At 48.7% G+C, this 68,240-nt stretch overlaps 3 protein-coding genes and 11 non-coding genes across 16 annotated transcripts; 10 read left to right on the top strand and 4 right to left on the bottom strand.

Annotated features, from left to right (window-relative positions):
• The first annotated feature begins 5,341 nt into the window (after positions 1-5,341).
• On the top strand, positions 5,342-10,824 carry RACK1 (receptor for activated C kinase 1). Its single transcript, XM_069476241.1, has 8 exons — positions 5,342-5,562; positions 6,848-7,019; positions 7,572-7,719; positions 7,966-8,061; positions 8,437-8,547; positions 9,058-9,198; positions 9,705-9,815; positions 10,714-10,824. Exons 1-8 carry the CDS (start codon positions 5,454-5,456, stop codon positions 10,777-10,779), a joined length of 954 nt encoding a protein of 317 aa, XP_069332342.1. The 5' UTR covers positions 5,342-5,453; the 3' UTR covers positions 10,780-10,824.
• Positions 5,804-5,871, top strand: LOC138388968 (small nucleolar RNA SNORD95). The gene has a single exon (XR_011234415.1). It is a non-coding gene; the product is annotated as a small nucleolar RNA SNORD95 (small nucleolar RNA).
• LOC138388912 (small nucleolar RNA SNORD96 family) lies at positions 7,332-7,410 on the top strand. The gene has a single exon (XR_011234367.1). It is a non-coding gene; the product is annotated as a small nucleolar RNA SNORD96 family (small nucleolar RNA).
• Positions 10,825-11,223: 399 nt separating the features above from the next.
• Positions 11,224-22,796, bottom strand: TRIM41 (tripartite motif containing 41). 3 transcript variants are annotated; one of them, XM_069476240.1, is made up of 8 exons: positions 21,269-22,796; positions 16,898-16,993; positions 14,865-15,095; positions 14,292-14,314; positions 13,963-14,090; positions 13,365-13,540; positions 12,729-12,785; positions 11,224-12,380 (listed from the first exon to the last, which is right to left on the bottom strand). In XM_069476240.1, exons 1-8 carry the CDS (start codon positions 22,079-22,081, stop codon positions 12,333-12,335), a joined length of 1,572 nt encoding a protein of 523 aa, XP_069332341.1. In that variant the 5' UTR covers positions 22,082-22,796; the 3' UTR covers positions 11,224-12,332. The 3 variants fall into 3 exon arrangements, with proteins under 3 accessions (XP_069332341.1, XP_069332340.1, XP_069332339.1); XM_069476239.1 differs by having other exon boundaries at positions 12,270-12,380; positions 13,359-13,540; positions 21,269-22,768; XM_069476238.1 differs by lacking the exon at positions 11,224-12,380 and having other exon boundaries at positions 12,720-13,540; positions 21,269-22,768.
• Positions 22,797-24,628: 1,832 nt separating this feature from the next.
• On the top strand, positions 24,629-24,701 carry TRNAV-CAC (transfer RNA valine (anticodon CAC)). The gene has a single exon. It is a non-coding gene; the product is annotated as a tRNA-Val (tRNA).
• A 395-nt stretch (positions 24,702-25,096) lies between these two features.
• Positions 25,097-25,169, top strand: TRNAK-CUU (transfer RNA lysine (anticodon CUU)). Its single transcript has one exon. It is a non-coding gene; the product is annotated as a tRNA-Lys (tRNA).
• Positions 25,170-28,063: 2,894 nt separating this feature from the next.
• Positions 28,064-28,136, top strand: TRNAV-AAC (transfer RNA valine (anticodon AAC)). The gene has a single exon. It is a non-coding gene; the product is annotated as a tRNA-Val (tRNA).
• A 5,090-nt stretch (positions 28,137-33,226) lies between these two features.
• TRNAK-CUU (transfer RNA lysine (anticodon CUU)) lies at positions 33,227-33,299 on the bottom strand. Its single transcript has one exon. It is a non-coding gene; the product is annotated as a tRNA-Lys (tRNA).
• Positions 33,300-33,781: 482 nt separating this feature from the next.
• Positions 33,782-33,853, bottom strand: TRNAA-UGC (transfer RNA alanine (anticodon UGC)). Its single transcript has one exon. It is a non-coding gene; the product is annotated as a tRNA-Ala (tRNA).
• A 2,468-nt stretch (positions 33,854-36,321) lies between these two features.
• On the top strand, positions 36,322-44,767 carry TRIM7 (tripartite motif containing 7). Its single transcript, XM_069473968.1, has 7 exons — positions 36,322-36,840; positions 37,763-37,858; positions 40,871-41,101; positions 41,751-41,773; positions 42,056-42,171; positions 42,637-42,672; positions 44,256-44,767. The coding sequence occupies exons 1-7, from the start codon at positions 36,322-36,324 to the stop codon at positions 44,765-44,767; spliced, it is 1,533 nt and encodes a 510-aa protein (XP_069330069.1).
• Positions 44,768-48,021: 3,254 nt separating this feature from the next.
• On the top strand, positions 48,022-48,094 carry TRNAT-UGU (transfer RNA threonine (anticodon UGU)). The gene has a single exon. It is a non-coding gene; the product is annotated as a tRNA-Thr (tRNA).
• Positions 48,095-54,326: 6,232 nt separating this feature from the next.
• On the top strand, positions 54,327-54,398 carry TRNAP-UGG (transfer RNA proline (anticodon UGG)). Its single transcript has one exon. It is a non-coding gene; the product is annotated as a tRNA-Pro (tRNA).
• A 309-nt stretch (positions 54,399-54,707) lies between these two features.
• TRNAV-AAC (transfer RNA valine (anticodon AAC)) lies at positions 54,708-54,780 on the top strand. The gene has a single exon. It is a non-coding gene; the product is annotated as a tRNA-Val (tRNA).
• Positions 54,781-55,603: 823 nt separating this feature from the next.
• TRNAL-AAG (transfer RNA leucine (anticodon AAG)) lies at positions 55,604-55,685 on the bottom strand. Its single transcript has one exon. It is a non-coding gene; the product is annotated as a tRNA-Leu (tRNA).
• Positions 55,686-68,240: the final 12,555 nt, after the last annotated feature.

Here is a 68,240-nt window from a genome sequence, read left to right on the forward strand (position 1 = left end):
AAGGCCAGAAGCTTGCCTTCTCCCAGTATTTCTTATAGCCCTGCCTGGACCATCCCCATTTCCACAGCCTCTGACTGCACACCTGCTGAAGCACCCAGGTCCATGCCACAGTCCATATCCCAAGGAAGACCCAACAGGATACCTTAGGATCTGCTTTCTGGGGTTGCTATTAGACCTGATTCCTGCATAAGATGGACATTGAATCTTTATCAGGAGATATTTTAAAAAACTCACATGTTCTCCATGTAAGATCTGTTCCAGGAATTGATTTAATATCACAGTGCCACAACCCACCTCTCACCAGGAGTGGAACAGCACCTATAATTGTACTCCCATGTTTCCTGGTCTCCAACCTTTTTGTGCTTAATTCTTTAGGCCTCTGCAGGTCAGTGCTGTCTCCAAAGACAAAAAAAAAAAAAAAAAAAAATTCTTTAGGCCTCAAATCTAGACAATGGAGTGAAGGAAGGTAGGGTAGGGATGAGACAAGGATTGCAAGAGATGTTGAATCCATTTAATCCTAAAGCCTTTATTAAGTACTTATCCCCTCCCTCCCTTATGGCCATCTTATAGCCCTCCTAGGGCCCATCCTGTCCACGCCCTCAGCCCTTGGCTTTTCTCACTTTTTCCCTAGATTACTGAAGTAGTTTCTTCACGCTTCTTGTTTCTAATTTTACACCTCCAATGTAGCCTCCACCTTGACAACACATGCCTTTGGCAGGTAGCAAAAAGCTTTTGCTAAAAAAAAAAAAAAAAAAGTCTAGGCAAGAGAGTGATGAGATCTGAATCCTAAAGAGACTGCCCTAGGCCTCAGGACAAAATCCAGTTTCCTTAGCAGCAAATGCCTTCCCGACTAGGGCTCCTTGCCCATGTGGGGTTTCACACTCTCTCACCATCCCTCTCAAGGCCTCCCTTCCTAACCTCTGCATGCATGCTGACTGCTCGACCTTGAAAGCCCTTCCTGTAACTACATGCCCTTTACTATTCAACCTGTGAGTCTGGCCACCCAAAATAGAATCTTCCACATGCCAGTAGAGGAATCTTCCTCTACTGGCTGCTGAGCATGCAGGACTGACCAGAAACAGACCAGTCCCTGTGCTCAGGGCCTTCATACATGACAGCCCTGAGGGACTGAAATAACTACACATTGAGCAAAGGACCATACACCACCTATGAGAACATGAAATAAAGGAATGTGACCTAGACTTGAGGGTCACAGAGCCTTCCCTGAGGAAGTAAGCAACCTAGGCTGAGACTCCAAGGAAGCTTAGATTTAACTAAGAAGGCAAGGAGTAAGGGATATGGTATGCTTCTACACATTACAATGTGTGTTTTGTGTGGGAGAGAACTGGTAAGTTGGAGGAGCAGGGGAGGGCCACTGTAGCCACAAAACAGAGTACGGGGCATGCCAGAGCCAGTCACACAGATTCTGCAGAGCCACAGTGAAGATTTTGGTTATCGTACAGTGGGAAAGCCACCTGCCCAGAGCTTTAGCTGGTAGTCAGCAGCCCCTGTGGTCCTGGCCACACTCCTTTTCCTCAGCCCCTCACCTGCCACCCACAGTAGCCCTCACCTAGGCATTCAGGGGACAACCTGGCCCCAACCCCGCCAAGCTCCTGAATGCTGGCAGGCGACAGAGGCGTGTGCTCCAGAAAAGGCCCTGGACCTCTGGCAGGGAAGCCTCCGGGGCTCTTTCCAACTGTATCACTCCTTCCCGAAAAGAAATGGTGAGACTTTCTTAGAAAAGCCTCTCCAATTTCTCCTTGGGATTCTTACCTTGTGTGGAATAAAGTGTGCCCGTGAGGACCCAGGCGTGGGAGAGAGGGGGCGGCGGGGCTGGGCGAGAAGTGATGAGACCCCGCTTAACTGCAGCCAGCAGCACCGGGCCCAGCCAGGAAAGATCCTGCCAACAGGGCGTCGGCCGGCTTCGGAGTCTCATCCCAAAAGCAAGTGGGGGCCTCTAACAGGCTTCCCACCTCCGTGAGGCTGGAGAGAAAGTCCCCTGGGTGAGAAGGAAGCCGCTGGATGGCCCAGCCGGCGCAGGCACAGCCAGACATCTGTGGGAGGAGCGCGGCTGGTTGTTTGACCTTCCAGGGGCAGCAGGACGTCATCCTGCCGGAAGAGGCAGGGCTCCCTTTGCTGACTGAGAGTCAGTCCGCCGACTCCTCCCGGAGAGGCGGTGTCCCCAAGACAAGCAGGCGAGGATGGGTCAACGCCAGATAGCGCCGAACGGGAAAGGCGCCGCTCCACCCCAAGCTACACCTGAAGTCGCCCCAGAGGTGCTGCAACCCCTTGCTCGGCTCAGGATTGTCCTTCCGCGGCCATTGTGGCCTGCGGGCATCCCCTCCGGGCCTGGGAGGGTGTTGGAGGAAAACTGAAAGGAAAGCCCGAATCCTGCAGGGTCTGGTCGTCGGGAAAGTCCACCATATATTCCATTTCTCCTTCTCCTCGGGGTAGCACTGCCATCGAGGTCCAGGTGGGCTCCAGGACAAAACCCAAATACCCCCCTCGGCCCCACTGGAGGGCCGCTGTCAGAATCGTCTCTTTCTGGGTAAGGGATGGGCGCCGAGAGAGTCCGGCTGGCGGATGGAGGCACCTTGCGAGCTCTTGGTCTCGCGAGGCGGGGAGAGAGGCAGCGCCCGGGCGGGGCGGGGCAGAGGTGGGCTGGGGCCCGGGCGAGGGGCGCCGGCCGGCGGGGGGCGGGGCTGGCCTCGGGACCCTCTGGCTTCCGGAAAGGGGACCTGCGGTGCAGAAAGGTCCCTTTCTTGAACGTGCGTGAGGGACCCTGAGCGGGGCTCGTGTTGAACCTGGGCTCCCGGCCCTCCCTCAGGAGAGGAGCAAGCCTGGGGCGCTACGAGTCTGCTCTTCAGGCTGCGGAGCCGCATGGCCAGGATGGCATCCTGCGAAGCCCAGCGGGAACTGCGAAGGAAGGCAGGGGAGTCTTGCAAGGGGTCTCAAGGAAGAAAGCCTGCGGCAGCTTTGCCACCGCCCCTCGCCTGACTTCTGCCTTCCTTCCCGCATTGCCAAGATCCTTCTTCAAGACTTCGAGGCCATATGTCAACTGCCTCCACCTCACTGCTCGGTCCTCAGCTCCTCCAACTGTCCAGCTCAGAGCCTTTGCATTCATTAACTATTCCCTCCGACTGGAACATTAGTCTCCTATATACCTACAGGGCTCTCTCACATCCCGGTGTGTCTTTAATCTTCCCCCTCACCTCTTTTCCCCCCGCCATAGAATGTAAACTGCAAACAAAACAAAATAAAGCAGGGGCCCCGTCTGCCTTGTTCACAGTTGTATCCCCAAGACCTAACACACGGCCTGGTACCCAAGAGATACTTAGTTCCATACCATTTACTGCGCCAGATGTTCTGGGCCCTTTATCTACTCCTTTACTTTCCACACCACCATGTGATTTAAGTATTATACAATTACTATTTCCAATCTCATTTCACGGATGAGAATCTAAGGTTAATACATGTTACAAGTAGAAAAGTAAATACGTATAATGCCCCCTTTATTTTGCATAGATGTTAACGGCTGCTATCATCCTGATCTCTACGTCTCCCTTTAAAACTGAGCATGGGCGCTGCCAACACCGACCCCTATGGTGAGGCATGTGCGAGAATGGAAGGCATTGCTTATTTACGTGCCGTGCAGTTGAGCGGAAAGTCGGCAGGCAGCCAGGTATCCATGTTCCACCGCTTCCCTGTCTCGGGACACCTCCTTCAGGGGACGTCTGGACCCCTGGATCGGTGGGATTTTCTGTGTGGTCGGCAGGCCTGGAGGGGGCTTTCGACTGGAGTCCCCAGAAGTCAGAGCCTGAAGGTCCTTTCCGGGGAGAGTCCTTTTTCTGCGCGTTTTCGGCGCCCTGGCCTAGGCGGGAAGGAGTGGCCGTCTAGCAACACACAGGCCGATATATGTATGTATGGATATATATATATATATATATATTTTTTTTTTTTTTTTACCCAGCCGCCACCGCCGGCCCTCCACGTCAGCCAGATAGTGGAGGAAGCTGGCGGCAGCCCAGATTTTTATTTAGTTCATACGCGATAACTCTCTTCTGCCCTAGTCCTGTACTTGGAGTGCATCAGAACATAAACCTCCCGAAGGAAGAGCCGCCCTCTACACATGGAAATGTGTTAGAGTTTGGTAGTTCACATGCTCACGGTTTTAAAGTTTCTTTTAAAAATTTTAATGCCGCATTTTTATTTTTTTTTTATTATTTTTTTTTGTTGTTGTTGAGACAGAGTCTCACTTTGTTGTCCAGGCTAGAGTGAGTGCCATGGCATCAGCTTAGCTCACAGCAACCTCAGACTCCTCGCTTAAGCGATCCTACTGCCTCAGTTTCCCGAGTAGCTGGGACTACAGGCATGCGCCACTATGCCCGGCTAATTTTTTCTATATAGATTTTTAGTTGTCCATATAATGTCTTTCTATTTTTTAGTAGAGACGGGGTCTCGCTCTTGCTCAGGCTGGTCTACGAACTCCTGACTTCCAGCGATCCACCCGCCTCGGCCTCCCAGAGTGCTAGGATTACAGGCGTGAGCCACCGCGCCCGGCCAATGCCGCATTTTTAAAATGACCCATCCTTACTCGCAGTAGCGAACTGAAAATTAAGCTCCCTCAGCGTTGCCCACTCACGAAGCACCAAGCGGAAAAGGCGGGGCTCGCACCCTGCCACTAAGGGGCAAAGAAGCCGCTCGGCGATACCTATCCGAATGTACGCTTCACCTCTTTCGCTTTTTCGGCATCACACCCCAAATCATCGTCTGAGGAGCCTTTTTTTTTTTTTTTTTTTTTTTTGAGACAGAGTCTCACTCTGTTGCCCGGGCTAGAGTGAGTGCCGTGGCGTCAGTCTAGCTCACAGCAACCTCAAACTCCTGGGCTTAAGCAATCCTACTGCCTCAGCCTCCTGAGTAGCTAGGACTACAGGCATGCGCCACCATGCCCGGCTAATTTTTTGTGTATATATATATATTTTAGTTGTCCATATAATTTCTTTCTATTTTTAGTAGAGACGGGGGTCTCACTCTTGTTCAGGCTGGTCTTGAACTCCTGACCTCGAGCGATCCACCCGCCTCGGCCTCCCAGAGTGCTAGGATTACAGGCGTGAGCCACCGCGCCCGGCCTGAGGAGCCTTTTGAAACACCTGAATGTATTTGTTTCCCAATGTATTTGTACAGCGTTGTCAAATTATGTTGCATGGCGGAAGGACCGCTACATCCGGTGATATCACCTCCCCCTTTAAACTACAGAGCGCCGCCATCTTGACCAGAAATATATAATGGGCATCGCCATTTTGCTTGGGCCCGTGGGTATTTCCGGTTCCGGGGGGTGGTGGTTCTTTCTTTTTTCTCCGCAGGGCCGCGGCGGTAAGGGCCTTGGTGCTCGTCTCTCTGAGCTATCCGGTGCCATCCTCATCGCTGCAGCGACACTCACACCCATCTTCGCCATGACTGAGCAGATGACCCTTCGTGGCACCCTCAAGGGTCACAATGGCTGGGTAACCCAGATCGCTACGACCCCGCAGTTCCCGGACATGATACTGTCTGCTTCTCGAGGTACGGGCTAGGGTGCGGGACAGATCTGGGGACTACGGGTTGCATGTGCTGCGTGGCTGGGCCGGTAGCGCGCGAGTTGGCGGGCCTGGCAGATTCCTCAGTCCGGGCAAACTACATTGCAGATAAGGACACTGAGATCAACCTGTGGCTGCTAGGAAGGTTAGAGAGTTGGGGGGGTTTTCATTTTTTGCCTGCCTCCCCGCAGATGTGGCTAAGTGTTTGCAGGGAACTACGGACGGGCGGAGCGGTGATGACCCCAACATGCCATCTGAGTGCCTGTGCTGAAATCCAGAGGCTGTTTCTGAGCTGCCGCCCTGTTCACAGCTCGGTGGGACGGGGGTGGACTCTAGGGGGCCCCCTGACTCATCTCTTCCTGGCTTGTCCTTTATACTCTATTGTCTCATTCTCTTTGTACCTGATTGCGTTTGTAGGCTTCTTGTGCCTTCCATTTGCTCCCACACTATTTAAAATTGTCTGACGCTGGGATCATCATGTTTGGCTCCTAGTCGTAAAACTGGAGTGCGACACGTTTCAGTAAAAGCATCCAGTCCAGTAGTGTAAAAAGCGACTTTTCCAGCATTGACTGCCACACTACAAAAAAAATTTGTTTACCCTGGGGCAACAGGGTTTTATTACAAAAATTTTGAACACGAGGCGATCCTTTCTAATGTAATGAAAAATTTGTTACTTTTTATTGTTTTCTATGCAACTTGAAAAATAGTTCATAAGGGTAAAGGTAACACTTCACGAGGCCCTGGGCTTAAAACTAGCCTGAGTTAAATACAGCTCATATGGCAGTTGATGTGTTGATTACTGCGTTTCCGTCAGCCCTGAGAAGTAGTCACAGGAGGCCCCTAGGTAATAAATAGCAAAACAACTGTGTTTCTGTATTCTGAGAAAAGATAAAGTAGTTCACTCTGGTTTCTCTTCATATCGAATAAATCTTTCGCTTTTTACTAAAAAATAAATAAATAAATAACAAATAAAGTAGTTCAGTTAGTCTGAATCTCAGGAAAGGATCTCCATGGTCTCTGGCACCTGAGTTAAATTCTCAGGGTACGGTTTAGCTGTACCTGTGATTTTATTCTGAATAGTGAGTCACTCCGCCCTGGCCTAGTAAGTGTTCTTGTAGCCTACTGTTTCCATTCTCCCTTATGTGTCCTTAATTTGTTATCTTGTTACCCCACTCACTGTAACGTTGAGACATCCTGAATTACCCAGTAGGTTAACATATGGGAGGCAGAGTTCCTCACTCGTTTTCCTTCTCTGTTTCACCTCTCCTTAGATAAGACCATCATTATGTGGAAGCTGACCAGAGATGAGACCAACTATGGTATCCCTCAGCGTGCTCTGCGGGGTCACTCCCACTTTGTTAGTGACGTGGTCATCTCCTCGGATGGCCAGTTTGCTCTCTCAGGCTCCTGGGATGGAACCCTGCGCCTGTGGGATCTCACAACGCAAGTAGCTGCTCACTTAGTTCTGGGAGCTTGGGAGAAAGCTGGGCAGAGTTGAGGTTGATTGGGTGAGGGGGCAGTTTCCCAGGGGAAATCAGGTCCATTTGGAACTGTAAAGCAGAGTACTTAGAGAAGATAGCTGTGGTGGTTTGGCCTCCTGTGCTTTAATTGAGTTGAGTTAGCTCAAAATTGCTGAGGAGTGGTCTGGTTGAACATTTTTGCCAGATGCAGCAGTTTGGAGTAGGCAACACTAGTTTGAGTATATTTTTTCTTGAAAGCTCTGTCCTGGATAGGCAGTTGGCAGGTGGAATAGAGGGTCCTGGTGATGACAGATGACATTGTCAGCCAACCCCCTTGTGGGAGTGAGGACATGTCCTGCAATTCTGAAGGGATTCTCTGGCATATATGTACTTAGCCAAGGGCTTGCTGTGATCAGAGCCACTTACCAGGGTTTTGTGAGTGAGACAGTGGGACAGGGACTAGGTCAGGAAAATTATGTGACTGGACTAGTGTTTGCAGAGTCTGTCTGGAGAATGATCAAGTCCTCCCTCTCAGGGGCACCACCACGAGACGATTTGTAGGGCATACCAAGGACGTGCTGAGTGTGGCCTTCTCCTCTGACAACCGGCAGATTGTCTCTGGATCCCGAGATAAAACCATCAAGTTATGGAATACTCTGGGTGTATGCAAATATACTGTCCAGGTAAAATGAAAGCATGGGCAGAGAGCACACGTTCAGGGTTTTTCCCACCCTTTTTCTTAACCTTTACCTTAATGTGGTGATTTTAAAGTCTTGTCGGGAATTTAAAGAGATATCAAAGGTTCAAGTTCCAAGGATGCCAATGCAAAACTGCCAACATCCCTCCCACTGAAGGGGGAGAGGTGGGGGATCTAGAGTTTCATGAGGTAGGACTATTTTCCCTTACTTCCTTTCCTTTCCATTGTCTAGGATGAGAGCCACTCAGAGTGGGTGTCTTGTGTCCGCTTCTCGCCCAACAGCAGCAACCCTATCATTGTTTCCTGTGGCTGGGACAAGCTGGTCAAGGTGAGCTTTGAGCCACAGCACAGGCCTTTACCAGCCAGAATGTACTCCTAGACAAAGTCTCCAACTTCAGAGGTTTTTGCACATTCTCTCAATTGACTTTCGTCTTGCTGTTTTATGATCTGAAGTAGCTAATTAGTTCCTTTTAAGTCAGCACACAGCATTTGGTACCTTTTTGATCTCAGCTGTCCTTGAGTGGTCAAGACAAGTTTTTAACCTTTTTTTCTTGTTATTACTGATGGGATGATAAATGATAAACACTCTATCCAGGAATGCTTTTTAAACAAGGCGCTACACCTCTTTTGTTGAGCCTGAACCCTCCTGGCCCTAGTCATTCCAGAGCTAGGTGCCTCACCTGTCAACCCCACATTGATGTAGGTATGGAATTTGGCTAACTGCAAGCTGAAGACCAATCACATTGGCCACACGGGCTATCTGAACACCGTGACTGTTTCACCAGATGGATCACTTTGTGCTTCTGGAGGCAAGGTATTCTGGGGCCAAAAGTCTCCTACTCAGTGAGGGACAGTATCGTGGGAAGAATACTTAACCAGTGTCTTTAACATAAAATGAAATGACAGTTAAAAGGTTAGCTGGATTGATGCAGGAGGATAATGAGATACCAATCCAAGAATATGTTTCTGAACATCAGTTCTGAAAATGATGTAGCGAAAGGCATGGGGTTTAAAATTAAAGGATTGTTTTCTATAAAGTTGGGTTTCTTAGAGCAATTGATGAGATTGGGATCCTGTTTTCGGGACTGATCATGGTAATTTATTTATAACCTGTCAGTGGCTCTTGATGGGGTTAGTGAGGTGTTTTGCATTAAAGGAAAGGCATGCAGAAATAAATATTGGTTCTTTGAGTCACTACCTCCCAGGAAGCCTGGGGTACTGGAAGAAAGTAAGAAGGATGGATTCTGACAGAATTCTTGAGATAGGTGGGATTAACAGCTGGAAGAGGACACACTGCCCTGACTCACCTTACCTGTCTGCCCAGGATGGCCAGGCCATGCTATGGGATCTCAATGAAGGCAAGCACCTTTATACACTAGACGGTGGCGACATCATCAATGCCCTGTGCTTCAGCCCCAACCGCTACTGGCTCTGTGCTGCCACGGGCCCCAGCATCAAGATCTGGGTGAGTGTGGGTGTGGTTCAGACTGAGTGCCTAGTGCACACAGTGAGCCCTGGCAATGTTGTGATGATGGTAGATGCCACCTGACTCCCAGCTGGGAGCCAAGCTTCCTGAATAAATGACTAATTGTCAAGCTGTCAGTAGAGACCCAGCAAGGTTTAAATTTCCCAGGATTGGGATTTGCAGTGGTGGGATGGCCATGTATAGCAGCTTACTCAACCTCAGCATACATTGACATTTTGGTCTGGATAATCATTTGTAGTGGGGTACTGTCTTCTGCATTTTAGGATGTCCAGCAGCATCTCTAGCATTTACCCACTAGAAGCCAATAGCAAACCATCCTTCCCTCCCCAGTAGTGGCAACTAAAAATGCATGCAGGCATAGCCACATGTCCCCTGGGGGGAAATCATCCCATTGAGAATCTGAGTTATTAAGAGGCTTTGAAGGGGAACCTCTATCGTGGATAGAAGCGTTAGGGTCTTTTTGTTGCTATTACCCCGTTCCCCAGGACTTAGAGGGCAAGATAATTGTAGATGAACTGAAGCAAGAAGTTATCAGTACCAGCAGCAAAGCAGAGCCACCCCAGTGTACCTCTCTGGCCTGGTCTGCTGACGGCCAGGTAAGTCGATTTGTCCTCTCTGGTGACTCAGTTTCCAATCTATCTTTCTTTTTTTTTTTTTTTTGTTTCTGTTTTGAGATGGGGGTCTTTCTCTGTTGCCAAGGCTGGAGTATAGTGGGGTGGCTTGATCATGAGTCACTGTAACCTCCAACTCCTGGGCTCAAGTGATCCTCCTGCCTGAGCCTCCCGAGTAGCTGGGACTACAGGCAAGTGCTCCACCACGCCCCAGCTAGCCTTTTCCCTCTTTCAGCTGTTAGTTTGTCTGGTTTGTCAGGCACAAGATCAGTATATTTGACATAAAGTGAAATGACAAAAAAAAAATTAGCCAGGTTGATGACCATGATCTAGTTAGCCATGCCAGTGAGTGTGTTCTTGCACCAGGGAGAAAGTTGTGATTTGGAGGACAGTGGTTACCATCCTTCAGTTCATACCTTGCTTAATTTACCAGATTTTAAATGTATGGATCCTTACCACTGGCTGTTTCTTCCCCTAGGAATACATAATCACCACCTACAATCTGGTAGTTAGAGGTGGGGTTGGTTTTTTTTTAATGATCTTGAAACTTTACAAGGAATTGTGTTTTTCTTTTCTTTTCTTGTCTTTTATATTTTTTGGCAATCAGAGTGGGGTTCTTTTTTTTTTTTTTTTTTTTTTTTTTGAGACAAAGTCTCACTCTCTTGCCTGGGCCAGAATGCCGTGGCATCAACCTAGCTCACAGCAACCTCAAACTCCTGGGCTCAAGCGATCCTCCCGCCTTGGCCTCCTAGAGTGCTAGGATTACAGGTGTGAGCCACCGTGCCCCGCCTAGAGTGGGGTTCTTAAAAGGCAGGCCTTTTACTGGCACAAGTGGAACTGCAGAGTTCGTGGCTGAGCTATCATTGTCTTTTCTCTCCTGCAGACTCTGTTTGCTGGCTACACAGACAACCTGGTACGCGTGTGGCAGGTGACCATCGGCACCCGCTAGGAATTTATGGCACAGCTTTTAGAAATAAAAAAACTGGTTTGCTGACTTAAGGCTCCATCCCTATCTATGTTGCTTACAAGTTAAGAAGCCATTAGTTGAGGCACTGGCAACCTGGAAGCTGGGGGTGAAACGTGGGGACCAAGTAAACAAGGGCTTGAGGGGAAAAAGAGATGTCAGTCTGTGTCCATTTTCTGTAGGATTGCAGTGGCATCAGATGTAACATTATGGTAAGTGGTGAGAGAGTTTTCCCCAGTTGCCCCATCCCTGTGTCCTACATTCCAGTGCAGATAATCAGCCTACCTTAAGCCTAGGAAAACTGTTCCTGAGTGAAAGGGACTGATTGTGGTTGCAATCAAGTTGGGAACAGCAGACTTCTTGAAACTTCAGTTTGGCATAGTCTCCATCAGCTTGGGTCTTTGATCAAAATGGAGTGGGGTCTTTTTTTTTTTTTTAATCTTTAAGGCAAGCCAACTGTCACCGGAAGAACTGGTGCTTAATCACAGCTTGTTTAAAGTTCTGAGTGACCTGGGGAGTATTCATAAATTAAAATAGGCCCCTCCAAACAGTTCTCAACCTACACCTGTTCATCATAAGGATGGATGCCTTGTGAAAGGTCAGAAATGGGCTGTAAAACTACCATGTAATTTCAGATCTCAGTACAGGCGTGGTTGCAGTAACCTTAACTCAGTTGAGACCTCAAAACTGCAGTTTTCTCGGCACAGTACTCGAGTGACAGCTGAACAACTGCAGCATGTTGAAGGTATATATGTGCCTCCCCCCCTCCATTCCTACTCTCTTGACTCAATGCTCATGAGGCCTTTCGCTTGAGTTTCAGCTAGGTATTGGTCACACATATCCCTGGAAATACGTTCCAGAGACCTGGGCTTATGAACTATGGGTAGGAGATTCTCCAGGGAACCTCAGTCTTAGAGCCTCAAAGCAGTGGTACAAAAGAAATGGCAAATTATCTTAAAGTAAAGAAACTAGGTAAGGTGTTCAAAAGGGGGGTAAACATCTAGTCCTTGTTGATTCAGCTGTGACAGGTGCAGAAATGTGGTGTGAAGTGGAACTACCAGTTCTGTTGTATGCTTACTGTGGGAAAGAAATCACTTGCATTATATCCTGTTTCTGCTCCTGTAAAGGAAGGGATTCCACAAAAGCAGCAAATAAACATTTTATTTCCACAATACAACCCACCTTCCGTTTTCCCCAAGAACATGAGTTCACCTCGGCCATCAAAGCAGAGGACAAAAGCTGATAAGTGACAAGGCAAGAGGTTATTAGAAAAATAGATTATACCCAAGGCTCTCCACCTGGGGACCCAAACCCCTCATCCCCAAGTACCCTCTCAGGGCTTGCCAACGGAACTAAAGGCATGGAGACTTTACTGGAAACAGAAAAGCCAACTCCATTTGAACAAAATGGAAAGGAGCATGGCAGTGAAAACACCTGGAGGGGTGTAGGGTGGAAAGAGCTTTGCTCATAGATCGAGTGCTGGAAAAGGGAAGGGGGAGAAAATAATTTATTGGGTGATGTATGGTATGTAGGTTCAATCATGGCGACCATTCCAGATCTCTCACTGAAGCTAAATTCTGGCCGGTCTATGGAGGTAGAAATTGGGGATGGAAGGAAAAGTTTAGAATCCCTCCTTCCCCAGGAGAGTAGACTTTTTTTTATTACCCAGCTCTACCCTTTGGCCCAGCCTTCCTCCCCAAAACAGCTTCCAGATCCATTAGCTAAAATCTGCATCAGAAAATGGAATTGGAATGGGGATGTTGTGAGTCTTGCCCAAACCCTCCAGCCCTAGAACTGACATTGAGGTTGAGTAGGGGTGGGGAAAGTTAGGGAATGAAATTTACACTCTCCCCTCATCCCTTTCTTTGGATGGGATGGGCAGACAGCGGGGGAAGGCCAGGCAGCTTTTCTCACTATCAGGGACCCATGCAGACCTGTTGGACAGAGGTGAGAGAAGGCCGAGCTGGAGGCCAGGAGGGTTCTTTAGGCTCCTAGAAGGAGAAGCAGGGGCCTGGGGTCAAAGGGAAGCATCGCACTAACAAACAGCGGGAGGAGCCTTTGAGCCCCCAAACATACGGGCCACCTTCCACCACCACCCGTCCCCCTAGTGCTGACCAGAGGGGCCCCTGCGGGTGGCAGGCTGATCAAGGACAGAGCTTGATGCGGGTGCCCTTGGAGAGCACCCGGAAGAAAGGGAAGACACGCTCGCCCAGGAAGGCAGCTGAGAAGGTGTGCACGTGGGCTAAAGTCTCTGCATTGTAGAAGCCCAGGCGCCCAGCCTCATAGTCCAAGTACACGCCAAAGCGCCGTGGTTTCTCGCTTGGGCTCAGCAGTGTCTGCTCCGTTGAGCTCTGTGCCTGGTAGCGTTTGCCGTTGGTGCCTACACACCACACTTCCCGCTGGAGCAGGGGCTGCTGGGGCAGGTGGAGCCGGCGGCGGCGATGGTGATGGCGCGAGGAACTGGCATCACCGCTGCCCACAGAGGACCCCCCGGAGCCCACCTTTTCCTTATGATGGGTCGATTCACGGGCAGCACCCACCGCCCAGCCCCTCCGCCCGCCCACCTCTACCTCCCAGTAGTGCCGGCCAGAGCGGAAGCCCTGGGCCCCCAGTACGCAGCAGTCGGCCGAGAAACGCTTGGGATGGTCAGCAACCTCCTGCCGCCGCTCTGCCAGGCGGACCCCCCGGCGGTCAGGGGACAGCATCAGGGCCGGGTGAGCCGTGTCAGGGTCCAGCGTCAGGTCCACTTGGGGGGGGGGGGACAAATATGCCCAGGCTGGAACGACTGTTCCCCATCAGCAGCCAACTCCACAGGTCCGGCCTTTCCTGCTGTCCTCCCGACCTGTCCCTATCCAGCTCCCCTTAACTCCCCACACCACCCTAGAGGCCAGACCCAGGTTCCTGTGGGCTCCACCTCTCTCCTCACTCCTGTTCCCAGGACACCTGGCAGGTTTGCCCTCTGGCCTTGGCTCTTCTTGCCACCCCACCCCACCCCCAAAACCTAGCTGAGCTAGGACCAGCGGTAGCTGGAAACCTCAGATTAGCCCACCTGTATCCTGCTCCGTCACAGCTCCCCACACCTCCCCCAGGGCCCCAACTTCCCTCAGGACCCAATCTCAGGTCTGTGAAGGGAAAGGCAAAGGAAGGTCGTACAGGTGACCTCCCTACCTCTCGCAGCCTGACAGAACATCCGGCTCATTTTCCTCACGATGGCATCTGTCAGGAAGTCATGGCTATGGGGTTGGCACGGGTCAGGGGACCAGACCTCTGGGGGCTGCAGCTGTACCTCTTCACACCTGGAGGAAGGGGACCGGGCAGGGGGTGGGACCATGATATTCCCAGAGGGAAGAGCAGAAGCTGGGGGAAGGAGAGGGGAGGGTCCAGGAGGCAGAAACTCAGGTCCTGGGGAAGGAAGGAGAGGGGAGGGATACCCAAAAGAGGCAGGGACAAGGAACCAGATGCCACTGGGTCACAAAGGGTATACAGTGGAAACACACCTATTGAAAGTCTCCTTGATGTCCTGGGAATAACAGAAACAAAAAGAGGGAGAGGGAGAAAGAGACAAAAAAAGTGTCAGCTGCACAGGGACAGCTCCTTTCCCCCAATCTCCAGCCAGAGAAAGGACTGAACTTGAACAGGAAGGGAGAATCAGCAGCCTCAAGGCTCTCAACAAACATGCACCCTTCTCAACGACCCCTATGCCTTACCACACCTAACTCATCTCACCTGCTGAGCCCAATAACAGAATTTCAACAGTACTGACTTGGTCACCTTTTTCAGGGTGTCACTGTAAAAAATTCTTTCCTCAACTCTCATTTAAGTCCCTCACTCTACAACTCTGTCTTCTTGCCTTTCACTGGGTACAATCATCATCACGCACACATTTGACATTAACTCTGTCTCCAGCCTCAAAAAACGTTTTTGGTCTTCAGATTAAATCATGGTGGTTTCTCCCAGGAGAAAACAGGCGGCTCTGGACAGGTGTCTTAGTAAGCACTGCCGGACAGAGCCACACAGGGGGCTGGGGGAGTTGTGTGGGGGGTGGGGAACAGGGAGGAGACACTGCTCACCTGGAGCAGCCGCAGGCCCCCCTGCTGGCTCCGCTCCTGGGCCTCTGCCAGCAGGCGGCTCAGCTGGGTGGCCTGCTCTGCCAGGCGGCTGGCCGCAGCTCCCGCGCGCCCTAGCTGGGCTTCGTGCATCTCTCGGAGGCGCCGCTCCAACCCTGCCTGCTCTTCGGCCAGAAACCGTGTCAGACGCCCAAACTCTGAAGCCACAGCTGCCAGCTCTGATTTCATCTGGCTCTGGAATGATGCAAAGGGGATGATGGATACCACCTCAACATACTGGAAAATAAACCTCTAGCTTTGCAACTGCCACCTCTCTACTCAAGGAAAGGAGCCCTATATTCCCCAGGTCCAAGAAAGACCTGAGAGTGGAAAGAGGCCCGGTCTCCTTTCCCGCCTCCCAGCCTTACCAGTCACCAACCCTTTAACCCCAGCACACTGGTCCCAAACTCACCAACCTCTGCCTGGAAGACTTATCTCCACCCGGCCTACCTAACTTGACTCACCCTTCACGGTTAAGGTTAAATATTCCTAGAGAAGCTTTCCCTCCCCTCCAGATCTAAATCAGGATCATCTCCATAAATATCACTGTATCTCTTCATGGCATACAGAATACTGAAATGCTGTGTTTACAATGGAGTTTCAACATCTTTCTTCCCCACTGCACCGTAAGCGCCCACTGGCAGGGACTGGGAATGTCTTTGTTTGCCAAAGCGTCCTCGGACTCTGGCATAGCACCAACCAGAGTAGGCACTGGGTAAGAATTTTTGAAATTAAATGAATATATAATTCAGGAATCAAGACATAAAATTAGGTCCTGACTATACCACTAATCACAGTGCTCTTAGGAAAGTCACCCAAAACCTCTAGATGAGGAATCAGCAAACTTTTTCTGTAAAGGTCCACGTGGTAAATATTTTATGCTTTGTGGGCGAAGAGGCAAAATCAAGGATATATAGGTACTTAATGTCCTATAACAGAAAACACATCTGCCCAGTCCCACTCCATTTGCCTGGTCTGGACAATCCTAGGTGGTGGTCACGCTTTTCACCCAGTTACCACCAGCTGCAGACATTCTCTGGACAAAGAGTCACAAGCCTGAGTGGTGGCCAGGTGGGTAAGGGAAACAGCCACCACAGTCAGTTTCACTCTCTGCCCCACTGACACTCAGATCTTGGCATATCTTTCTCTGCACCCCAGAGAGCCCAAAAGCATCAACTTGGGCAGCTGCCCAGAGGCAGGATGACTCCCCATCTCCCAGACTCAGATTCCACCACTTAGTGCCTGGCAGTTGCCAGCAGCAGAGTCCTTAATGTGTAGGTGGTGGTGAGCATGAGCCCTGGGAAGTGGCAAAGCCCAGCCACTGCCTGGGAGGCAGGTGCCAGGAGGGAGGAGGAAAGAGGGACAGAAGAGGATGTGCCGGTTTGGTCTCTGAAGCTCACAGTGCCAGCCCATTCCAAAAGTGGGTGGGGATTGAAGAAAATTTCTAAAAAGACTCCTGGGGGAGAGGTGAGCAACAATAAAAGAAGGGCTGAGAAACAATGCACTAGGCTACTAGGTCTCTGCAATGCGAACATTCACTAATTTCTCCCTCACACCAAAACACCCTTGGCCCCTTCCCAGGACAGAACAAGTGTCCCAGGACCACACCCCTCTCATGCTCGGGCTGTTCTGCCTACCGCCTGCATCTGTTCTGGGACCTGGGGCTTCTCTGATGGCTGTAATGTGGGTTTGCCTTGCCTTTTCCAGGCTCTGGATTTAGGTGTTCAGGTAGAAAGCCTTGCTCTGCAGCCTTGGGCTGGCACCTGACCCCTCCACAAAACAGGCCTCAGTTTGCACTCCATTTTAGAACCTAGGAACCAACATGCCTCCCGACCCTCAAGGACCCCTTCTCAGGACCTGGAGAAAGTGTTTACCCTTCCCACAGGTCTTGGCTCTACCCTCCTCAGGAGATCTAATCACCACTTGTGAGAGTGGCAGCCCTACCTTCCTTGGCTGACCACAAGACCAATCAGCCCCTGTCAGGGATGCCTGCCTACCTTCAGCTCTGTCACCCGCCTCTCCTCCTTGGCCTTCATCTTCTGTACAGCCTCCAGGTGCTTCCTCAGCGGCTCCACGTGCCCCTGTAGTTTGGCCTGATGGAATGGGAAATGGAAGGTTACAGGTGAGAGCTGGGAGAGGCACCTGCCCCTTCAGAGCCCACCTCTCTAATCCTCCCTACAGTGGGTTGGGGCTCAAAGCCTGATCCCCCCAACACAGGTCACAAATGAACATTGTACTCCCTTCTCCCCTTTCTTCTCTGAGAGTATTTCAAGGGCCTCCAATCCTCCCTGTCCTCATGTCTAAAAGCCCTGTGACTAGAGAGCCTCATGCTCACAGTTGTGGTGGATGTGGCTTGAACCCCTCACCACATGGAGTCTTTCCACATCTGTGTTGATGCCTTTGGTCCCTGCCGCCTCATAGGCAATCTTTCCCATGATTTTCATCTCTAAATATTTTTCTGATAGTTTTGTGCCTGTGCCAAAAATCCTTCCGTGGTTCTCCACCACTTCCAAAATATTGACCCTACATTTCTAGCCTCTCCTCCTATACCCACAGCTTCCACACAGACTCTTAGGTTTAGCCACATAGAACTACTTGTCATTTCCTGAGTACAATTCCATACAGTTCCCTCTGCCTAGGACTGACCTTCTACACTTGGCCCAAGGTATTCTTCTAAAACCCAGTTCCCTGACCATGGCCCTGATCCTCCCCAGCCCCAGCTTTTCTGTGATCCCAAGGAATACCGAATAAAACCTATTCACTCCCACGGTACCAATAATTGAGAAGTGTGCCTCCTCAGGACACACTGGGGGTCCCTGCCCCCATTTTACTTATTTTAATTTCAATGCTTCTCTCTGCCTATCTGCTTTCTCTTCCATGCAATTATTTGCTAAATGGAACACAAAAACAAAAACCCTCTCAGAATTCCCAAGGTTGTAACTTTCACAGCCAACAGGCATGTAAGCTCTGTGTTCCAACAAATTGTAGCTGAATCTTTTTTTCTTTTTTTGACAGAGTCTTGCTCTGTTGCCCAGGCTACAGTACCATGGCATCAGCCTAGCTCACAGCAACCTCAAACTCCAGGGCTCAAGCGATCCTCCTGCCTCAGCCTCCCGAGTAGCTGGGACTACAGGCATGTGCCACCATGCCCGGCTAATTTTTTCCTCTATATATTTTTAGTTGTCCATATAATTTCTTTCTATTTTTAGTAGAGATGGGGGTCTCGCTCTTGCTCAGGCTGGTCTTGAACTCCTGATCCTCCCGCCTCGGCCTCCCAGAGTGCTAGGATTACAGGCGTCAGCCACTGCACCCAGCCTGAATCTTTTTCTTTAAAGGGCCGTTAGAGACCAGAATGGGTGAAATAAGCCCTACCTACTTCCACTTTCCTATTTTATGTCCTATACTGGCCTTTCTCCCTCCTTTTCCTTAAGTAATATACAGTAGAAGAGCTCAAGCCTGGACTCCAATCAGGACCAGAATGCAGCGCGAGGTGACCTGAGGCAAGCCATGCTTCCAGTTTCCTCGGCTCAGAATGGGAACGGAATCTAACTCATGGACACTGTACTTAGTGCAGTGTCTGGCATATAGCAAAAGATCAGTAAATGTTATCTAGCATTTGCTGCCTAGGCCTTAAGCTGCCAGTGACATCCTGATAATGACCCTTGCACTAAAGAGGTTACTGACCCAGAGTAGAAAAGGCAGTTGTTGCACAGGATAAGTGATTACAGAAAAAAAATGACAGCAATAATAAAATTATAGTCAATCCAGAACATGAAAACAGCATAAGTTACACAAAATTTAACCTTTTGATAATACTTTCTACTTTTCTACAGTCAATTTCTACTCCATTAATTCAGAATTTATAATGCTTACATTTACCATTAATATTTTTCCTAAATTGTTGACCAAAAAATTAATAAGCATAAATACAAATACAGTAATATTTAGGAAAAAATTTCAAGGACATTTAACTGTTTAAAAGCTTTATTTACATATCATTTGTGTGTTATTACCTATTCAATAAAGAATGTTTCTGCAAAACAAAACTGTGTGTTAAGCCAGTGCTGGTTAATGTATGTATGTATCTGAAAAGAAGGAACTACTCGCCTATAAAATAGCCTAAAAGTCAGAAAGGAAACCACTCACATTACTTCTATATAATAAAAGTATTTACATTTGTTGATCAGTTAATGTCAGATTAAATATGTGCATTTGGCCTCCCAAATTGCAGAGCCCAGTAAACCGATCAAGAAAAGGGATTATGACTTAATTCCTCACCCGCTTCAGGACCTAATTAATACAGGATTTTCAGGCAGCTGGCATTCAACAGATTTGCCTAATACAAATTAAAATCCAGTTTCAGAAGCTCTTTGGAGGAATCCTGTGGAGGGTGAGAGGGTGTGAAGGTGAAAGGGCAGAAAGTCCATGGATAGTCCACCACCTGGGTTTCAGTTAACAAAGAGGCTGCACATGATGTTATGGGTACAGTTAATTTGGAACCGAGGGGATATAAAAGGGAAAGACAAAAGGAGCTCACAACTTCCACTAAAAATGTAGGCCTAACAAGCAAACAATGTTACCAATGCAGTGATTCCTAGGCTAGAATGGGCTTTCTAAAGATATTCTCCCCACTACCGATTTCAGAAATTCTAGTGGTAGGATCCACTGTACTTTTGAAAACCTCCCCTAGTAATTCTTACAATCAGCCAGGTTTGACAATTATTGTGTAGAAGGAACAGTTACTTGTGATGAGATGATGTACGTTTGTCTTAAGTTGTGTTAGAGCAGAGAAATCATAGACACATTACTCTAAAATTGGAGTAATGATGACAATACCTAAATTAAGTTACCGCAGAAATCAGGAGAAGGTGTGAAAACAGTCATAAAACAAAAAAGCTCAGCGCAGAACACACAGAGGAGGCCAGGCACAGTGGCTCATGCCTGTAATCCTAGCACTTTGGGAGGCTGAGGCGGGAGGATCGCTTGAGGTCAGGAGTTCGAGACCAACCTGAACAAGAGTGAGACCCCCCCCCATCTCTACAAAAAAGTAGAAAAATTAGCTGGGTCTTGTGGCATGCACCTGTGGTCCCAGCTACTGTGGAGGCTAAGACAGGAGGATCACTTGACCTCAGGAGTTTGTGTTTGCAGTGAGCTATGATGACAACACCACTGCACTCTAACCAGGGTGACAGAGTGACACTCTGTCTCAAAAAAACAAAGAAACAGAACACACAGAGGCTACTCTCTCCTCCTCCTGGTCCTGCTGCTTTAAACCCATCCAGGCCTTCACTAAGTAATGCTATTTGTATTTGTGCTAGCTGTCTCATAGACAAATCTCCTTTACATGTGTTCAAACAAGAGTCAGGATCAGAAGTAGGGGGCAAGACATTAGCCAAACCAGAATCTGACTCCAAGAAGAAAGGTCTCATGTCAGTAAAGTCAAACTACTACATCCAAATGGTGACGTTGTTAGTATACACTATGGGAAGGGACACTAATAACCATCACTTACTAAAGCTGTATGGCCCTGTATATAGTACTTAAAACCTGTTTCCCAATCTGTAAAATGGGAATGGAAAACATATCAAACTCACAAGGTTGCTTTATGAGATAGTGTGTGAAAAGTGCCTATCCAGTGCCTGATATACACATAAGTGTCCAGTAAATATTAACTATCAATCCTTGGGAAATTAAAGTTCAAATACACTCAGAGACCTAACCAACATTTGACAGTAAGTGTAGAGCCAGGTCTTCTGACTTAGAAGCCCCTCTTTTCTGGTCAGTACACCAGACTAATGCAGATCCAACAAAAGTTCTTAAGGGGAGAATTAAGCCATATCATGGGGTGGGTGGGGAACCTGGTGGGAGGCAAGTGCAGGGCATTTGGGTCTGACACTAGTAGTCATTTCTATGCTCTTGCTTCAGAGTCCCTTCTGGTTCTTTGAGATCCCCAGTTTTTTCCAGCTCTAGGTATCTCAGTCAAGGATGGACTTAAGGCTCACCCAGAAGAAAATGAGAGTGGTGGTAAAGCCCTCGGGACCTGTCACTTGCACACTTACACTTAGGGATAGTGGAATTGTGAAACAGCAGTGGCTTGTTCCCCAGGAGATGAGCTATTTGCTTTAAGGAAATCAGCTTTCCCTGGTCGTCTTCACTGTACACTTTGTCTTGTGTACAGGATCCTTCTCATTCTAACCCACCTTGGTGCCATTGAGTGCTTAAAGAGAATCAACTCCTTAAGAGAGAATCTAAAGAGAATCACCAGGACATGAGGTTCTTCAGGGGACCCCAGCTCCCCTTACTTCCTTTCCTCCACCCCTATCCTCCCCCCCTCAAAAACTCCCATCTTCTCTCTTGACTTCTCTCACCTTGTACTCCTGCACCACCTCCTCCAACGGCACCACGCTGTGCTGTTTGTGGCTCCTGGATTCTCGGCACACCACACAGATGGCCTCTTCGTCCACCTCGCAGAAGAGTTTCAGTGCTTCTTGGTGTTTGGGACAGATGCCCTGCTCGTTCACACGGCTCCCTCGACCAGGCGTTGGGTGCATCTGCCGAATCACCTGGACCATGTTGGCCAGCTGAAGGTTGGGGCGGAAGCTCCGCCGAGGAAAGCTCTTTCGGCACTGGGGGCAGGTGAAGCACCTCCGAGGGGCTGGAGGCGGGGGCAATGGGGTGACGGGGTCTAACTCTTCTTCCTCATCCTCCTCCAGCACTTCCTCCTCGTCCTCCTCATCTTCCCCCCTCAGGTCCTCCTCCATGTCCCCCAAGTAGTAGTCCAGGTCTTCTTCCTCGTCCTCCTCCTCCCACACGTAGTCCATGTTGTCCCAATTGGACCCACCCATGCCTCTGGTCCAGAACACACCCTCCTCTTCCTCTTCGACCTCCTCCTCCATATCGCCCTCGTAGTCTTCATCCCGCATAGGGGAGTCCCATCCCCCACCAGCCCCCACAGCCTCGACTTCCTCCTCCTCGCCGTCCTCCTCCTCCTCCTCCTCCCGGTCTAACTCTTCCCTGTCCTCCTCATCTTCCCCGCCCCACAACTGGGTTACACACACTCGACAGAAGTTGTGCCCGCAGCCGATGGATACGGGGTCGGTGAAGTAATCGAGGCAGATGGCGCACACCGCCTCCTCCTGAAGGGTCTGCACAGGGTTGGGTGTCATGGCAACGGCAGCCATCTTAGTGTCCAGTCAGCCAGTGTAGATGTGCGGTGGGGGGGGCGGGGGTCTTCCCTCTCAGACGCCCTGGCGACCCGGCCCCACCCCCAACGCTGGCTCTCCACAGCTCGCCTCAAGCGCTGCCAGAGAAAAGTCCTTCCGACAACCCACCCCTCCACAGAGAATTCTCTACTCCTTGACGGCAACCGTGTCTCTGCGAGGGGAGGGGACAGAGCTGAGCGCCACCGCCAAGTCCCTCAGGTGGCCCTGAGTGCAAATTTGCCCCAGAGCTCCCTGGGCCTCCTCATAAACCCCCGCCCCACCTCACTTCCTGGCCCCGCCCCTAGCTTCCGGCCTCACTCCCAACACTTCCGGCTTCTGCACACTGTCCAAGCTCGCGAGTTCCCTCCGCTGTCGCGCTAGGCCCGCTTCTTCCCCGCCGGACCCCAAGACGACAGGAAACGACGAGGAGACGCTCTAGCCGGCACTCGGGAACAGGGCGGAAGGGCTAGGACGGTGGAGGTCCGCCTCTCTGTGATGCGGCGTAGCGGGGAATGCAGACAGAACAGAAGGATCGCCCACCTCCACCCCCCGCCACTGGGAGCAAACTTTGGAGGGCCGTGGGAGCGCTTGGCGGCTGTCTGCTTTTGGTGCTATAACTGTAACGGCCCAGCGCCATCCTACCGATCAGGCACGGGCGACTGCAGCACGGACTCCCAACAGCCGGCCGCGGAAGTGGAGGGGCGGGCCTCGGACAGCGCCCTGAAGTACTTCCGGCCCTTCTAGGCGGTGGACTTTGTTGTTGAGGAGTCCCTCCGAGTGGGTTGCGGGCGGGGCCAGAGACATCCCACCCTCCCCCAACTATAGTTAGCATTTCCACACCTGTTTTAGAAACTGCCAACCGGTCGCTGTCGCGTCGTCTGGATGACGTCCCTAACTGCCCATCAGTAAAGGAATAGTGACAAGTCATTACATTCACATTAACACAATGAAACACTTTAGCTGCAAAGAGGGACTCTTAGTCAAGATGCATTCAAGTAAAAAAAAAAAAAAAAGTGCTGACCAGTATGCAGAGTATACTTCAACTGTAAAAAAAAGGGGGAGGATGTTGAAAGTATTTGATATGTTTATAATCCTGTGTTTACTCACATAGGCTAATGCCTCGGGGAGTTTTGTAAAAATTAGAGTTAATGTCATGTAAAGCGATTAGAACGTTGCTTAGCACATAGAGCGATGTAAGGGTTAGCTACTCTTTATTATCATCATCGTCTGTGAAAGAATACTTGTGACAGAGTTTTTGGGGGAGGGGTGCGAGTCAAAGGCAGGCCTCTTTAGCATATGTTGTTCTGTAGCCTTTGAATTTTGAACCTAGCTAATATGTATCTTTAAAAAAGAAAGGAAAAAAAAAGAAAGAGAGAGGGAGGGAGGGATCGAAGGAAGGAAGGAAAGAACGAAAGAAAAGAAAAAGGAAGGAAGGAAGAAAAGAAAAGAGAAAAGAAAGAAAAGAATAGTTTTTTTCCCTAAGTGCCATCGATTCATTTAACAAATACTTTCTGAGCTGTGCACCAATCGTGATTCGCGGCCGAAATACCTCGAGGTTTGACACCATGGAGTCCTAGTTTAAAAGCAGGGGCTCAAACTGGGTTTATGGAATTGATTTTACTTTAAAGAATACTGTCCGGGGTGTATTAGAAAAGATGCTGCTGTGGTACTCAAGAGCATCTCCGCTAAATAGATTCTTTGTGCGACAGAAATAATACTTGATGCTTTATTTAAAAAGCTATTTCAGTGCTCGCTTCTGCAGCACATATACTAAAAAGCTATTTTAACTTTTTTTTTTTTTTTTTTTTTTTGAGACAGAGTCTCACTCTACTGCCTGGGCTAGAGTGCCCTGGCGTCAGCCTATCTCACAGCAACCTCAGACTCCTGCGCTGAAGCGATCCTCCCGAGTAGCTGAGACTACAGGCATGCACCACCATGCCCGGCTAATTTTTTCTATATATATATTTTTAGTTGTCCTTATAATTTCTTTCTATTTTTAGTAGAGACGAGGTCTCACTCTTGCTCAGGCTGGTCTCGACTTCCTGACCTTGAGCGATCACCCCGTCTGGCCCTCCCAGAGTGCTAAGATTACAGGCGTGAGCCACCGCGTCCGGCCTATTTTAACTTTTTTTAAGTGAGGGAGAAATTACAGGACCAAGAATCACCAGTGAGTGCCGGGAACTGCTTGATGACAGGGCCGGGCCCGTAGAATCTATCCTGCTCTCAACGCACTTCCCGCATCATGGGCAAACTCTAGGTGTTCGCCGCGCTTCCTCAGGGCATGGTCTGGGGCCTCTGAGGACGTCTGATCGAACGCGACAAAACCGCGAACCCTCGTGAGGGAACCATACTAGGCCATGCCAGGCGCTGCGCACTCTGCTCTGGCGAAGTCGGACCGCCGAACCTACACGCAGCTCACCCGGCAGCTGCAGGGACCCCTCTATTGGAACTCCGGCCACACTCAAACCCGTCATTCCCGGCTATATGTAGCTTCAGGACGATGCCAGTCAAACATGGTCAGCGAGGGTTTCCGTAGTGTAGTGGTTATCACGTTCGCCTCACACGCGAAAGGTCCCCGGTTCGAAACCGGGCGGAAACAGTTTTTTTTTGGTTTTTGGTTTTTTTGAGTTTGGGTAACTCCTCACCCGCTTCTCCCCGGTGAACTGCGTCTCACGTCACATGGAGGGGAAGACATAGATGTCAACCTGTCGGTCTGTTCAGGAGAGAGGAAGGGAGGCACTGAAGCAGAGCCCCGCTCACGGCGGGGCCTCCATAAAGGTTCTACATGAAAATTCTGCACCTCACCTAATCTTTTGTTCTTCCCCTCGGTAGCCCGTGCAGCCACCGCTCTCCTGTGGAGGGCTCTGGAGGTTTAACAGCCAGGCTCTCGGTAGGCTCTCCGCAGCATCTGTGCAGGTGCTTCTCAGAGCGTGCGGGCGCCTCTGCAGCTGAACCTTAGTTTTCTAGACACAACAGAAAAATATTGCAGCAGCCGCCCGGCTAGCTCAGTCGGTAGAGCATGAGACTCTTAATCTCAGGGTCGTGGGTTCGAGCCCCACGTTGGGCGTCAGTTATTTTGGAAATGACAACGCACTTTTGTTACACAAGCAACAACGGCACTCTCCCAAGCAAGAGCGTGCCTGTGGCAGCTTCCCAGGCGGTAGATGCTGGAGCGTGCGCGGACCAGGTTGTCTCCAGTAGCTGGGTGGAAGACCTAGAGCTGGCATGCAGGCCCACAGCCCTGGGGCCCTCCCAGACCCTCGGGAATGGGGCAGATACAGGTGTCAGTTGAGGACTCCGGCCACGGCCCCGCTTGCTGCAGCCCATTCCTCCACGTTCAACACGTGCTTAGCACCTTCTGTTTACCAGACGACCTACCCGGGTGTCGAGGACTAGCTGCACCGGAGGGGACAGCGTGGCTTCCTGAAGCCGGGGCGAGACCCCAGGCCCGCCCCAGGCATCGTGAGCGTCCGCGCCGTAGCCGCCGGCTCGCTCGCACTTTATTGGCCGTCTAGCGCTTAGGGCGGGCGCTCGCCCCGCCGCGGCCTGCTTTTGATTTCCCGTCAAGAAAGAGGCGCTTTGTGTAATCGAGAGCCTCATCTTCCTTACATTCTCTTTTATGCTCTTGATTTTAGGAGTCTTTTGTGAGAGGTTGTCCCACACATTCCAGCCTCCACTTTTCTTCCTTGATGTAAAAATGACCTTTATTTTGAAACACCCTAACACGAACATCCTCAGTTTACCGATCCTGTCACGAAATTATTCCTTAACTCCAGTCGAAATTCATTCGTCCATGTGGACTGTTTCCTCGGCCTTGCAAATACAGCCCGTTCTCCGTTTTCCAGCTGTCGCAGTCTCCCCCACACGCCCGGCGGCCCGAAAGAGAATGTGTGTTGATCGCGGAGACCTGGCCTATCCGGCTGCGGCGCCGTCGGTCTCAGCAGTGCGGCAAGCGGGTCAGCAGGGTGCATAACCCCCTACGAAGGCGGCCTGGGCAGCTTGGTCCGGGCTGTAAAGCAGGCAGAGTTGCCAGTGTAGTCCTAGCCCTTGCGCGTGGTCTTACTTGGCAAGATAAGGGTCTGGACAAGCTGGTGATCAAGAGTTTGACCTCGGACAATTCCCCTTGCACAAATGCTTGCGGATTCCTGTGGTTCCCTGGTCATTTCTTGCCACCTTCGCGGGGAGTGGAAAACACTCCCAAAAGGATTCTGGCTTTTTCATTAAGGTGAGGCAAAAGTTGACAGGTTTCTCTTCCCTGTCCCCCAACAAGCCAAGGGCACGTCCGCCAGGGCTTTTTGCTACAAGTCCTGCTCCCTGCCCTCTCCGCCCCTCCCACCGCTGCCGCTCTGGCCAGCCCAGGTTTGGGATGCGGCTCCTGGTAAGCGACCCACGCCGCTCTGAGCAGAGTCTAGCGTTCAACAGTCGGACGAACAACCAACGCCTGGGGCCCTGGCAGGATCTGCGGCCTCCCCGCCACCCTCGTAGTGATGGTGGCTGGGGAGACTGAGAAGCCCGCTCTGATTTGCACTTTCGAGGGATTCCTTCAGGAATGAGGTAAGCAGGGGGTCCGAGGGGAAGTTACACTGTGTTAGGGAGAGGGGCTGGAAGGACACAGGCACGGTCCAGACAAGAGGCGGCTGCCGCCGGACCTAGGCGGCAGTCAGGGGGAGAAGCGAGTGAAGGAAGGGGGTTCACGGTTTGCACCCGGAGCAGCTTTGGGTGGTTTCATAACCGAGATCAGAGACTGAGGGGGAGAGGCGGGCGAAGTAGAAAAAGTAGAGCGAAGTCTCGAACGGGCTGCGCGTGAGATGCTGTGCGACGTCTAAGAGGGCATGCCCACGACACGTGCATCTGAAGCTTGGGAGAGTGGTCACTGCTGGAGCCCGAGGCAGAGCTGACTTGTGAGTCGTGCTGTGAGCCGGATGGGACCCTCCAGGGAGACAGCCTCGCGCAGATCGAGAAGCAGGCCGGATAGGAACAGAACCTGCAGCGAAGCTTTCATCAAGGCCAAGGGAGTCCTGATGTGCAAAAGGGAGGAAAAGATCGGCACAGTCAAATTCAGCACAACTTCCTTGGCTTGGGCCACCTGGAGGCCTGTGGTGACCTTGACCGGAGAACCGGACTCAACAGGGGCTCCCACCCTGCGCCCAGATGGAGAGGGGCTTCTGGGTCACAGGCACAGCAAGGACCTAATTAGGACTCAGCCTCCCTTCCAAATTCTGGCTCCCTAGGTATTCGGAAATCAGCGTAGGCGACAGAAAAACATTTTGTAGTATTAAACAATCGATACTAGTCTTAAATTTCAATATATGCAGATGTGCATATAACACTCGTTAAGCCTCATTCCAAGTCTGTACATCCATTGAATGATGAGATTTCATTACATTTTAAAAATTTAATAGTTTAATCTTTATTTAAATAACTGGCTTAAACTTTGATATTCATTAATTTCTATGTTGCCCTTTATTTTTTTAATAATTTTGCATAATTAGTAGAAATACACTATATTTGAAACCTTATGTAAAACACTTTCATTGTTTGATTTTTACATTTAACTTACATTTTGAAGAAAAGATATTCAAATCTCCTATACTTTGTTGAATGTATTTTGCATCTTTTAAAATTCTCTAGATCCCTGTCTTCCTTGGAAGAAAAGGAACCAAAGGGGAGCTTTATCCAGTCTTAAGCCTTTGAAGCCACATTTACCTTTCCTCCTGCGAGACTCCCTACTTTTATTCGTTCTTCATTCGTCCTTTTATTTTTAATTGCTGGAGACAACTGATTTCACTACTCGCTTAGAGGTCACTCTCCATAGTTTGACAAACACCGTTACCCTAGGCCATCAAAAGACTAGTATATCAGGGAGTAATTTGGCTCCTTCAAAGGTCTGCACTCTAGGTGAGACTCCGACACCTGGGTGGTAACTAGAGGCCTTATAAAAGGGAGCGTGAACCGCAGTGAGTTTCCGTAGTGTAGTGGTTATCACGTTCGCCTAACACGCGAAAGGTCCCCGGTTCGAAACCGGGCGGAAACAGTGCTTGTCATAACCTTTTCACAATTGAGAGAGGTTTCTTACCCGAATATTCGTTTTGTTCAGCCATTTGACTTTGAATGTATGCGAATATATTTACATATTTTATTATAATTATCCATACTCCTGTCTTTTCCAATCCATTACCAATTCTCTTCAACCTGCGTATTCCAGATCCAGGCCTGTATTGCAAAAAAGACGGTCTTAGGTCATCACATACAGCCAGCCACACGAGAATGCCACGCAATGACAAATGGAATGTTAATAAGCGCTGGAAAGGCCGGGCGTAGTGGCTCACGCCTGTAATCCTAGCACCCTGGGAGGCCGAGGCGGGAGGATTGCTCGAGGTCAGGAGTTCGAGACCACCCTGACCAAGAGCGAGACCCCCCCCCCTCCGCCCCTCCTCGTCTCTACTAAAAAGAGAAAGAAATTAATTGGACAATTAAATATATATAGGAAAAAAATTATGCCTGTAGTCCCAGCTACTCGGGAGGCTGAGGATCGCCTAAACCCAGGAGTCTGAGGTTGCTGTGAGCTATGATGACGCCACAGCACTCCCACAGCACTCTAGCCAGGGCAAAAGAGCGAGACTCTGTCTCAAAATAAATAAATAAATAAATAAATGCTGGGGAGGAAGGAATGGGTAGGTAAATGTATGATGAAAGTTCAGGCTGAGGACAAGTGTTCAGAGGAAAGATAAATTACTGGTGGCAATATCCTCAATACCTACAGCACGTCGGGGTGTCCCCGTGCCCGCGGAGGGAGCTGGCATTACTGTTTCCAGTTTACAGATGAAGCAGCACAGACACTTAAGATGAGGAAACCTGGGCGGACGGAGCTAAAGGACAGAGAAAAGGAAAATAGGGCTCCGGGAGAAGTTCGCGAAAACCAGATGAAAACGCAGCAAACGCAGCGTTCGTTCGGCGCCCTGACTGCAGGCTATCGGGTGGAAGGCGGAGAGCACAGCGAGTCCCAGGGACAACCGCCTGGGTAAGACCCTCGCGCCCCGCCGCGGTGGCTGACCCACCGCACTGCGGACTCCCCAGCCCCACACCCCTACCTGTCTCCGGCCCCGGCTCTCGGTGACCGTCCCTCTGCCCCGTCGTCATTTGGGGCGAGTCGGAACAGGGGCCGGAGGGAGGCCGCAGGGATTTTGGGAAGCCCGCTGCTGCGGTGCCCCGGGACCCCAGCACAGAGCTCCTAGGGAGGAGAGGTGTCCCTAGGGACTCACGCGCCGTGTGGCCCCAGGCAGCGCAGCCTGTTTCCACGCCTGGAAAATGAGTTCCATCCAGCTTTCACACACTGGACGGGCACACTCAGCACATATGACCAGCAGCTTCTTTTCTTGCACTTCTGCCCGACTTGAAAGTCGAATAAATAAAACATCAAAATGGCGAATCAAATTCAACATCTTAAATGCAGACAAAGCATAAAGATAGCCTAATGATGGCAAAACTTATTAGGCCACTTATGTCGTGTGCATTGCTTAATCACTGCTCTTTCATAACGGTTGTGTAGAATTTACAGATCAGGGCGTCTGTGAACCAGCACAGAACTTAGTGGCGGGAATTGGAGAGAGGGGCCAAGAGCTTCCAAAAGATCTTGGGGAAGAGGCCTTTGGGAGAGGGAGCAGAGGGTTCAAAGTCCCTGGAGTAGACGAGCTTGGTGTATTCAAGAGCAGAAGAAAGGAGAGGGCACCAGTGGGGTAAGGAGCCATGGCTATACTTCCTTGAATCTGCATTCTGATTACTCTATCCGCACCATTAGCTGTTTTGATTTCACAAATGGATTGAAAAATGAGTGGAGGACATCAGTTCCTGTCTTAAGGGGATTCCCTGGCTAATGAGGCTGGCAGGAATAGGACCTCTGGGTAGAGCTGTTAAAGACAAATAAGTGAGGATTTAGCTTTATTCAGAAGATTACCAATAAACAATACACCCAGGATTTCTAAAAGTGATATGGGTTAGTGGTTAAAGCTAAAGTTAGTTGTAACAGTAAACAACTTTCCACTTCCAGCTCTGTGACCTAATCTTTCAGTGCCTCTGTCTCCTTGTCCACTAAATGAGGGTTCAGAAATATAAAGTTTCTAATTGTAACTTGAAATTGTGTAAGAGCATATCACCAATAGTTTAGATGTTCAGAATGACTCCATTTGATAGCCTTAATTCATGAAGAAACCAGTGAAAGGGATTGTTGTTGTTGCACAGCAACCTCAAACTCCTGGGCTCAAGCAATCCTCCTGTGGGACTACAGCAATGTGCCACCATGCCCGGCTAATTTTTTCTCTATATATTTTTAGTTGCCCAGCTAACTTCTTTCTATTTTCAGTAGAGACAAGGCCTCGCTCTTGCTCAGGCTGGTCTCGAACTCCTGACCTTGAGCGATTATCTGGCCTCAGCCTCCCAGGGTGCTAAGATTGCAGGGGTGAGCCACTGAGCCCGACCTGTTCTTGTTTCAAAAATTGGTAGCTTTATAGAAAAACAACAATATTTGTAAATTCAATTTAAGGCCTTTAGAAAACTAGGCCTTACTATTTATAACTCTAATAAACTGAATATTAGTCACAAAGCAAATATGTAGTCTTTTCTATATTCAAAAGCATCCCCCACTCACCCTGAAACATCTCAAATGACAGTATTAAGCAGGGAGAGTTTCCCAAAATACCCTGTGATTCTCATCCAGTTGGTCCTGACACAGAATGGAAGAGCAGGTCATTCTGGGTCATCTGGCCACTCTTCCTCTTGCAGGCAATCCTCTATGTTGCTCTGGTTGACATTTCAGTTTCCTCCTTGCCTAAAATTCACATTCCCCAGAATATCAGTATGTGACTGAGACCTGCCTTTTTGTTTTGTTTTTTTAAATCTGGGGGACATGTACCCTTGAACCAATGTGATATTATATAAACAGCAATGAAATAATGGCGTTGAGCCATTTCTCCTGAAGCTACACAGACCCTGGGAGAATGACTTTCTCAAGTTTAGTAAAGAGAAGCCTGTGACTGTTTTTTTTTTGTTTGTTTGTTTGTTTGTTTGTTTCTTGGTTTTTTTTTTTTTAGACAGAGTCTCGCTCTGTTTCCCGAGCTCACAGCAACCTCAAACTCCTGGGCTCAAGCAATCCTCCTGCTTCAGGCTCCTGAGTAGCTGGGACTACAGGTATGTGCCACCACGGCCGGCTAATTTCTTTCTATTTTTTTTAGTAGAGACGGGGTCTCGCTCTTGCTCAGGCTGGTCTGGAACTCTTGAGCTCAAACAATCCACCAGCCTCGGCCTCCCAGAGTGCTAGGATTATAGGCGTGAGCCACCGGGTGACTATTAAAGAAAGAGACACTTAAGTATTATCAGACTACTTAGATAATAGCCATGAATACGTCAAACCTGGAGATAATCTTCTGTTTCAAATGGGGTTTTTAAATGAAAACATTCAAGTGGATGATTGATTAATAATTTACATATAAATAATATGTAATCATTCTCATAAACCACTTTACAAAACACATCTGTGATCTAATAATTTATATATGCCCCACATGATATGAAGACCAAATAAGAATCACATACAATTTTGATTCTTTATATCTAGTTGAATTCTTCCTGTCCAAAAAAGAAAATTTGCAGAGTAAGAAATAACTGAGTAAGCCTTTTCAATGATGCCATGGTTTTGCAAGTGAAGAGAACATGATAACCTCCACAGAAACAGGCCTGAGAAGAGAAAAAAACCATGTTGCTATATAGAATTGGATTAGAAACCAAAAATGAAATTGACAGTGCAATCTTCAAGATCTTTTGTTTGAGTATGTCCTGTGATCGGCAAAAGAAGAGTCCTTCTCTCTGCCAGGTGGTACCCTATAAGCCTTCCAATGTATTATACCGTAGGACAGGCAGTAAGGGACCCCAGCAATTTTAAGAGGGGAAATCACATGTTTAGACTTGTTGTTAAAGCAGCCCATTGCTTCCAAGGCCATGGAGAAACAGGCAATCGAGTTCTTGGTTAGTGGGAGGTAATATCAGCCTATAGAATCCATAGTATCTGTTAAATAAATCATAATTCATCTACAGTAGAATATTGTGCAGTTTCAAAAAAAGATTATTTTCTATGTCTTGAAATGGAAAGATCTTCAAAAGATAACTTAGTTGTAATTATCTTTTGGGATAAAATACTGGAAAGTAAACTATACTTGCATCAAAATCTCTGGTACAAAAATTGTTACCTAAAGAGGGAATTAAATGCTTTTCACTGAATATCTTCTTGACAGTGCAATTTTTGAAACATATAATGTATAATCTACTCAAAAAATGTTTTAAAAAACTCATTTTGTGGTGCAGCCTCTGTGGAAAACGGTATGGTGATTTCTCAAAAACTTAAACATAAACATACCATATGACTCAGCAATTACACTTCTAGAAGTATACACAAAAGAAGTGAAAGTCAGAACTCAGAACTGGAACAGATATTTGTACAGCCATGTTCATAGCACAATAGCCAAAAGGTGGAAGGAATGCAAGTGTCCATCAGCAGATGAATGGATAATGTGGTATATACATACAATGGAATATTAATCAGCTTTAAAAGGAAGGAAATTTTAACAAATGCTATAACATGAATGAACCTTGAAGACGTTATGCTAAGTGAAATAAGGCAGTCAAAAATAATAAATATTGTGTCATTTCTCTTATACAAGGTACTTAGAGACAGAAAGTATTAATAGAATGGTGGTTGCCAGGGGATGGGGAAAGAGGGGAATGGGGAATTAGCGCTTAATGGGTACAGAGCTTCAGTTGGGAAAGAAGAGAAAGGTCTGGAGGTGAATGGTGGTGATGGTTGCAAAACAATGTGAATGTATTTAATGCCACAGAACTGTATGCACACTTCAAAATGGTAAATTTTGTTATGTATATTTTACGACAAGAAAAAAAATTTCATTTTGTTACCAGATAAAAGATAGATCGAACAAGAAATTACTCACAAAAAACCACACAAATGAATGCACATACAAAGTTTCCAGAACAGGATTTCTTTGTTTTTCTAAAGCCAGTCAGCCAATTAAATTGTCTGGTATGACCAATCATCTGTAGATTTGGAAGCAAAACGAACTACGCCCAACGTGGGGCTCGAACCCACGACCCTGAGATTAAGAGTCTCATGCTCTACCGACTAAGCTAGCCGGGCACCCCGTTGGGGGGGCTGGGGAGGGGTGTGAGGATGGTAAATAACTTTTCCTTTCAGATTCGCGCTGGCTTCGGCTCCACCATTGAGGTTGGATTAATTTGGACTGCAATAGAACCAAGAAAGAGCCTAGGCAGCCCGGGAAATTCAAACTCTGCCATCCTTGCCTGACCGTCCCTCCCACGTACTTCCGTTTTCTGCTTGTTCTGCCCTACCAGCGATCAAGCCTTTTTCCACCCGGGATGAAGTGCACGGCGCGAAGGAAAAACGTATACATCCTGACGCCGCTAGAGCACTTCACCTGTGGAGTTTTACTCAGGAGGGAAAGACGGTACGTAGTGCTCGGAGGAGGACGGTAGCTGCAGCGGAACTTTTCCAACCTGCGAAGACTCTGCCCGCTGGGATTTTCCCTAGCACTCTGCAAATAAATTGGATTTCGAAATTAGAAACGAGGGAAAATAAAACTGAAACGTGTAAAATCCAACTGGAGATGCCGGGGATCGAACCCGGGACCTCATACATGCAAAGCATGCGCTCTACCACTGAGCTACATCCCCACCCTGGTCTTTGTATCCTCTCGTCATTCCCTTAATTGGTTTTTCGCTCAGGATGCGGGGAGCCGGTGGCTTATGCCCGGCTCAAGAGGTGTTGCGCGGTCCTCCACTGACTCTACACCAGCGGATCTTGACCATCGGGTGGCACCAGGGAACACTGAGCCTGGTGGAAATACCTAGGAGCAGAGGTGTAAAAAGGAGAGAGTATCATCAGGCACAATGCCCAAAATGAACTGTAGCCTGAAAAGGGGCAGTAAAAAGAACACTATGTGCAGCACGCTACGTTTTCTTTTTAAAAAGGAGAGGTTGAGGTAGTAAAATATAGACTATTTGAATAAAATAACCTAGAAATTGTAAAGTTGATTGCTTGGGTTAGGGAAAGAACTGGATAGAGGCTATGGGTCGACTTTTCACTATGAACTGCTCATCTTATGAATTTTGAACCACATTTAAATCTGTTCAATCCAAGACAAGTTTCCTGAGCTTGCTAAGAACTGCTCTAGAATCTGGAGGTTCAGATGTGAAACAACCAACCCAGTCCATTCCCTCTTCCAGCTCGCATTCCAGAGGAGATGGAGTGCTAGAGAGAAAACAGAGCTAAGTGAGAGGGAGCGAGTCTGGTTAACAGGAGATTTTGAATAGTGTGTGTGGGCAGGCTTCACCGACAACGTGACAGTTGAAACAAGAGTTGAAGGAGGTGTGACGTGAGCCATGCAGGTCTGGGAGAAAAGGGGTCCACGCTAAGGGAACAGCCAGTGCAAAGGCCATGAGGTAGGGTTGTTTCTGACATTATGCAGGAATAGCAAGAAGACTATGTGGCTAGAATGGAGTCAACTCCAGAGAGCCGAAGACAGGGCAGGGAGGTGTGGGTGCAGGAAATGAGGACAAAGAATGGATAAGGCCTTCAGGCTACTTTAAGGACTTCGACTTTTACTCTGAGAGAAGTAGTAGCCGCTAGATGGGTTGGAGGAGGACTCGGATGTATACTGTGGAGTCATCAGCAGGGAGAGAGGGTTTTTCAAGCCAAGAAAGTGGAAGTGATTACAAGGGTGTGAGTGACAGAGGCCCAGGGAGTGAGTGAGTGCAGGGAAAGAAGGAGGAAACCACAGGAGGCTAAGGAGGAAGGAGGAAGTCATTCATGTGGGAGGAAAGTCAGGGGAATGCAGTGTCCTGGAAGGCGCTGAGAAAGGATATTAGGAGGGAGGGAGCCGCAGAGGGCAGGCAAGGTGAGGTCTTGGCATTTGGGGTAGATTAGCAGAGGTCTCTCGTGACACTGACAAGAGCAGTTTCTGAGGAGGATGGGGCGAAAGCCTGATTCAAGTGGCTTCCAGAGGAAATGAGGAGAGAGGAGGCGGAAGCAGATAATACTGGCAGCTCTGGAGTGGGGCCGTGGAAACGAACTGGAGGGACGAGAAAACGTTGAGTTATTGGGAGATGGGGTTGGGGGTCGGGAATAATACCGAATAAGGTGGGAAAATTGTAAATGTAGTATTTGTTCAAAAATTACATAAAGAGGCCGGGGGCGGTGGCTCACGTCTGTAATCCTAGCACTCTGGGAGGCCAAGGCGGGCGGATCGTTTGAGCTCAGGAGTTCGAGACCAGCCTGAGCAAGAGCGAGACCCCGTCTCTACTAAAAATAGAAAGAAATTATATGGACAGCTAAAAATACATATAGAAAACTTAGCCGGGCATGGTGGCGCATGCCTGTAGCCCCAGCTACTCGGGAAGCTGAGGCAGAAGGATCACTTGAGCCCAGGAGTTTGAGGTTGCTGTGAGCTAGGCTGATGCCACGGCACTCTAGCCCGGGTAGCCCGGGCAACAGAGCCAGACCTATTCGCCCCCCCACCAAAAAATTACATAAAGAGTAAAGAAGAGGGACAGTCGCGGGAAAGGTAGTTACATAAGTGGATACAAGGCCATGCTTGGGGGTGAGGGAACGAGGTTAGATTCCAGATCTAAATTTAGCTCAGCACAGGGCCGGGACGTATCCGCGCTCTGGGAACCTGACACCGTGGCCGGTTCGCCAGGCCCTTGCCCGGGTGGTGCTGGGTCGACCTCGGTCGGTAACCTGGAGTGGCACCCAGCTGGCCTTGTGCGCCCAACTGTTGCGGCCCGTTTGCCGCGGCTGACTGGGTCAGGCTGGGCGGCCTAGAGAGGCTGACGGAGGGGGCCAACAGGACGGAGGCCTCTGGCTAAGGTGGATACTGGGGGAGCCCAGATTCGGGGCGCAGGGCGCTGTCCGGCACTGGAATCGCCCTGTGTTTCCTGGCCTGCCATCAACGAGACCCTCCCTTCCCTGCCCGCGGCGGGGCGCGCCCTCTGCTCACGTCTCCGCCAGCCTGCTGTCAGCCCCGCCCTTCCTCTCCCAGTAGGCGCTCCCAGGCCAGCCCCTGCGCTGAGCTCCAAGCCGCGTACTGTCGGTTTCAGGGGCCTGCCCGGAGCCGCCCGACCTGGGTTCGCGGAGGACGCGCATGGCGGCAGTGGGACCGCGGACCGGCCCGGGTGCTGGGGCTGAGGCGCTGGCGCTGGCGGCAGAGCTACAGGGCGAGGCGACGTGCTCCATCTGCTTAGAGCTCTTCCGCGAGCCGGTGTCCGTCGAGTGCGGCCACAGCTTCTGCCGCGCCTGCATCGCGCGCTGCTGGGAGCGCCCTGGCGCCGGGGCCGCAGCCACATCCCGCGGGATGCCCTGCCCACTGCCCTGCCCGCAGTGCCGCGAGCCTGCGCGCCCCAGTCAGTTGCGGCCCAACAGGCAGCTGGCGGCAGTGGCCACACTGCTGCGGCGCTTCAGCCTGCCTGCGGCGGTCCCGGGGGAGCTCGGGTCCCCAGAGGCGGCGGCCCACTCGGCGGCTGTCCGGTGCTCTCAGCACCGCGAACCTCTCAAGCTCTACTGCCAGGATGACGGACGCGCCATTTGCGTGGTGTGCGACCGCGCCCGCGAGCACCGCGCGCACGCAGTGTTGCCGCTCGACGAGGCGGTGCAGGAGGCCAAGGTGAGCGCAGGCTCCACCCCTGCGGGTCCCCCAGACCTCCGTCCCTGGTCCGGCCTTCCCGCGCAGGCGGCGCAGGTGACGGAAAGGCAGGCAGGGGCCCAGTCGAACCCCTGCCTCCTTTCTCCTATTCCGGGCTGCCCAGCACTGGTTCCGGGCCTGAGCGCGGCTCTCCCTCTGTCACCCCTCCCAGTGCTTCCCACTACGTTTCGCTCTGGGCCGCATACAGGGCCACCTGAGCGACGCCTCCACGAACTTGAAGATTTTCTTTCTGTCTATCCCCCGCCTCTAGCTTGGTCTGCGTTACTGCAACTGTTCCGCGGGAAGCCTCTGTCACACCCACACATCTGCTCCCACTCTTATCTCTTTCCCTGGAGCGTGGCTCTGCTCAAAGCCCCACCTTGTGGGGCTGAGTGGGAAGATCTCGCCAAGAGGTCGGGGATGAGGGGCTCCTGGGCTCCTGGAATCCTGGATTAAGCAGAGCGTCCAGAGCCGTCTGGGCTGTGCCAAGGTTGCCGGTTCTGGGCTGCTTCCTTGCTAGGGTCTGGGCGGAGTGAGCACAGTCCCTAGGCTCGCCTTGCTTTCCTACCCTGCTCCAACCACCCAGAGGGCTTTCTGATCGTGGGGAGGAGAGCTGAGGAGAGGACAAGGCGGGTTGGGCTGCAGGGGGGCTTGTGGTTCAGTCCGGATTGTGCAGCAGACGCTCTGGGGAAGCAAGATCCCGGGGCCTTTGGAGTCACCCTGCTGTTGCTCTGCACATCTGCGTGTAGCCTGCACAGACTATATCCAACCCGGTGTACAGAGATGACTTTTACCCGTCCTCCTCAATGAGTAGGGACTTCCCTTTCTCCTGGATGGCTCCAGGAAGCCACGTGTGGGGGTTCCCAGAATTGTCTCCCCATAATGTTTTCCTTCTTACACGCAGGAGCTCTTGGAGTCCAGGCTCAGGGTCTTGAAGAAGGAACTGGAGGACTATGAAGTGTTCCGGACCACGGAAGAGAAGGAGAGCAGGGAGCTCCTGGTGAGCCAGGCACCCCTCAGGTGGGCCCCATGGGGGACAGCAGAGGGCCCGCCACCGCCACAGGGGCTCTGTGTGTGAGGTGTTGGAGTGTGTGCTGTGGAACAGCAGGGTAGATTTTAGGAAGATAATAGGGTGCGTATTATATAGGATGACCATATGATTTATCGTACAAACCAGAACTTTTGAGCGTGAAAGGGAGTGCTACAATAATTACTGCAGAACAGCTGGCTTAAGGTGAAACTATCCCAGTGCATCAGGACTTACAGTCACTCTAATATTACATAACACACCGATTGAACACATTAATATTTCTGCAGAGAAACATATGAATATTCATATTAAGTGGGAACATAAATACAATAAAGAACCTCATGTCAGTTCAAGGCATGTTTTGTCACCAAAAGAATAGTGAAAGAAGTTTCCATTTTCAGAGTTTTTCTTTTTTGAAATTGAGGCAAAGGGAGAAGGGGCTCAGCGGGTATCAGAGCTACTCTTGGCTCTGGCAGAGGGCAGGAGGTTTGGGGACTTGGGTTTACAGCAGCCCCTGCTGCAGCACCCCAGGCTGCCGGCACTGCCTGCTCCCCACCCCCACCCCTCAATTGGGATGATACTTTGACTTCCTCAGGGTGGAACAGGAAAGTGAAATGGGGTTCATTTTGGTTAAGGTAGGCAAACATGCATCACTGACTGTCAGTTTCCACCTTGCAAATCCAGTTCCTAGCTCAATAAATAGGTGTTGAAAGAGTGAAAGGATCTACTAAGGCCTGTTAGGGCAGGGCCATTCAGTTCTGGAGTTGGGAATTGGAGCAAGAGGAACTTGAGCACTCTCCTATCCTCAATGTCAGGAGGTAGCAGGGAAGGACCCTTGAGTTCTGGGCACCTGCCACCTTGGACCCCAAGGGTCCTTTCCTAACCCTCAACTGCATCTGTTACAACTGCATCCAGTGTCCATCCCAGACCTTCCCATCTGATCACTTACTTCCCTCCACAAAGACAAGCTCATCCTGCTAGCCCTCCATCCCACTTCTGCTGGAGTAAGTATGTGTGTAGCTCTTCAGCCATTGGTTTACATCCATGACCCAGAGGGCCTTCCCACAGCACAGGCAGCTTCTGGTTTTCTGACCTGACTCCCCAGACATACAGACATCACTCAGCACCTTCCACCTCTTCCCTCTCCCCACACCCACCCCTTCACCCTCATTTCCAGGCCACACATTTTTTATAGCAATAAAGTACCTGCTTAATGAAAAAATAGAGGTAGAATACAACTATTGTTGCATGATCAAAAGGAGGAGGAACACTTTTATTTGAAAATGCTCTTACCCTGGGGACATTTGGCAATGTCTGGAGGTATTTTGGGTTGTCAACACTGGGACAGGGGTGCTATTGGCATGTAGTGGTAGGTGCCAGAGGTGCTGCTAAACCTTCTACGATGCACAACTTCCATCAACAAAGAATGATCTGGCCCCAAATGTCAATAGTGCTGAGGTTGGGAAACCCCAGTTAAGAGTATTTTGGCAAATACTGTTTTACATGTGCTGTTTCCTTGGGAGGCAGTATGATGTAGCATTGAGAAACTCAGACTCTGGGGTCAGAGTCTCTGGGATAGAAGCCTGGCCTACCGCTTCTTGGTGATATGTCTGTCTGTCTCTGTCTTCTCACTTATAAGATGGGATGGGAAGGTACCCACCTCCCTGGGTTGTTGTCAGGGCTGAGTGACTTAATACTGTAAAGTGGTCTGTGCTGCTGCTGCTGCTTGCGCAATATCCCAGTGATGAAGGTGAGGCAGGGGCCTTGTGGGCTGTCTGGGGAACCATGGCCTGAACCCAGGTCTCCTGACTTCCACGCCCCTTCACAGTTCCCGCAGTCTCCTCTTCCTACCATCCCTTCCTCTTCTCTAGAGTTTCCAAGGAAAAGGAACTTTGACAGTGGAGCTTCTCACTTGTCACTGGCCATGAGAAGCCTCGCTCTCTGTAGCATGCCAAGTGCCACACATGTGTTCATGTAAAAAAATCAAGAGATCAGGAGTGTGAGTCTTTGTCTAAAAACACAGAAGTGAAAAATTCTGTGTATTATGTTAATGGAAAGAACGGGATATCAAGCTGGCGTGCAGCATATTCTCACTGGGTTATTTCTGGGTGTGCCGCTACCTCTGGTCACTGGCAGCAGATTTTTCTTTCTTCTTTCTACTTTTCTGTGTCCCCCAGGTTTGTATCCTCAGCATGTGTTACTGCTGTAATTGCTACACAAGAAAGGTGCTCTTTAAAAAGAAATAGGCCCAGCAAGGTGGCTCAGACCTGTAATCCTAGCACTTTGTGAGGCCCAGGCAGGGCATAGCTTGAGACCAAGAATTTGAGACCGGCCTGGGCAACATAACAAGACCCCCCGTCTCTACAAATAATTTAAAAATTAGCTGGGCCTAGTGGTGCTTGCCTGTATTCTTAGCTACTCCAGAGGCTGAGGCAGGAGGATCACTTGAGCTCAGGAGTTTGAGGGCTCAGGGACCTATAAACATACCACTGTACTCTAGCCTGGGCAACACAGCTAGACCTTGTCTTAAATTAAAAAAACAAAAAAAATGTAAAGTGAAGAGTGAAAGTTTGTGGATGGTGAAATAAATGTGTTTGGGGAGGAAAAAAGCAACCTTAGTTTAATCCTTATTATGGCCCTATTAATTTATCCCTTCCATTTTATAAGGGAGGAAACAGCAGCCCCAGGTAATTCTGGGGGAGTATGAAGTTACCCTAGTTTAGGTGGTAGAGCCCAGGTCCAAAGAGATGCGGGGGCACATCTGTGGCATTGCAGAGGACAGCATGTGTTGAGACTGCATCTCACACAGAGCTGGGATATTGGAAATAGAACCTGTGCATAGCACACATTGCTTGGGGTGCCCCTGAGCCCCAGTCCATGAAGGGGAGGAGCCTGACCTGTGGGACAACTCAGAGGTGCCTGTCCAAATGTTATATCTCAATGCCCAAGACCCCTGCCTCTCCAACTTCTCCTCTGGGACAGAAGCAGATGGCCGCTGAGCGGGAGAAGGTAGGGGCAGAGTTCCAGGCGCTGCGGGCCTTCCTGGTGGAGCAGGAGGGCCGGCTCCTGAGCCGCCTGGAGGAGCTATCCCGGGAAGTGACACAGAAGAAGAATGAGAACCTGACCCAGCTCCAGGGTGAGATTGCCCAGCTCTCCAAGCTCTGCAGCCAGATCCAGGAGACAGCTGGAAAGCCTGACCTCGACTTTCTCCAGGTGAGTCTGAGTCATTTATCCTGAGACCTGAGGATTGGCAGCTGGGGAACAGAGTCAGATCCTGGGGGTTTAGTAGAATCATGTGACCTGGAGTGAAAGGGCACTGAGGGGAGGCACCCTGATTCTCCTGGGGTTGGAGGTCTAGAGGAAAGTGATAAAACCTTGACTGTGAGCCACAATTATGTATATTGCATCGTATTCCAAGTATACTCCAGACAAAAGTCAGAAATAATACCTTTGCTACATGTGATGCCCTTTGATGTTCTCTATTCTATTTCATATCATTAAAAAAGTAGTCACAATCCACTTAAACTTCACAAACTACAAATGGGTTAAGAACAGTCATTTAAAAGACACTGTTCTGAGTGACCAGTCAGTGCCTAAGGGCTGTGACTTATCTCAGGTAGTTTCGAGGGCAGAATGGTTCCAGTGATGATTCTGTAATAAATAAAACTGTGGTAAGGAGTCCACATGGAGAGACACCCAGCAGCCAGACACCTCTGGAAGCTGCTGCCACCTGGAGCCCACGCAGGTGGGTGTGGTACACCTGCTTGCTGCTCACTGTTAGATGAAAGGGCCAGGTTTATTTCCCAAAGGCGAACGGAAGTTACCCAATGCTGATTCGCTTTTCTTCCGTCCTTTCTTCCAGGAATTTAAAAGCACACTAGACAGGTGAGTGAACCCAATGGAGCCTGGGGCTAAGCTGGCTCTCTCTTCATTCCCCGCCTGCCCTCTCTCCTCCTGATCCCCTCTCACCTCCTGATCCCCGCCCTTTCTCGCCCGGCTACCTTCGGTGGCAAATGTCTGCCTGCCTGGCCACGGCTTTTCCCACATGAGGTCTGGCTCTCCCTTTTCTACCTCCTTCTGCCAAGAGGATCTCACCATCCTAACTGTCACAGCCCAGTGGGAGCAGGACGGTGTTGGTGGGCCTTCCTCAGAGCCCTTGTCCTGCAGATGCAGCAATGTGCCTGGCCCCAAGCCAACCACAGTCTCTTCTGAGATGAAGAATAAAGTCTGGAATGTTTCCCTTAAGACCTTCATCTTAAAAGGGCTGCTGAAGAAGTTCAAAGGTAAGGGCCTGGGTTCTGGGCTGGGTTCATGCAGTGTGGGTGGCGGTGGTCAGATTCTGGTAGCTTAGGGCTCCCCAGGGTGTGCCTTTCCAGAAACTGTGTGAGAAAACAGGATAGAGCTGTGTCTGCCAAGGCCAGGCTGGTATGGGGAGGCATTGGTGGCAAAGCTACTCAGGCCCCCCAGGGCATGCAGCTTGCCACCAGGACAGATGGGGTAGAGGAATGTTGGGGGTGAAAGAAGTCTGAGAGGGGAAGTTCAGCTTGGGCCAGAGCTAGGATACTTGGGTATCTGGCCCTGCCCCTACCCCCATGCTTGGCCCAGGTGTCTGCACAGCAACTCGCAGCCTCTGGAGTATCTGGGGAATGAGTGAGTCCATTAGGCTATAAATGTTGGAAGAGCTAGTGTCCTTGCTACACAATCTCCTGAGTCATACACACACACCCGGCTTTGTTTCTCCTCCTCAGAGGATCTTCGGGGAGAGCTGGAGAAAGAGGAGAAAGGTAGGGATGGTGGTTGTGACAGTGAGTACTATTTTGCCTAACAAAGAACCCACTTGCTGCCAGCGACCATCTCGGGGTTTTACACGCTGTTGGTTCCTTCTGCCCTCCCATCTCAGTGACTCTGCCAGTATGCCACCCTGCCCCATTCCCCTGGGAATGGGCAGCTCTGGCTCCCTCAGGTGGGCCATAAGCTAAAGGTCAGCCAGGAGCAAGAGTGCCCTGTACCTTGGGATACTCAGACTGGGGAAGGCTTGTCAGTCACCTGGATGAACCTCTTCCCTGTCCCCACTCCAGGACAGACAGAGGCCTCTCCTGGGGATGTAGGGACCAGGGAAGCAAGGGGAGGCTGAAGACAGAAAGGAAGATGGTTCTGACTCCTGCAGAGCTCTGGAGGGTGTGGGATCCAACACTTAGGGGAATGGAAAGGAGGGGAGAGGAGGGAAGGGCACATATTCCTGATGCCAAGGACCAAGCCAAGTCAGAGTCTACATAAACCAACAGAGTGAGACCATGCCCCTCTTGTGCTCAGAGCCCCATGGTGGCCCCTCTCACTCAGTAAATGCCAGAGTCCTCACAGTGGCCTTCAAGGCCCCTAGGGATCTGGCCTCACTGCACACTCCTCCTCCTACCGCCCCCGGCTTACTCTGTGCTGATACACACCCTCCATGCTGCTCCTAGAATACACCAAGCACACATCCACCTCATGGCCTTTGCACTGCACTGTGTGCCCCTCAGCCTGGAACATGCTTCCCCCAGATAGCCATGTAGCTTCCTCACCTCCTTTGTGTCTCTGCTCAGTGCCCTTCTCAGTGAGGGTCCTCCCTGGCCACTCCAGAAATTGCAGCTGCTCCTCTGGCCCCTCTTATTGTCTATGTCTGTTATTTACTGCCTCTCTCTCTGGCCAGAAGGATGCTACAGGTACTAGCCTGTCTTGTTCTATGTGGTATTCCCAGGGCCCACAACAGTGCCAGAAACATAGTAGTGCTCACGATAAGTACACATATTTTAAATTTTTATTATGGAAATTTTCGAACATACTCAAAAGTAGACAGAAGAGCACAATGAATGTTTTGTACTCATCACACACCTTTAGCAGTGATCAATTTGTGGCCCATATTTTTCATAGATGCCATTACCCACTTCTTCCCACTGTATTATTTTAAAGCAAATCATAGATAATAACATATCATTTCCATAAATATCTCATTATGTTATCTCTAAAGAGATAGACTTTTAAAAAATGTAACCACAAAGCCATCATCACACCTAGAAAAATTAATGGTTTTTCCCAACATCTAGTATTTGAATTTCCTCAATTGTCTATTAAATTGAATTCGTTGATCTGTTTGAATTGGGATCCAAATCAGGCCCATACATTGCATTTGTTTGATTTCAGTAAGTGCTTATTGAATGAGAAAACAAAGTACCTGGGAGGCACAGAGTGGGGATGGATTGGGCATTGGCACGAGATGCCGTAGGGAGGGGAGGCAGGTTTGCTGCACCAGAAGGGGGCGTGGCCCTGTGAGGAGGGGCATTGCCAGGGCCCTGCATGGGGACTCCTGTCCCTCTGTCTCTGCCGGCAGTGGAGCTCACCTTGGACCCCGACACGGCCAACCCGCGCCTGATCCTCTCTCTTGATCTGAAGAGTGTGCGCCTCGGCCAGCGGGCCCAGGACCTGCCCAGCCACCCCCGCCGCTTTGATACCAACACCCGCGTCCTGGCGTCCTGCGGCTTCTCCTCTGGCCGGCACCACTGGGAAGTGGAAGTGGGCTCCAAGGACGGCTGGGCCTTCGGTGTGGCCCGCGAGAGCGTGCGACGCAAGGGCCTCACGCCCTTCACCCCCGAGGAGGGTGTCTGGGCTCTGCAGCTCAACAGTGGCCAGTACTGGGCTGTGACCAGCCCTGAGCGGACACCCCTCAGCTGTGGGCACCTGTCGCGTGTGCGGGTGGCCCTGGACCTGGAGGTGGGAGCTGTGTCCTTCTATGCCGTGGAGGACATGCGCCACCTCTACACCTTCCGCGTCAACTTCCAGGAGCGTGTGTTCCCGCTTTTCTCTGTCTGCTCCACTGGCACCTACTTGCGAATCTGGCCTTGAGGGGCACTACTGGGGGAGTTCCTCCTCTCCTGTCTGCCTGTGGGAAGGGTCGTCACCCTCTGGCAGAGCCACCTGGTCAGTCTGTCTTGGGTCTGCCCTCCACACTCTTGCCCCAGGCTGCCCAGGGGTTGCTACAGACACAACCCTGGAGTCATGACAGCAAGGAACTGTGGCCAACTGAGTAGGGAAAGGAGGCCTTGGATGCTTGGGAGCTGTCCCCTCCCTGTGGGCAGCATGTGGATTTGGCCAGAGCCCTGAGGATGTGGAGGCGGTGGAGGACAGGAACCCAGCTCTTGCCGGGGGTGCTTCCTATCACAGCGGCTCACTGCCCTGACTCAGGAGGGCCTCTGGTTCCATGCAATGATATCAAATCGATCCTATGCTGCCCTCAAGGGCAAGTTTGGGCCTGAGACAGCCAGTTTCATCATCACTTCTGCTTTGCCTTCTTGATAGCTGCCAGCTCTGCCTTAAGAGAGGCCACTGGACCTCTGGATCCAGCTGGCCTGATAAAGTCGTCTACTCAGGGAGGAGCAAGGTGCTCCCAGCTCATAGGAGAGTCTGAGCCAGAACTGGGAGGAGTCTCTCAATGCATATGTGAGGGAAAAGCCCAGGACAACAGCATGTAGGCATTGCTACTTTCCAACATGCCTTAGTCTGATGATACAGAGTGCTATGTGCATCCTGACCCCAGTGACACATGTTCTCACAGATACCTAACCCTCCATTTCCAAAGTACAGCCTTCCTTGAGATTAAAGCTTCTGGAACTTTGAAGCAAAAGTTGGTATTTATAATTTTACAGATGCAACCAGCACCAGCATAGAAATGCACAGAGCACAAGTATACCCCTGACAGATCCTTTCTGGAACTTGGCAAATGTATGCCAATAGTAGAGCATGCCCGCGCCAAGGCCTGCTCAGCCCATGCCCTGGGGGGGGGGGGGTGGCTGCCTCCTTTCTCCTTGGCTAATTGTTCCCCAGCTTCTGGATGGCTGAGCTTCTGGGAGGGTGGCAGTGGGCTGTTCCCTGCTCCGTGCTCCCCTGGAAGGGGTATGGGGAGATGGAAATACACACTGTGGGATTATCTTTAGGGGCAGCTTGGCTCATTCTTGACTCCCTGGGTCTGAGTACAGGAGCGTAAGTATGAGCAAGGGTTTCTGCCAGAGTGAGCCAGCATGTGTGTCTATGGGTGGGAGGAGCGTGTGCATGTGTATTCGTATCTCAGATTTCTCAGGGAAGTGGGGTACAGGGAGTGTGAATTTTGGAGAGGGCATTTATGAGCACATGTATAAGATTTAAGTGTTGCAAACAGAGGTAGGTCAGTTTGGTCATACCCTATTATTGATTTGCTGTTGTTGTTAAATGTTAACCACCCCATATTTAGGTGAGGGCCACAGGTTTCCTTGCCCACTACCTGGCTACCAGGATAGATGAATACCAGTCTCAGACCTCATTTTGTTGTGCATAGGTTGTTTAGGCAGATGTGTTGGCATGCAGGGACAATGACAGTCAAATAGTCCTGTCTGCAGATGTCATGGAGCATCGGTGGTCTGTCCCTGAGATGCTTCAAACTGACTGCGCATACAAGGTTCTCGTGGGTCAAGCATGACACTATTCCAAATGCAGATCCAGTTGACATAGCACCAGGGAAGCAGAACCCTGTCGTATGGGCTGGGGACAGGGCCATTTAAATGTCCAGCCTATGGCAGCATTCTACAGGGTGAATCCTATGTCCTGTTCATACATGGAAGGTAGCTCTAAAATGTTGTAGCCAATCCACGTATTTGAATTCCACTGATTCCACAAGGAAAACCCATTTCTAACACATTCACTAATTAAATTACCTAATGTTATCATCAAGTCCTAGTGTTACTTGGCTTATATGGCTTTTTGATTGAATATCACAATTCCTTTTGTACTATCCAACAATTGTGCTGAGTATTGCAACACTGAAGGTGGGCTGTCTGGTGGAGGCACCATGCCTACCTGTAGAGCCAAGTATGGGGACTGTGGGGTGGCTGTCTGTGTGTATAATTTTCAGTTTTTGTGTTTGTAAATGTAATTTTGTGTCTAACAGAAAATGTGTATTTGCAGAATAACTACACACACACACATATATCTGAAGAGAGGTAATAGTCACTGTAACAATTGCATGTGTAGGGGAAGAGATGTTCTTTCTGGTCAAGAGGGCAGTGCAGTACATCACAATGCTGGTATAAGAGTATGTGTGTGTGCACTCTCCTCTCCTGTCCTTGGAGCATCATAAGCTCTCTGAGACCTCTGGGTCTGTGAGAACAGTGACTGGCCTGACTTGGTCCTTTCTTACTCCACTCATGAGTCCCAGATCCCTGAGAGCTGCAGAGCCATGAGAGTCCAGGCCCCTGCCAGCAGACCCTCACGGGCCCCTCAGCATCAAGACTAGAGGGCAGCCAGGGGCTGCTTCACCTTGCAGGGACCATACGGCAGGCTGGGCACCAGGCAAAGGTCCACCACCTAAAGCCACCACTTTCTGTCCTTTGCCAGACTAGGACTCCTGTCACCTGGGCCCTTATCCTCTTTCCCTGTCCTCCAACCCGTGGGCCTTTTAGGGGTCTTGACAGACCAGCTCTTACAGTCAAGGCAAGTCCTGAGAGTTGTCTTTTCCTAATTCGCCCATAGGTGATGCTGGGGCCACCCCCCACCACCCCTGCCCCACCTTGGCCCAATCCTTCTTGGCCCAGCACCTCCAAACATCTCGACCTTTCGAGTCCTCCCACACACTTCCTCTCAGCCTCTACCTCTCTATGCCCCCACTGCTCCCTCACCACCCACCCACCCCAGGGCCCACCTTAACAGCTCAGGCCTGGATTCCCCGCAGGACAGGCCCATTGACATTCCTCCCCTATCCCTTTCTATAGCCTTGACCTCTGGACCCCCATCCTCACCTCGCTCTCAATCCTACGCTCGTCCCTGACCACCGCCGGCGCCACAATGCCCGGGTCCCGCCTCAGCTCCTCCCATAGCAGGCACCGCCTTGCCCTGACTATGTCTGCCTGCGCGCGCGCCCAGCGCCCGCATTGTCTTCCCAAGGCTCTCCCAGGATTAGCTGCCGGCCACCGTCTCCTACACTTACCGACGCTACGGAACAGGCAGCGGCTGCTAGACTGAGAAACATCCGTCCCACCTCTTCGCCGTTTAGCTCCCTGATATGGCGATCTGCGGCTGCGCATTTCCAGGGCGGCGTCAACTGCTGAAGCGCAGAAGCTTCCCTTCAAGTTGGCTCCATAGCTCAGGGGTTAGAGCACTGGTCTTGTAAACCAGGGGTCGCGAGTTCAAATCTCGCTGGGGCCTGCTCGTGTTTTTTCCCCACGTTCTGTTCTTTTTTTCACCCTTTCCTAAAAGGTAGGAAATCGAAATATACGCGAGCCAAGTTGGATTTCTGCCTTACCAGGCGCCCCAGACCCTGGCCGAATTACCTCCTCTTAGGCGTCTGCCGCCCTAGGCTCCTTCCCCACCATTGCCTTGTCTCCTAAAGGGCCAGTCCCACCATGGCCTTCCCTTTGGACCCCGGGTTCCTGGGCCCTGCGCGCCCGCCGCCCCCCGGAGCTCGCTCACTTCGTCTGCTCGCGCTCCCGGCGAACTCATGGCCGGTCTATACGTTCCCCTCTTGTCGCCCCACTCGGGCCCTACGCGCCCTGCTTTTCGTCCTTTCGCTCTCTCCGGGATGGCGACGACGGGGTGCCGCACCCCTTCCCCACCCCGCGTCCGTCTTCCCCTCTCGGGGCCCCCCGTCGTGAGGTCTTCGGCTCTGCTCGCCGCTGCCGCGCGTCCTTGGCCTCGGGATCCCTAACACCTCCGTGTCACAAACATTTGCTTCTCTTCTTTGTGGAATTATTATTACTTATTTTATTTATTTATTTATTTATTTATTTATTTATTTTGAGACAGAGTCTCACTCTGTTGCCCGTGCTGGAGTGCTGTGGCGTCAGCCTAGCTCACAGCAACCTCAAACTCCTGGACTTAAGCGATCCTCCTGCCTCAGCCTCCCCAGTCGCTGGGACTACAGACATGCGCCACCATGCCCGGCTAATTTTTTCTCTCTATATTTTTAGCTGTCCGTATAATTTCTTTTCTTTTATTTTTTATTTATTTATTTTTTTTTAAGTAGAGACGGGGTCTCGCTCTTGCTCAGGCTGGTCTCAAACTCCTGAGCTCAAACAATCCACCCGCCTCGGCCTCCCAGAGTGCTAGGATTACAGGCGTGAGCCACCGCGCGCCCGACCAGTTTTAATACTTTAAATTGTTAACAATACTTAGTTGATACCTAGTTAACCTCACACAGCCTTAATCTTTTCTCTGTTTTGAAAATGCTCAAACTTGCATCCTTTAGAAGACTAAATGATACTTGCAAGATTTAATAAGTTCCGTGAAGAACAAAATTCTACAACATTCATATTTTTATTTTATTTTTTTATTTATTGATTTATTTATTTTTGAGACAGAGTCTCACTCTGTTTCCCGGGCTAGAGTGAGTGCTGTGGCATCAGCCTAGCTCACAGCAACCTCAAACTCCTGGGCTCAAGAGATCCTTCTGCCTCAGCCTCCCCAGTAGGTGGGACTACAGGCATGCACCACCATGCCCGGCTAATTTTTTCTATATATATTTTAGTTGGCCAGATAATTTCTTTCTATTTTTAGTAGAGATGGGGTCTCACTCTTGCTCAGGCTGGTCTCGAACTCCTGACCTTGAGCGATCCACCTGCCTCAGCCTCCCAGAGTGCTAGGATTACAGGCATGAGCCACTGCGCCGGCCAACATTCATGTTTTTATGCTTGACATACTGAGTTTTATGTCAATTTAACCTATTATAAGAAAAAATAGCATAGTTTAAGTCACTGGTTCTCTTATCTTTAGTTCTGTCTCCACAAGTAAAACCTATCACTTTTCACAATAAGAAAGCAGAAAATAATACAGTCAAAAGGAGTTAACTTGAAATCATTTATCCCCTTTGTCAAAAGATAACGGATTAAGTGTGGGAGATCACCATAACAAGAATAGTCACTGTTTGATTATTTATTACTCTTACTATCATTATTATATATATATATATATATATATTTTTTTTTTTTTTTTTTTTTTTTTGAGACAGAGTCGCACTCTGTTGCCTGGGCTACAGTGCCCTGGCGTGAGCCTAGCTCACAGCAACCTCAAACTCCTGGGCTCAAGCGATCCTACCGCCTCAGCCTTCCGAGTAGCTGGGACCACAGGCATGCGCCACCATGCCCGGCTGATTTTTTTCTACATATTTTTAGTTGTCTAGCTCTTGCTCAGGCTGGTCTCCCCTGACCTCAAGCAATCCTCCCGCCTTGGCCTCCCAGAGTGCTAAGATTAAAGGCGTGAGCCACTGCGCCCGGCCTTCTCTGTGGAATTGTTAAAGAAAAGTGCAAACTTCCACATTCGTGACACGCTGGCCTGCAGGCTGTAACTGTCACGTTCGCTTTCAGTCTTTTTTAAAACGTTGGCTTCTTTTAAAGAAAAAAAATCACACAACTAATGTATGTTGACGTCTGCCTGAGATTTATGCTGTTAGCGGACGTGAGGCCTACAAAGGAGCCTAAGTCCTCGGCGAGCAGCCGGGCTCTGCCCAGTGGCAGAGGCAGGGCCGCGGGGTGTCCCGGGACGCCCCCGCCCGGCCTTCGCCGCACCACGGGCACGAGCGGTCCTGGCCCGGGCGGAGGCCGGGATCGCAGAGCCCTCTCCCTGGCAGAAGGGGGCCTCGGACAGCCTGAACGAGTGCCGCCTCGCGTGGGGCCGCGGCTGACAATAGGCACTGCTCCGGAGTGGCTCAGGGTTCGAAATCAGAATCCCGGGCCACCAGAGGAGAGAAAAACACTGCAGGCACCTGGGTAGAGGCAGGAGGAGGGGTGAATGGAGTGGGTAGGGAGCGTGGGGGAGGGAGGGTGCGGACGGCCCAGACCCGGAGGCACATGCTTCCCTCTCTCTTGCAGGGCCGCTCTCCTCCCAAAAGGTGAGACTCTGGGTGACCCGAGGGACTCCCTCCGGATAGGCCAGGAGTCCGCGGGCATGTTCGGGCACTTGGGTGTCCCGGGTTCCTCGGACTCGTCCATTCTGCCGCCCTGGAAATGTCACCTAACTGTAGGAGTCGGATAGCTGGGACCACCGGGAGTTAAATATAGCTATCCTCACGACTAAAACCATGGATTCCCAGGGTGCGTGCGTGTGCGTGTGTGTGCGCGAGTGCATGTCGGGGATGCCGGCAGGTGTTCCTTAACAATACTTGAACAAACTGGTGAATGACTCAGGCCTTGCACTCAGGGGGACTCAGAGGCTGGACGCGATAGCCACGCCCAAGAAAGGGCGGCTGAGTACACTCACAAGTCACCTGGCCTAATCAGGCAGGATCTAGGTGGGGTGCCCGGAGGAGAGCTCCCAGTCTCACGCCCCTGTTCAGCTGGTGTTGGAGGTGTGGGTGCGAGGCTTGCTGGGAGGGAGAGCTATCTAGGCTGGGATGGACACTGGGGGGAGGCAGCTCACCTGGGATGTAGTAACAAGAGTTACTTTATTTTTTTAGATGTTTATAACAATATTATGCATAATAAATAAAGACCGGAACAAACCAGGTGTTTATCTACAAGAGAATAAATTATGGTACACTAAAACAATTGATACCATTCAGCAATAAAAATGACAAACTTCTTGTATGTGCAATATGAAACAATCTTTTAAAAAAATACCCAAACCTCAAAACTATGCTGAGTGAAGAAAGTACACGAGAGTAAAATTTTATGATTTCATTTATATGAAGTTCTAGAACAAGCAAAACTAATCTATGGTGAAAAAACTCAGCACAGTGGTTGTCTCCAGGGGAGTGTGGGCTGGGATCAACTGGGAAGGAATACAAGGTAACTTTTTGGGACGATGGTAATGTTCTTTAACTTAATAGGGGTTGGGTTATACAGGTATGCAATTGTCAAACTCATCAACTATTGCTCTTGCTGTTTTTGCAGTTCACTGAACATAAGTTTTGCCTTAAAAAAGGAAGCGTAAGTAAATGTTAAACTCTAGTTAATGGTATGCATACCAAAGTGTCTGGGGAGGAAATGTTCTGATATTGTAAGTTACTTTGAAATTCATTAGAAAATAAGATGGATAGAAGGATGTATAGATGGATTGATATGTGATAAAGCAAATATGGCGAAATGTTAACTGTAAATTCCACATGGTAGGTGTATGGATGTTCACTATAGAGTTCTTTCAACTTTTCTCTCTGTTTGAAAATTTTTGTAATAAAATATCGGAAAAATAAATGGCAAAATGGAAAAAAGAACATTAACTGTATTAGTTAATGAGAACTGATTATATATTACCGAATGCAGTTCATTAAACACCAGCTTGAACTTAAACATTTTATCACTACATGATAATTACAGATAATATATAGGCACACCTTATTCAGGGCTGTCTCAAACAGTGCTGATTTGAAATAATGATGATTATCTCAGAAATATTTTTACATCAAAAATACATATGCATCCGCGCCCCGTGGCTTACGCCTGTAATCCCAGCACTCTGGGAGGGCGAGGCAGGAGGATCACTTGAATTTAGGAGTTGGAGACCAGCCGAAGCAAGAGGCGTGGTGGTGCAGGCCTGTGGTCCCAGCTACTTGGGAGGCTGAGGCAGGAGGATCCCTTGAGCCCAGGAGTTTGAGGTCGCAGTGAGCTATGATGACGTTACTGCTCTCTAGCCTGGGCGAAAGAAAGACACCCTGTCTCAAAAAACAAAACAAAACACAACAACGAAAATACATATGCATGAATATTCATTACAGCCCTGAGGACTACGGTATTGATAATATAGATGCTCCTCCAAGTCCATCAGCAAGAGCAGCAGATTGAGATGCAGGAAAAGCGCAGGGAGCTGGAAGTGGTGAGTGAGACGTGCCCGGCTGGCTTGTTTGATACAGAAGGGCTGATACATGTGTGCACGTGGGAGAGCTGGAACATGTTGGGCAGGATGCGTAAAATGGTAATTTTCTGTAGGGGTGATCTGTTCTAGGAAATAAATAATAAAATAAAACCAGTGGTCCATTAGGGCTTGCTGGAAATCCTCTCACAGGAGAGATGGTAATGAAGACGGGTTCTGCAGCGAGACTGCCAGGTCCAGTCTTGGCGCTGCTGCTCCGGGAGCAACTTTATTTGAAATGCTAATCCGCCCGACCAACCCCGAGTCCCGGAAGGCCTCCAAAATGTCTAGCTGATGTATTACTATGTAGAAACACCTATTCACTGTAAGTTTCGCCTTTCTTCTTAAAGCAGCCCTGGGTGTCGCTGAACGCATCATAGGCTGTTGCCTCCAGAGCACGTACACTTTTTCCCCAAGATTTATAAGCCCCGGGTCTGGGCGGTTGCGGTGCGGAGATCTGGCCCAGGACTACGCTCCGTCGTAAGTCCCTCTAAATCAATGACCCTTTACCTTTTTCACCACATTGATACAAAAAAAAAAAAAAAAATCACAGTTTCCCAGCAAACCGAATTTGTCTGTCTCCTTTGCTTTCCCGGCTCCTTCAGCATGTGGGGTCCCTTTGCATATACGGCCCTTTCACGGAACAGACGTTTACCGTGGGATGAGCCAGAGACCAGCACCAAGCCAGGGGACCGCGCGTGGAAGGGGAAGAGGGAAGCGGCTGGAGCGGTCAGCGCAGAGGTCTCGCAGGGCCGCCGCGAGTAGAAATGCAAAAAGTATCACCTTTTACACAAAACAGTGTCTCCCACGCTGTTTTATAACGCCGTAGGGAATTTCCCTGCTGGTGACACAAAAATAAATCTGTGACACAGCTTTGAGTGGATTATTGTGAATTTTACAGCAGGGAATCCGAATCATTGTTTTTTTTTTTTTTTTTTTTTTTTACCACTGAATGACCCAGTGCAATTAAAGCCCTTGGGCTAGAGCAGGTCCGAGGCGAGGGAGGAGGAAAGCGCCGCCACGCCCGGGGGCCCGTCACCCTGGGGGGCACCGTTGCCGGTCATTGGTCATTTCTGCCATAGGCTTCCCTACATTTTCTGAAGGTTTTGCAAATAAGTATGTGTTGCTTTTTGTATTCTAATAAAACAAAGAGCCTCCGCCCCCTGGTTTCACTTCGCTTCTCGCGGCTTGTTGACCCAGTCCGTCCGGCGTCCCCTCCGAACGCAGCGTTCTCTCCCGGAGACCTCGAGTCACCAGCCTGTGCACCCTGCCCTGGGCTTCGGGTTTTGCGCCTCACTTGGGCTACACTGGGAGGGCGCCCAGCCTGCAGAACGGGTGGGCGCCCCTGTTGCTTCTCGAGGGGCCCTAGCGGGGAGGCGCTCATTAGGATTCCATATCTCAGAGGGACAAGTGATACGGAGCTAGCAGTTGCTGAGAGTTGATGGCGGACGCAGAGACGAGCAGGGATAGCTTGGGCTTGAAGCACTCGGAGACCTTGAAGGTGTCTCCAGGCTGCTAGAAATAAAATCCACTTTTTAGGTGATGAAATGATCCGCATACAATACGATCATGAGTTGCTCCAGTGAAGAGTAGTTCAGCTGGCTCGTTGGTCTAGGGGTATGATTCTCGCTTTGGGTGCGAGAGGTCCCGGGTTCAAATCCCGGACGAGCCCACGTTTTTACTGTACTTATCGCTAAATTTTTTACAGTGACTGTTTTGATCCCACACTGCCGGGCGGGGGCAGAGAACATTACCAAAATTTATGGGAGTGCTGGGCTTCGGGAAGAAGTGCGGATAGGAGAGTGAGGGAGCCACACCAGAGCTGAGGGTTGTTGGCGTGGGATTGGGCACAGAGCCGCGCGTCGTTGTCTCCTCCAGTGTGGGTAGTGGGGCCCTCTTAGCAGTTAGAGCTAAATATCCAACTGTCATGCGGAATTCGTCAGCAACAGTCAAAGAACTACGGCAAAGCCCACGTCTGCACGTTTCCGTAGTGTAGTGGTTATCACGTTCGCCTAACACGCGAAAGGTCCCCGGTTCGAAACCGGGCGGAAACAGCTTGTTGTCTTCCTTTTTTCCCTTCAATTTTAAAAGTGTTTTTAATCTTTCTTCTTATTATCATTTTATTTATTTTTTTCTTTATTTATTGGCATTAATTTCACAGGTTTTTATTTTTTTTTTTATTTATTTTTTTTGAGACAGAGTCTCACTCTGTTGCCCTGGCTAGAGTGAGTGCCGTGGCGTCAGTCTAGCTCACAGCAACCTCAAACTCCTGGGCTCAAGCGATCCTACTGCCTCAGCCTCCCGAGTAGCTGGGACTACAGGCATGCACCACCATGCCCGGCTAATTTTTTGTATATATATATTTTAGTTGTCCATATAATTTCTTTCTATTTTTAGTAGAGACGGGGGGGGGGGGGTCTCACTCTTGCTCAGGCTGGTCTCGAACTCCTGACCTCGAGCGATCCACACGCCTCGGCCTCCCAGAGTGCTAGGATTACAGGCGTGAGCCACCGCGCCCGGCCACAGGTTTTTATTTTTAATTTTTTTTCCAGGAGTAGAGATAAAATGGTACTTTTTGTTTAATACTTGACGTTTGTTATACAGTATTGGGAACTCATCCAGAATATCCCACTACTGGCTTCACCTGGTTACAGAGGCTGGAGGAGAAAGTTACCTATACCACTGCTTTCCAGCCTCAACCTGGCTCTCCGCATCTGTGGAGACTTGAACACAGCTCACTTCGCTGTCGAGGTCACCAGCACAGAAACAGTTCACCCAACAGCCACTCGCTGGCCAGGAGTCACCGTGGGGCTGTCAGCGGCCTTTTCCACCGAGTTCTTTGCCCATGTGGCTACAGGGCGAGAAGCCACAAGACGTTGGCAGCGGTGGGATTCGAACTCACTTTCCCGAAGAGACTGGAGCCTTAATCCAGCGCCTTAGACCGCTCGGCCACGCTACCTCATCGCCAGCACTTTTTTTTTTTTTTTTTTTTTTTTAAAAAAAAAACGTGTTTTACTTCAGGAAAGACTGCGTCCCCCGGCCTTGGGCGAACGGCGCTGCGGTAGGGTCCGCTCGGCCAGAGCCATGGGCTTGGAAACGGCTCCGCCAGCCCTATGGACAGAGGGGACCGGCGAAGCGCAGACCTCAAGATCTGATTTTGGGAAGGTCACTCAAGACATCATCCCCACCGTCCGCCTTTGGGGAGTGGCGTAAGCCTTCTAGACTCCTAGACTCACCAAAAAACAAAAACAAAAACTATGAACATGTGTTGTTTTTATAAATTAAAAAGGAGGGCAGAAAACCTGAATGTTCATTCCCATTTTTTTTTTTTTTAATTCACATTTTGGCAGTGGCACCGATACATTCAGAAGGGTCTCTTGGTGCCCACGTTGGCCGTGGCCTGGAAGGCCTCCGAGCCCGGCGGTTTCCACCCTGTAAGCCATTTTCCAGCTCAAGGTATCCGGTCTGGAGAGAAGCTTTGTCAAAATACGCTTGCTTGCACTGTACAGGGAATATTTTTTTCCTCATTAGAAAAATCTATTTTCAAAAAGCAAAATCCAGGAAAATCTGTAGAAATAAAAAATCCTGTAAACCTACAACTGAGAGATAACCATCAATCTTTGGTGAACAAATATCGTTTGTTTTCCTGTTGATTTTCCCCTGTACCAATATGTCTATATCCTTAGTTGTGATTTTGCTGTAGATAAACATTTAAATCATGCCTTTTAAACTTAGATTCTGTGTCATGAAATCTCGGCACGGATATTTCGTTCCTTAATGTACAGATTGTGTGTTGATTCTTATGACAGTATACGGCTGTCTGCTCTTAAGCCCATGTGTGTATCTCACAGGCCTCATAGCCATGCAGAGATGGTCTCAGCTCAGGATTTCGTGTTTTAATAACTTGACCTTCTACTCAGTTGGTACCCTTTCTGCCCCACAGTGAGGTCCCTAGCATGGATTAAGAAATGTGTCTGTAAAACCACACAAAATCAGAAGTGGACCACAGCTTCTGCCACTAGCAGGGCTCTTGTTTTATGTCTGGCTTACTTCACTTAGCATAATGTCCTCAGGGTTCATCCGTGTTGTAGCATTTGTCAGAATTTCCTTCCTTTTTAACGCTGAATAATATTCCATCATATGTCCATTCATTCTTCAATGGTCATTTGGGTTGTTTCTATCTTTTGGCTATTGTGAATAGTGCTACTATGAACATTGGTATACAAATATCTGTTCAAGTCTCTGCTTTAAATGCTTTTGTGTATGTAGAATTGCTTTTGAGTAGAATTGCTGGATCATATGGTAATTATATATTTAAAGTTTTGACAAAGTTTGCCCACTATGGTGGACAAAAAACACCACCATAGTGTTTTCCACAGTGGCTGTACCATTTTACATTCCTGTCAGCAATTCACAAGGATATCCATTTGTCCACATTCTCACCAATACTTGGTTCTTTTCTGTTTTTCTTATAGTGGCCATCTTAATGGCTTTGAGGTGGTATGTCACTGTGGTTTTCATTTGCATTTTGCTAATCATTAGTGATGTTGAGCATCTTTTCATGTGCTTCTCACCATTTGTGTACCTTTTTCAAAGAAATGTCTATTCAAATCTTTGCTCATTCTTTAATGGGGTAGTTTGGTTTTTGTTGAGTTGTAGGAGTTCTTTACTAATATTCTAGATATTAATCAGTTATCAGACATGTGATTTGCAAATATTTTCTCTTCTTTTACTCTGTTGATACTGTCCTTTGATGTCCTAGTTTGTTGAATGTTTTTATCATGAGAGAGGGTGTTGAATTTTGTCAAGTGTCTTTTCTGCATCAGTTGAGATGATCATGTTGTTTTTCTCTCCTTCATACTGTTAATGTGGAGAATTTTTTCTTAGCGTTGAGTTTTGGTTGCTTTTTATATATTTCAGCTCCAAATTCTTTGTCAAATATGTCATTTGCAAATATTTTCTCCCCAACTAGTTTTTGACAAAGGTGCTAAAGCAATCTGATGGAGAAGTGATAGCCTTTTTACCAAATGGTGCTGGAGCATCCACAGGCAAAAGAATGTACATCTCTAGCCAAAATAAACCTCAGCCAATCTTCTCCTAGCTTCTGTGAAAAAGAAAAAACAAACAACCTCCCCCCAAAAAACAAACCTCAGCCAAAACTTCACAACTTGTACAAAAATGAATTCAAATGAAATCACAGACTTAAAAGTAGAATTTAAAACTATAAAATTTTTTAGGAAAAAAAATAAGAGAAAATCTTTAGGACCTAAAGCTGGGTAAAGAGTTCTTAGACTTAACACACACAAAAAAAAAAAAAAAAAATTGGTAAATTGGACCTCATCACAAAACTTCTCCTTTGTAAAAGACTCTGTTAAGAGGATTAAAAGATGTTTTTAAAATACAAACAAAATAGCTAGATAATCATGGACAGTTTTGTATAATCAAGGATTTTCAGCCTGCCCTTCCGAACACCTGAACATCTTTGTGTCAGAGCTTAAATCTACCAAAGAATACATCTCACATTGACTGCCCTGTTCCACCCTCCGTGCTTATGTTCATGTATTGAGGCGAGACAGATGTTAGGAGTGCCAAGTCTGAGGCTGACTGAAAGTGTGCCCTGCCCTGTTGTAGACAGCTCCACGAACAAACATAAAATGATGCTCCCATATATGCTTTCCTTGTAGCTTTCTTATGCTTTGGATTCCCAGGCCTGTAGCACTCAATAACCAGAACTTTGTAATCTTTCTCTTTTACCTTTTGAGTTGTCTCCCAGAAACACTGTCTTTGCAGGATAACAACGCCAAGAGTCACCATGTGAGACTCACCTGTGACTTCTGAATGAGACTCCCTGCACATGTTGCTTTCAACATAACCTGCCCCAGTACACATAGCCACCTTCCTGAACCTCTTATAAAAACCCTACCCTCAGTTGGTGGGGGAGATCTATTTAAGGCTGTTCTCCCATCTCCCAGGTGACATCATCTGTATTAAATTCCCCTTCTCCCTTGGCAATCCTTGTTTTCTCAGTAATTAGCTTTCTGTGTGGTGGGCAACTGGACCCAGGCCAGACCCTCCTTGTGGGTTCAGTAACACTGTGACAGAGCAATTCCACAGAAACATGTGCAGGAATGACAAGAGTCACATGCAGAAATGTTTCCAGCAACTTTAGTCATAATAACTCACATATGGAAACAGTCTGTGGAGAATAGACAAGCCCATCTTGGATGCTAATCTGCCATGTTGACTTCTTCTTTTTTTTTTTTTTTTTTTTTGAGACAGAGTCTTGCTTAGTTGCCCGGGCTAGAGTGAGTGCCGTGGCATCAGCCTAGCTCACAGCAACCTCAAACTCCTGGGCTTAAGCGATCCTACTGCCTCAGCCTCCCGGGTAGCTGGGACTACAGGCATGCGCCACCATGCCCGGCTAATTTTTTCTATATATATTTTAGTTGGCCAGATAATTTCTTTCTATTTTTAGTAGAGACGGGGTCTCGCTCTTGCTCAGGCTGGTCTCGAACTCCTGACCTTGATCCACCCGCCTCAGCCTCCCAGAGTGCTAGGATTACAGGCGTGAGCCACCACGCCCAGCCCATATTGGCTTCTGATTAACCCCAGTTCCAGGAAAGCCTCTAAGATTTGTAAACTAAAAATAAAATCCTAAGCCTTTCCACTGACCGAACAGACCCCCTCTTTGCCAAGGGATCCCAGTAAAACCTTAAAACTGATTGCCAGCCATCACAGAAAGAGGGGCTCAGACATACTTCTTTATAACCCCTTCCTTCTGCAGTTTAGATAGAACTGACTACTATTAATGTTAAAATAGACATCATAACACTGACAAAACAGACTCTTTGTAGCAATAAGATACCAAATTATTAATAGGACCTAGGCCATGAAAGGCAAAGCTTAAGTCCCAGCTGCAGGCCATCAATTTGCTTAACAGATCACTTTGAGTAGGTATATTGTGGCCTGCTCTATAATTAGACTTTCTTATCTTAACTTAAAACATTCCTTTCTACTGATTCCAAGCTTTTAGACAAAGCTTTATTGCTTTAACCAATTACAAAGTAAAGAATCTCTGAATCCACCTATAACCTGTAAGCCCTGGCTTTGAGATGTCCTGCGTTTTTGGGGGCAAACCAATGTGTGACTTCCATGTACTGATTTATGATTTTACCTACAATTCCTATCTTCCCAAAGTGTATAAAACCAAACTGTAACCTTGCTGCCTTGGGTGCATTTTCTCAGGACATCGGGTAAACTATGTTCTCTGAGCCATGGTTACTCATATTGGCTCAGAATAAACCTCTTTAAATTATTGTGCAGAGTTCTTTCTTTTTTTTTTTTTCTGTGAACAGATTTCTACTTTCATGTACCTGCTATAAATTCTGCGCTTAGGTCAAAACAACCTTGATTCATAATAAATCCCACCCTTAGGCAAATTCTTGCTTTTCCCTGACGGGTCAACTTTAATTGTCCTACATGTTTCTTCCCTATGATGCAGAAGCCCTGGGTCTGGGGAATGACAGTGCAGGGACACACCATCTTGTCTTGTGACTGCCCAAGACATGGCTACTGTTAGCAAGTCCCTATTAGATGTTTGTTTCTGAGAAACCGGATTTGTCAGCTTCTTCCTTCCACCTCTCAGCTTCCTCAGCCTTTGGGGGTAGGTTTGCAAAGAACTGCTTACTGTGAAACACAGTCCAGATGTTCACCATCTTTATACTGGATCAATAAAGTTGAATATGGTCATACATGGAATAATTACAACAATGTTAGTAAGCTTACTGCTAAAAAACCAATATGGATATATTTCACTGACTTTAATATTGAGCAAATGCAACCAACACAAAAGATTCTGCATTCTTTTGATTCCATACACATGACATTCAAGCATGAGCAAAACTAATCCATGGTGACAGAAGTTAGAAATTCTGTTACCCAGGAGAAGAAGGTGGGGCTATTGTCTTGGAAGGGACATGAGGAAATTTGCGGGGATGCTGGAAATGTTCTATCTTCACCTGGGTGATGGGTACACATATGGCTGTGTCAGTGTATGTGTTCACTTAGCTGTGCACTTTGCATGTATAAAAATACTTACATGATAAAAATATCTTTCTGTGAAAATTTTTTAGAAAATATGAGTTCATTAATTGGAAAGGCTATAGCTTATTTTTATTGCTGCTTAATAAATTACCACAAATTTAGTGTCTTAAAACAGCACAAATTTATCTCAGTTTTTATGGGTCAGAAAACTGGGTACAGATCAGCAAGGTCCGCTACTCATATCTCAGCAGGTGACACAGCAGTGCTGGCCGTGGCTGCCATCTCATCCGAGGCTGGGGATCCTCTTCCATTCTTACTGGTTGTTGGCAGAACCAATTCCTTGTGGTTATGGGACTGACATCCTCATTTGCTTGCTGGCTGTCAGCTGGGATGGCTCTCAGCAACCAGAGGCCTCTTTCCTTGAGGTCAGCAGTGCACAGCATGTCTCTGGAACTTTACCTTCTCTTACAGGGTTGGTCTGATTAAATCAGGTCCATTCAGGATAATTTCCCTTTTGATTAATTCAAAGTCAACTGAGCAGTGAGAAATAAAAATAAAATCCTAAGCCCCCCCCCCCCCCCAGTCAACTGAATGGAGCCCCTGTTGGCCAAGGGGATCCCCAGAGAAACCTTAAAACTGAGTTCCTGGCTATGACAGGATGGGAGGTCACACATGCCTCGTTACACCTCCTCCCTCACTAATCACCATTAGGCTTCTTCCCTAAGGGATGACAGGACCAGCCCCTTGGAAAGACTTGCTCCACGGCTGCTCCTTCCTTTTTGCGGTTTGGGCACAACAAATGACCAACATTCCTTCCAAATAAGAGACCACTGGCCACAAAGTGGTTCTGGCCAGTTTATAGAGGATGTGCAGTAAGGGTTTTTGTGTCCTCTGCTTCACCTTTTGACTTAGGAGGGCAGAAAACTCCACTTTTGGATCATGCTAATGCTGCTGAACATGGATCCCATGAAGTACCATGAAGCTCAATTGCGCGTGAGTGTATTTCTCCATTAATAAATATTTATGATTCCTCCTGTAGCTTGTTAAGTATGTATATTCAGCCACTCTGTTCAACATAATTCCATTGTTCCTCTCTGGAAGTACAGCTCTTGGCTTCTGTCCGAGGCTATTGCTTCCCAGCCTGTCAAAATGGCCACCCTGATGGCTGCAACCCATTATGAGAGATAAAGCTCTCTTTTTCAAATTTATTTATTTTATCTAAATTTCAAAAAAAAAAATTTGTACATATGGGGTCTTACTATGCTGCCCAGGCTAGTCTTGAACTCCTGGCCTCAAGTGATCCTCCCACCTTGGCCTCCCAATGTGCTAGGATTATAGGCATGAGCCACCTAGCCTGGCTCCTTTCCAAATTTATGAACCTCATCATTCTTCAGTTGATACCAGGAGCCTCAATTACAACTACAAAATCTTTCTTCCATAAAATGTAACAGGACTGTGGGAGTGATATGCCATCATATTTAATCAGAGGGAGAGGATTCTATTAATACAGATGTGTAAATGGGGGTGGAACTGTTGAGGCCATCTTTGAATTCTGCCTATCAGGGATATAGATCTGAGAACCAAATATGGCACTGTCTCCCAGCAGAACAGGCTTTCCAAGTCCCTTATGTCCTTTTCTTTTTGTATAATAACTTGTTAAAAGAAGACCCTGAAATGAGGAGAGAGGGAGTCTTGCCCTTTCCTCCTTCCTATGTGGCAACCCTAGCTTCCCATTTTGGCCTAGAAACAACAGATTAAGTGGGCATGCACTTAGGCTAAGTTGTCTAGCACAGGGTGGGGTTAGGGGGTTGTGGGGGTGAAGGGGTGGGAGGGGGTGGCTGGAAGCAGAGGCAGTCTCCACCAGAGCTGTCACCTGGCCACTCTCCCTGTTCATGAGCTGTGCACTTGCTCTTTCTCCTCCAGCCTGCTTTTTCAGTTCCTTAGGATTTCCTCTCTGTATATGAAGACACAAAATTGCTCCATTAATATATGCTCAGTATTGAAAGATAAGACACACCTAGGAAGAGAAACTAGCATAAATGAGCACAAAGAAAATGGAAAGCACCCTCAATTATGACCCCCGTATTGCTAATATTTTGTCAGGCGCTTTTCATGCATATTTTAACCTATGTGGTTTTTTTTGTTTGTTTTTGAGGCAGTCTCCCAATGTTGCCCAGGCTAGTCTCAAACTCTCGGGCTCAAGCTATAATATCTTTTGGCCTCTGCCTCCAGAGTAGGTGGGACTACTGGCGCGTGCCACCTCTCCCAGCTAGATGTGCTATGTTTTAACAGAAATACTTTGTATTGTGCTTTGTAACTTGATTTTTCAAAAATACTCGGCAAATGTACTTTCATGTCAATGCATTCATTTCTACATTATTTTTTTCAGTTTTATAGAATTTTAAACGAAGATCAGGCCAGTGTGTAATCCTAGCACTTTGAGAGCCCAAGGCAGGAGGATCACTTGAGGCCAGGAGTTTGAGACCAGCCTGGGTAATATAGTGAGACCTCGTCTCTAAAAAAAAAAAAAAAAAAAAAAAAAATTAGCTGGGTGTGGTGGCATGCACCTGCAGTGCCAGCTATTCGGGAGATATTCGGAAAGCTGAGGCTGGAAGGCAGGAGGGTCGCTTGAGCCCAGGAGTTTGAGGTTGTCCTGAGCTATGATTGTGCCACTTACTCCAACCTGGGGGACAGAGTGAGACCCTGGTACCCTCCACCTCAACCCCCAGCTCTTTTTGTAGATGTCTGGTGGATAATTTCTTATCTCAAGGCACATTATTTTATAAAATAAAGCCAATCACTTAGACGAAAGCATTCTTAGTTATTCTCCTAATATAGTCATGCCCAGTCCACGCAAGCTCTTCAATTCCCTGCTTGCTGGCTCTGCCTGACTCCGCCAGTTCTGCCTAATTCCTGTTGAATAATCAGACGGAGTAGCTGGCTGTTGGCGCCATCTACTGCCCCTGGGCAGAAGTGAAGGACTAACCCATGGGGAAGGCAGGCAGGTTCTCTTTCCCAGGGGCTGTGGGGTCTGTGAACCTGGATGGGAAAAAAATAACAGAACTCATATTTTTCCTAATCACTAACTGAAATAGAGTCTTCCTTCCATTACCAATAGAGGCTACAAACCACAGTAGGATTAACAAGATCTTCATTGCCAGTAGAAATCATGGATGCTTTCCTAATGCATCACAGTTGTTGTAGCTACTTTGAAATATCATTTATGCTCCTTAGTACTTAAACAATTATGATAATTATTATATATGCTACTAGAGCTTGTTACTAAGCACATTTATTGCTATATTTCAAATTGATTTTTAAGAAATAATTTTGTGTCTGGTGTCGTGGCTCATGCCTGCAAACTCCAGTACTTTGGGAGGCTGAGGCAGGAGGATCCCTTGAGGCCAGGAGTTCTGGTCCAGCCTGAGCAATATAGCGAGACACTGTCTCTACAAATAAGAAACAAATTAGTTGAGAATGGTGGCCTTGCCTGTAGTCCCAGCTACTTGGGAGGCTGAGGCGGGAGACTCTCTTGAGCTTAGGAGTTTGAGGTTGCCTTGATCTATGATCCTGCCATTGCACTGCAGCCTGGGTGACAGAGTGAGATTCTGTCTCGGAAAAAAATAAAAAAGAAATATTTTTGGTAATTAATTAAATAAAACCGTGTTCATCTAAAGTGCAATGGTGTGATCCTCCTGCTTCAGCCTCCCGAGTAGCAGGGACTACAGGCACATGCCACCAAGCCCGGCTAAATTTTTTTGTTTCTTGGGGGGCGGGGGTGGGGAACGTCTTACTGTGTTGCTCAGGCTGGTCTCGAACTGCTGGGCTCAGGTTTTCCTCCTGCCTGGGCCTCCCAAGTCACTGGTACTACAGACAAGAGCCACTACATCGGGCAAGGTGGGGCCTTTAAGAGGTGATTAGGTCGTGACGGTGGAGTCCTATCCTCAAGATGGGATTACTGGCCTTTAAGAAGCGATCTGGACGCTCGCTTGCTGTCTTACTGTGCCTCGTGACCACTCCGCTAGAAGGCAGCCGGTGTAAATGACAAGAGGCCCCTTACCAAGACCCCCTCACAGCCCCGCCCTTCTGGCACCCTGATTTCAGACTTCTGGCCACCAGAACGAATGTTTGTTGTTCAAGCCACCCAGTATATGGCATTGTGTTATAGCAACCCGAGCTAAGACAGAGGTCCTCAGCTTGGAGAGATGGAAACTCTGATTCGGAGCCTGCGCCTGGGCTCTGCACGCGACCCTGCTGGTGGGGACGATGCCTGTGGACCAGCGTCTGGGGTGTGGCGGCTCCTGCTTGTGCCTCTGCTCCGGAGCACCAGGACGGGATCCTGGAAGGTTCCAGAATGCATGTCGGACAAGCAGCGGTGCCTGCGGAATTTGGGGTAGTGCGCACAGAAGAAATAGTGGAAAAGCAGCTTCAGGATGGATTTAGGGTGGGGATCTGGTGGGAAGTGGCAGCAAGGGTCTCTATCCACAGTGCGTTAATGGCAGATAGAGTGGGCAGGGGCAGGAGCTGGTCCAGAGAGGCAACCCCTGACGCAGAAGTACAGTCCTGTGCTGCCTAACGATGTTTTCCTCAAGGACGGATCCACATTCAACGGACCACGTATACGACGGTGGTCCCACAGAATTATAATGGAGCTGAAAAATTGCTACGGCCTAGTGAGTTCGTAACTGTGGTAACATCATAGGGCAAAGAATCACTCACTTAAGGGCCACAGGCCATACCGTATAGTCTAGGTATGCAGGAGGCAACACCATCTAAGTTTGTGTAAGGACATTCGGCGATTTTCGCACAATAAAATCACCTATGGACGCCTTTCTCAGAAGTGTCCCCACCATTAAGCGACGCGTGGCTGTAAGTGCAGCCTGGGAAGCAACATGTGGCTCTCCTGTCCTCCACTGGCCTGCCGGGGCCGGGTTGGAGGTGGGTAGCACTCAGAACATACTGGTTTTAGGGTGGATGGAGGAGGAGACCACAGGCACAGAAACGGCAATGACCTTTAGAATCACAATTTCCCCAGCCGGGGGCCTCTCCAACAGCCTGCATAAAAGTCCAAAATTTCATACCTTCTATACTTAAAGCAGGGATCTGCAAGGGTCACATAGTAAATACTTTTGGTGTTGTTGGTAACGACCCAACTCTGTCATTTTAGCCCAAAGTATTAGACAAAGATGAATGGGAGTGGCTGTGTTCCAATGAAACTTTATTTACAGATACTAATTTTCACGAGTCATAAAATATTATTCTTTTGATTCTTTCCGGCCAGTAAAAAAATGTGAAGAAAATTCTTAGCTTGCTGGGCAGTAGGAAAATACGTTGCAGGCTGGATTTGGTGGAGGGTAGTTTGCTGACCAAGAGCAGGGGACCAAACTTGCTCCAACCCACTTTTCCATCCAGTCCCATGTATTCCCCCCTTTTCTTTTGTATCAACAAGATTATCCCCATCATTTATTTTTATTACTTTTGACTTGGTTTTCCATTAGATAAGAAACTGTTTTCTTAGGAAAAGAAATTTGTCCACTTTGTTCATGAACTGAATGCCCAAACACATTTGCGTCTGTTTATAGATTCACTTCTGTTCCATTGATCTTTTTGGTTCTTTCTGCACCAGAGCCAACTTTAAAAATTATTACAGTTAGTAATACACTTAGGCACAAATACACTTTGTGCAAATATCTTTGTACCAGAATTTTTAAGAGGAGTTCCAAGACCTGGAAGTTTGGTTTAAAAGAAAGGTATCTCCTACATTTGCAAGGATGAAAGAAAATAAAAAAATAAATAAATAAAAATAGAAAAATAAAAGAAAGGTATCGTTCATGTGTTTATAGATGCTCCCAAATTGCCCTTTGGAAGGTAGGCCCTTGGATACTCTCACGAGCAAGGTGGGAGATTCCCAATTTCTTGCCATTGGTGGACACTATAAAACATTGAAACATTTGGCAATCAGATAAACAAGAAATGTCTTATTATTGTTTTAAATGAGTATATTTTTATACATCCACTTACTTTACTTCTGTGAATTGCCTGTTCATGTATTTTGCCATTTTTTCCCCCTATGGAGTTAATTTTTTTTTTTTTTTTTTTACCAATTTGTAGGCGTTCTTTATATGTTTTCAAAGTATACATATTTACATATTACATGCATTTATTATATTTTATATGGTATGTGTATATTATTCCCTCAACCATAACATATGTTGCAAATATTTTTGCTCAGTTTGTCCCTTAACTTTTAACAATTATAAAGCTTTGAGTGTTTATATAGTCAAATTTTACAGTATTTCCTTTATCGAGGTGGGTCTGTGTTTTGCTTAGGAGGCATGATTATAAAAGTAGTTTCCATTATATTCCTCCAATTCTGTCATAGCTTGTGAGTCTCTTATTTTGCTCACTTAAATTAATTTGAATTTCATGAAGAAGGGATCGGTTAAATTAATTTTGGTACTTTCATAATATGAGATACTCTAAAACCATTAAAAATAGTGAGGAAGATAGGGCACTCTGGCTCACTCCTATAATCCCAGCACTTTGGGAGGCCAAGGTGGGAGAATTGCTTGAGGCCAGGAGTTCAAGACCAGCCTGGGCAACATAGTGAGAACCCATCTCTACAAGAAATAAAAAAATATTAGCCAGGCATGGAGTTGCGCCTGTACTCTCAGCTACTTGGGAGGCTGAGGCAGGATAACTTGAGCCCAGAAGTCTGAGGTTGCAACGAGCTATGATGACGCTATTGCACTCCAGCCTTGGCAACAGAGCGAGACCCTGTCTCAAAAAGAAAAAAAGAAAGAAAAGCAAGTGGCAGAATAGCACATTTAGTAGAATCCTGTGTAAGTTAAAACAACAAAAGTCAGTCTTTATTTTGTTCAGGGGGTCCTGGTCATTCCGAGTCACAAGTAGACCCCCCCCCCCATGAGGCCTTCTTCCTCTAGTCTGGCTGCCTTTTATCCCACCTGGTCCCATCCTCATCTGAGCTCCCTCTACTCCAGCAACACTCGGCCACACTCAGTCCCTGAAGAAGCCCAGGAAGCCCAGCCTCAGCGCTTTGTACATGGGTGCAGCCCAGGCACGGTCCTCTGGCGGCAAGGCCTCTGCCCCACGGCCCCCATGAAGAGGCAGCTGCGTCCATCACAGCTCCAGTGCCGGAGCAGTCATGGCTGTGTCATTGCTCAATACATATTTGATGTAGCCTGGGCAACAGAGTGAGACTCTGTCTCAAAAAAAACTACATATTTGATGAATAAATGAATGAATCCACCTTTGCCCCGTTGATATAATATTCAACATGTCATCAAATTCATTTTCATGTGTGTTTGTAGACTTATGCCTAGTTCCCTGATTTGTCTATACATCACACTTATAACCAAGCTTTTTTTTTTTTTCATTTTTTTTTTTTCATTTTTTTTTGAGACAGAGTCTCACTCTGCTGCCCGGGCTAGAGTGCCGTGGTGTCAGCCTA

The sequence above is a fragment of the Eulemur rufifrons genome, chromosome 7 (assembly GCF_041146395.1).
Source record: "Eulemur rufifrons isolate Redbay chromosome 7, OSU_ERuf_1, whole genome shotgun sequence".
Taxonomy (NCBI): domain Eukaryota; kingdom Metazoa; phylum Chordata; class Mammalia; order Primates; family Lemuridae; genus Eulemur; species Eulemur rufifrons.

Excerpts from the sequence above, each read along its gene's own strand:
- RACK1 (XM_069476241.1), top strand. The coding sequence starts at position 5,454 with ATGACTGAGCAGATGACCCTTCGTGGCACCCTCAAGGGTCACAATGGC. Across the intron at positions 7,720-7,965 it reads TATGCAAATATACTGTCCAG|GATGAGAGCCACTCAGAGTG; the intron begins GTAAAATGAAAG and ends TCCATTGTCTAG. Across the intron at positions 8,548-9,057 it reads TTTGTGCTTCTGGAGGCAAG|GATGGCCAGGCCATGCTATG; the intron begins GTATTCTGGGGC and ends CTGTCTGCCCAG.
- TRIM41 (XM_069476238.1), bottom strand. The coding sequence starts at position 22,081 with ATGGCTGCCGTTGCCATGACACCCAACCCTGTGCAGACCCTTCAGGAG. Across the intron at positions 16,994-21,268 it reads AGGTGGTGCAGGAGTACAAG|GCCAAACTACAGGGGCACGT; the intron begins GTGAGAGAAGTC and ends CCATTCCATCAG. Across the intron at positions 15,096-16,897 it reads GGCGGGTGACAGAGCTGAAG|AGCCAGATGAAATCAGAGCT; the intron begins GTAGGCAGGCAT and ends GCATCATTCCAG.
- TRIM7 (XM_069473968.1), top strand. The coding sequence starts at position 36,322 with ATGGCGGCAGTGGGACCGCGGACCGGCCCGGGTGCTGGGGCTGAGGCG. Across the intron at positions 37,859-40,870 it reads AGGAGAGCAGGGAGCTCCTG|AAGCAGATGGCCGCTGAGCG; the intron begins GTGAGCCAGGCA and ends CCTCTGGGACAG. Across the intron at positions 41,774-42,055 it reads TTTAAAAGCACACTAGACAG|ATGCAGCAATGTGCCTGGCC; the intron begins GTGAGTGAACCC and ends CTTGTCCTGCAG.